The sequence below is a fragment of the Tachysurus vachellii genome, chromosome 11, assembly GCF_030014155.1.
Source record: "Tachysurus vachellii isolate PV-2020 chromosome 11, HZAU_Pvac_v1, whole genome shotgun sequence".
Classification (NCBI taxonomy): Eukaryota; Metazoa; Chordata; class Actinopteri; order Siluriformes; family Bagridae; genus Tachysurus; species Tachysurus vachellii.
The window spans coordinates 21,492,958-21,544,669 of record NC_083470.1 but is presented as its reverse complement, the minus strand read 5'-3'; the positions used below and the strand labels follow the sequence as shown (position 1 = coordinate 21,544,669).

Sequence of the window (51,712 nt, the reverse complement as noted above, 5' to 3'; positions counted from 1 at the left end):
CCTGGAAACTATAAAAGTAGTCAAACATAAACGGTAAAAATTCATATAAATAAATAAATAAATAAATAAATAAATTTGAATATAGCTTTCTTAAAAGAAATAGATGTAAACCTTATGCTCCCATATGGTGTCCCTGATTTTTTAGTACACATTCAATATAACATATCATTGCTATCAGAAATAGACAATACTGTGAGACCCAAAGCACTGGGAAAATAATCATCCCCTTCATGTTTTCACAGTGTTTTTTGTTATTGTTGCAGCCAGAAATGCTTGAATTTGCACTTTTTCCCCCCCAAAAAAACAATTTGATATGCTGTACTATGTTGTGTTTGAGACACAAGAACTGAAGAGGCCTTTGGCTAAATGAGCTCTGTAAAGATTGTTGCACAAGTCTTGGCTCAAATCTGTGAAAAAGTTCAATTCATTTTGAAAAATTGTTAGCTCCTCCAAACATTTTGCAGTTTGTGTGATATTGTGTTCATTTCTGCAATTAAGAGATCACAAAATTCCGGATTGACTGAATACACAAGCTGCAACTCATTACCTGTGAATCTTGAAAAAAAAGAGGGTTAAAATGGGAGCAGAATTTGAATCTGTACATGAAAGGGTTGAAGGTTTGTTATGAAGCAATAGAAGGTAATTAGGTAATTATATATATATCTATACATGTATATATCTATATATATATATCTAAGCTGAAATTGACAAGTTTGCCTAAACTGATAGCTCTTAAGTATTAATTTAATCACACTGTCTAAAGGTGATTCTGATTTAGTCTCGTGGTAAAAGACAAATGAATTAACATGTACATGTACCACTGCTGCGCAGGCTGTAATGTTAGACTTTATTGTCTGATATTTTCTAACAGATTCATGCGGAAAATGTGTATGACTGCACTGGGTGAAGACATGTCCTGCTTGTACCGGGTGTAATGACAGAAAAGCATTTAACTTTTGTTGAGAGTTTGCAGCTTTGAATCCTAATGATAATTTATTCTTTTAGCAGAAGCTTTTATCCGAAGCAGTGTACAATTAAGCTGAGCAGATGAAGGTTAAGGGTCTTGCTCAAAGCCCCAACAGTGACAGCTTGGCAGTACTCGTTGTTCCCATGATAGGTGCGGTGACCCTGCTCAGGATAAAACGGTCACTTAAAATTAATATTCATTCTAATGCAGTCCCTGGTGAAAAAATCCTTTCTAATTGTTTTTATCTCATCAACTTCATTAACAATGAAATCACTTAATAGAAACCATTAGGCCATTTCTAATTAAGAGGTTTTTCTTTGCAGTGGCTTCTGTAGACATGGTACCAAACAACATGTCCCTTTGGAGTTTTCTCAGTGATTATTTTAAAAGATTCTTTTTTGTTTTACTAGACCCATGCCTTGCCGGTATTCGCCACATTTGCGCTTTTGACACTTGCCAATCTTGGGCATCAGAAGAGGGCAGATAGCTCTTTCATTTCTATTGTGCTACACTGTGATGCAACCTGAGTGAAAATTTGATAAAAAAAATGCAAGTGTCTGGCTTTATATTTACTCGGAAAGTTTGGTAGCTGTTCTATGATCGGGGAAAGCTGGTGGGCGGGAATTGGCAGGTCACCAGATTGGGGAGAAAACGTGGAGGAATAAACTCCTGCTTACAATGCACACTGTAAAACCTGTGCCAAGAAATGCGTTCTCAGTGATGTGCAGATCTAAAATAGGTTTTGCTCCAATTAACACCAACATTGTCTGGCAGAGAAACATGTCCATAGGGGCTGAGACAGTGAACTTTAAAAAATGGACACTGCCTCTGTAGCCAACATGCTGACTCAGACTAAACAAACATCCAGTCTCTCAGTGTGCAGTAGACAGATACAGTCCTGGTAGCCTATAAAGCTTGCTTGCATTACAGAAAGTTGTGATGCTACATATGCATAGTGAAACCAAACAAGCAAATTGGGAATTCCGTGCAATTTGATACATCCCTGTTGGGCCAACTGCCATGTCTGAGGTTAGACTTCTTCTGCTCCAGTGACTAAAGACGAGCTGAGGGAATTTCTAGGTAAGCACCATATATACAGTACACAGAAGTCCAGCTGTTTCAGGAGTGATGCATAAAGTAGCTGTAGAAAAATCTCATGTGCAGTTTACAGCAGTGCAAATGAAACACGGTGACCTTGAATGGTGAGTAAATTAAAAAGAACAATGTTGTTCTTAAGCATTCAGGAATATGATGAAATTTCCTAGAAAATAATAGACACAACCTCAAAGCTGAACATAAAGACCTGTATTGAGTGAGTGAATAGCAATACATAAGTCATATCTTTAAGCCTGGATTATATTTGTTTTTAACTAAACATATGTAAGATGGCTGCTGTGCAGTTGAAGCAATGTTTGTTAACTCTGCATATTATAAAACAGTGTACAATGTAAATAGTGGGGAAAGTGTAACACCATGTTGTTTGCAACTGATTATACAAACTAGTATTGTGTTTCAGTTAAATACATACAAAGGTCTGTTTTGTGAACAAAACTGCCAAATGTCTTAGATGTAAAAGTAACTTTAAATCTTCTGGATCTAGATTCCAACTTTAGATTTAGCTCATTAAAATAAAAGCAGAAATGTTAAAAGAGAAACAGAATTTGTAAGTGTGTTGAACATTGGTGTACTCAGATACCTGATGGTCACAGCTATTTTTGGTTCCAACTAGTTGTTTCAATGTTCCAGAAGTACATAAGGTACACAAGCAAGTACAGGTTTGTGACCAAATGCTGCTTGACTTGCCCTTGCTTCTGCCTGCAAAGTTATGTATCATGTATAATCCAGGCCTTAGTACTGATGTTGTAAACCCAGATGACTTCAACCATTGCCTCTGCCAGTTAACAGGAATGTACTTAAAAGCCTGTCATGATGACAAGATACCTCATGAAGCAACACTTACACCAGCTCTGAACAATAAGCACCATTCACTACTCTAAAAATTTCCCTCACCCAGGATTCAAGCAGTCTCAAAGGATGGTGTAAGCCTGATGCAAGCAAAACAACCAACTGCTTGTGTATCCAGAGCTTTGTCTGACAAAAGACAAAACTACAACAAATGGAACTCTTCAGACCACAGAGTTGGTTCTGAAAAGATTGCATCAGCACATGTATGGTGCTAGGTTTCAATGTGGTGTAGCAAATATCATTTCTGCCTCACAGCTCCAGGGTCCCTGGCTTGATCCTAAGCTAGGGTAAGTGTCTGTGAGGAGTTTTACATGTTATACCCATTCAGGTTTCCTCTGGGTTTTCTGATTTCCTTTCACCTTCTGAAAACCTGCCATCCCATTCAGGGTGTATACCAATCTGTTGCTGTGACAGATTTCAGATCCACCATGACCCCTTGACCACTGAAGATGAGTGAATAAATGAATGTATATTGAATTCAGGAAATGCCATTTTGATGATATACCCTATATACCCTATTAATTGTGGATGCATTGTTCAAGAATTTTGAAGATGTTCTTAATCAATGTTATCTCAGTGAGGAGAAGGTCATATACACCGCAGTACAAAAACTTGTCTACTGGACAGCATAATGCAAATCTTTAGGAAAAAACTGCCACTGAGGACAATGAAGCGAATACATAATGCAGCCACATTAGTTCATTAGACATTAAATTTGTTGAAGATGGACTTGGAATGATTGGCAAGCATATTTTAGGCCTTAATGCTAAGATGGGGGTTCTGAAATGGTGGCACGCAGCACAAGTGCTTTATACAATGACATTTGTTTGACATAAATTCTATCATTTACTTAAAAAAATGTTCATGTTTGTTTTTGTGATTAATGTGATTTCATGATGAAATTCACACCTTTAAGTTGTTAAGGACAATTTACATCGTGGAATTCATTATGAGATAGTAATAGTAATGAGACAGGAATAGTAACTTCTCATTGACCATACATTGTAGGGTTGAAACCTTCAACCCCTGTTACTTGGTTCCAAAAGACTGAGAAAATATGACAATGAATATGACATGGCATAAAAAATCATACTCTAGCCTTGGTCAAGCCAACTAGGTAATCTTTTTATCCCCATGAAGAAATACAACAATGAGTGAAAGCTTGAACCACTTGCTTCAAGCAGCTAAGGAGCAAAACGTGAAAGAAGCAGGTGAATAAGAGATGTGTTCACCAGCCACCTGATTTTTTTTCTATTGGGAGGGTGATAGACCATGTGGTAGAACAGGTCAACAAACCTGTCACATGACTGCACAATGTCACCATCTTTCATCCACACATCAGTGGCCCATTCAAGTGCTTTCCCAGTGAGCTGTGAGATGAGCTGAGCCATGCTGCCTTTATCAAACGTGATCTCTGGAGAGGAGAAGTACAGTCAGCACTGTATTTGGAAACCCAGGCATGTCATACTTGTCAAGAGAAGCTTGTTACCTGACATGGGCACCAGTAATGGAATTCATCACGTGTTGAAGCTGGCTAGGGAGAATTGCTAGTGTTGCAAAGATTTACTGACTGAGCTTTACTTGTTGCTGTTCACTGACTACACCACCATGAGCAGAGAGAGGTGCTGGAATTGACTGAACCCATCGTGCTCCCATGTTTTTACCAAAGTCATCTATCGTGAAGCAGATATATGAACACTAGAGCAGCTTTTCTGGTACAAATAACACTAAGTTCTGACTGATATCTTCTAGTAACTGTTCTTTGTAAGGTTGCTTGGTTGCAGAACAGGTACCGCAGTGTCTCTGGTTTAATCCAAATCTCATACTACTAAGATTTCACATATTGTCCCTCTAGTCATATGTGTGTTCCTCTCAGTTCCCCAGTTTATTTCCACCCACAAAACATTTCTGTAAATAAATAGCTTGGCAGCTGTAAATTGAATGTATGCATGTTGCTCTATAATACAATAATGGCCCTTTCAGGCTGTATTGCTATTCATATGGCTATATCTGCATAAACGTTTATTTATTTGCAGATGCTTTTATCCAAAGAGATTTACAATTCAGCTGACGAAATGAAGGTTAAAGATCTTGCTCAGTGACACTTGGAAACCAGTGTTTCTGGAAAAGGCTCTACGTGACCCTAAACAGGATAAGCTGTTTACAGAAAATCCAAGTTCTTGGTAATGCAGGTCATTGTATTTGACCTAATGACTTTCATTAGCAGTTACACCATTAGATACGTAATAGACACCATTAGGCCATTACTAATTAAAGTGTGGTTTTATACACATTTGGCTATGCAATATGCCAAGCAAACATTCTTATTTTGGATATACTTTCATTAATATTTAGTTGTATACTGTACTTTCATGTATTTCTAAATGACTGCTCTGATATTGTCCAGGTTTGCCTATTTTTCAATAACAGAGACAGTGCAAACACTGCTTTGGGACTGCTTTTCTAATGGTGACTCGGTGGTAAGGTAGTAATTATTACAGAAGCCACAATTGGGCCATTGAGCTAAAATATTATTAAATTTCTTCACTTATAAGTCGGTTTGCATCAGAAAAATGATTGAACTTTAAAGTGTACCTGCATACAGTATGTTCTAGCCCTTAATATGATGTATGACTGTGATTATTGTGTGGTGTGGTACTGCTCTGTTATCTCATTCAAGGGTAAAACTGCTATAGGTTACTGCTCTATGTCTGATGTCAATCACTTAATACAGATACATCTACAGATAAATGTCACGAGGTGGCAAAGCAATCAGAATAATCTCCATCCCAGCAGGAGGAGGACCGTCATCCAAAAAAGCAGTCTGGCAAAGGCATAATTTGGCATGCTTAAGTGTCAGACAGTTTGAAGTATGTGCTAAAATATGTGTGTACTGCTCACACTTTGCTCATTGATTTGTAATGTTTATGCTCCTAAATCATGTGACATTACTTAATACATTTCCAGGTTCTTGAAAGTCTTGCTTGCTGCTCAGTAATAAAAATCTGGAAGACATTAGATGGCAAGATCTCCGCGTAGCTCAGTCACAGCATTGGTTCTATCATTTGGTCACTGAAGACAAATACACCTGCCAGAAAGATTCATAGGGCATCTGTTTGAGTCTAGAGGTGCGCATTGGAACTGGGATCCCATGGGACACAACAGAAAAGATGCATGAGAAGGCTTTTTTTACAATCACGCAGGCGCAACTGAGTGGTGAGATACGCATTTACTGTACAGCTTCATTCATTAATCCTTAACAACTGCCTAGTCAGGTTCATGCTGTTTAAATTAAGCTGTTAATTTTCTTATATTTTGGGAAATAGAACCAATAGGTATTTGATTGATTCATTTGTTAGGAAATATCTCAGACAGGTACTGTACAAAGCAAAATAACAAAAGCCTGAGCTGAAATTAAAAGAACAGATCTCTGAGATTACGTATGGCCTCAAGTGATGTAGCTGAGGTTGAGGAAAAGTCAGAGCCAGAATTAACACAGCATGTTGTCAAGTGCAGGTATTTCCAATATAGGATTGCCCAGTGTTTCTGGGTCATTGTGGGAAAGGTTCAATAAAGGGGATAACACCTTTTCAATTTAGGCCACACCCAGTTGAATACGGATACAGATACTGATACATATAGGTACTGTATAGAAAGCACAAACAGATGCACTAATGTTACTGCACTTAGTTGCACTCCTAATTTTTAGGATTAATTTTTTTGGGCCACCTTAAGGATGGAAACACTGACATATACCCGGCATTACAGTATAGTATAGTAGAAATGTTCTGATTTAGACATTTTTTCTGTGCACGGAAAGACTTGGCTATGTTTGTGATTGAGAATAAAATGTCAAGGACCAAACATGAACCAGTTTTCAATAGGCAAAAGAAAATAGCTATGACATTGCTGTTAACCTGCTGTAAATGAGTTATTTTACACAACTCTGTGGGTAGGATTTTAGAGAATTTTGGCCTTCAGTTCTAAATGAGCATTAAATTGCATTTATTATTGTCTGATGGCAAAGATGAAATAATGGCAAGACCATGTATGTGGGAAGCTTTTAAGGGGATCTAACGGCTCTTTTGTGTATTATGATCTCATCTCCTGATGTTAATGTAGTCTGATAGAGAATGACGGTGACAACACAGTGACTGTTTTGGCACAGCTTTAGGGAACAAATCCCTAAAAACCAAATGGGTAGCAGCACTGCAGCACTGTCCCAATTCCCCATAAAAAAAAGAGGGAGCGACAGCGAGTCAGATCCAAAAGCCAGTCATCACTGGACTCGGGAGCAAAAGCAAAATCATTTTCAGGGCTTAAAATAACAAATAGAAACAAAATAAAATGAGTAAAATTCTATAGGTTATAAGAACAGGAAAAAAAAAAGCAAAAACATTGCCTGCTTTTTTTTTTTTTTTTTTTTTTTTTTTTTTTGGTTGTATAAGGAAAAAGTGCTCATACCAGTACTATTATTAGTCAGATATCCTGTAATAAGACATTAGATCACTGATATATTTAAGACCAAGACCATTTAATTCTCTGCACATTAATATATCTGTATTGACTATTAAAATGAGTGTGATGTTTAATATGAAGATAAAAGGAAGAGAAAGCTTAAGCACTGCAGCACTTCTAGCACAGGCCAGATCCAGACGGAGCAGACCTGCAGTGCTCCTGTAAAGCAGAGCAGACCTTGAGATTAGAAGAGCACTACGTAGTAAATTCAATATTCAGATCAGGATTTTAAAACTAGAATTTTTTTCCATGCCACTAATGAAGCATGGACGAAGCAAGAACAGTATTTTATAGGATTTTGATTTTTTGTTTTAAGTCCCTAATAACATTATAGCACCCGCATACACACATCAAAGAATTTCACTGGATCTCTGAATCCTAAAATTTAGCATATAAATATCTTGCACATCAGTTTTTCCATCTGAATTTCTGCTTGTCTAGGTCTTATCATCTGTCTCTGCCTATCATCTCCTAATCCCATGATCATCAGAGCTGCACACGTACAGGTCCCTGCTCCTGCTCTACTGCAGAGGGTCTGTGAAAGGTCTATGATCCTGTACTGAAATAAAGCAGTCTGACATCACTATCTTTCATCTTTCAAGCCTCATCGAAAAGAAATCATGTGCTCCTGCTTATGCAACAGACAAATGCCAGAAACACCTCGGAGCTTCAGACACAACGCATTCCTGCAGCAGATCCACATCACACACTGCAGCGGAGACTCGCAGTAATACACACACACTTCAGTCACCTCAGTATCAAGGGTAGGATTATAAGAGGGAGATGATAGGTGAGGGGGCAAAGAGAAAGAAGACTGATGCAGGTGGATGACACTATGCGTGTGTGAAACTTCTCTCATTCATACATCCATAATGCAGCAGGCATGAACTAGACATACCATACTGCCTGTCCTTCCTCAGTCAGAGGCAGAAAACATTATCATTCTCCTCACAGCAACCTTGCAGCGTGAGCTTGTGCCAAAACTCTCTCACCTCTCTCTCTCTCTCTCTCTCTCTCACACACACACACACACACACACACACACTCGTTCCTTTCCTATATCTCATTTAGTATGTCACAGTCGCCCTGGTTACTTCATGCACACACATACACACTTACTGTACAGGTACCATGTGACAAGCACACTGGACAAGTATCAGGAACAGCGTCACACACTTACACATTTGCACCAGTGCCAGGTATCACTGCAGGATACGCAGTTATTTCAAGCTTTGTCAAATACCAAAAACCCCTTGTCAGGACAGGTCAGCTGTTTTACGAGAGCTCAAACACACACACACACACACACACACACACACACACACACACACACCTACACACACACATGCAGTTGCCACTCACCCTGGTTGTTGGTGCCCCCATCCCCCTCCTCGCAGTCGGTTAGGTTGTTGAGCATCTTCTGGGAGAGAGAGATCCAGAGCTCCCACTATCGCTGCTGGTGCACTGATGCTGCCTCAGCTGCCTCTGTGGATGCTGCTGCTGCTGCTGCTCTGTCCAGGAAGGAGGGAAAAAACATGCAGAGCAGATAGAGAAAGAGAGAGAGAGAGAGAGAGAGAGAGAGAAAGAGAGAGAGAGAGGGAGAGAGGGAGAGAGAGAGAGAGAGAGAGAGAGAGAGAGAGAGAGAGAGAGAGAGAGAGAATGCTAGGAGGAGGAGGAGGGAAAGTGAGCAGTATTAACTCTCTCGCTCTCTCCTAAAGAAAAAAGAGCAATGAAGCAGCCTTCTTGATGTTGCTCTGCATGTTGCACCTCTCTCTCTCTCTCTCTCTCTCTCTCTCTCTCTCTCTCTCTCTCTCTCTCTCTCTTCTCTCTCACTCTACAGGAGGAGGGGTGTGTGAGAGACAGCCTGCAGGGGAGTACATGATGGAATGCCTAAGAGCATGGCTTTTCTTATACATTTCTCCTGTAAAAATCAGCCTACATTTTTTAAATAAATGCTTTATTCATTCTTGCCATTTCATACCACTGTCCTTATCCGCATATCAGAAATCTTAAAGAAAAGGAAAGTCAGATTATCTGACGCATAACAAATAAGGAGAAGGTCTACTGTAAGGTGCTTCCGTGTCTTTTTCCTCTTTTGTTACATTTAGGTGTAATATAATGTATGACATCAGAGCGGAATTCTGCTTTAATGTGGACTGTAGTATGGACCGTTAGTTCTTAATCATGCAGAGAAAAACATTAGCATGAATGAAGTGAAGTATCCTTCAAACTATATATCGATCCTGAGTATCCTCCTTCTTTATCCATCCTTTCTGGAATTTATATGCAATATAATTAAAAATCCTGGGTATCCTCCACCCTGAACCTCCAATCATCTGTTCATCAACCTCGAGCACCTGCTATATCCATGCTAAACATGCAATCCTCCATCCATCCCATCATTCTAAGCATGATCCGTCCATCCATCTTGAGCATTTGCCATTCTTACATGCAATCAGAATATTCATTCATCCATTTTTAGCATGTCCTATTCCTTCATCCATTCATCCATCTATCCATCCATTCAGTGTATCTAAAATGTTTCCATTCATCTGTAACATCTGTTATTTCTCGAGCCATCCAACCATACAGAGACATCGCTATTCCTCCAATCACCCTGAACATCAATCTATCCCCTATCAACCATCCATTCATCCATTTATCCATCCATCCATCTATCCATCCATCCAGCTGGCCATTCATAAATTCTGAAATCATTCCTTATTCCATCCTGGTCATTCTTCATTCCACTTTATCCATCTGTCTTGAATAACTTTCCTCCATTCATTCTACATCTTTCATAAATCCATCTTGAGTATCACACATGCATTAATTCTGAACATCCTCCAACCATCCAGTCATCCTGAGATTCTGCTGCTGTAAACAAAACACCGTTTCCAGAGTTCCAGGCACAACTATCAAAGGTTTCACTCTGTTTCTTGTCGTGATTATATCTGTGAATGGAAGCTGAAAAGGGCATTAACCATATCTGTTCTCCTTGTGAGAAGGATGGCCCTGCTTCCCTGTTGCTTTGTTGTTTAGTTCAAAACAGAGAGAATGACAGTAAAGACACAGTGCCTGGCCTCGTATGTTGGATGGAACAAAACCTATTCTCTTCAGTATACACAATGATGACATGATAAACCATACTGTTACAATAATACACTTACACAACAACCAGAGAGTGCTGAATGAATGGGAACATTTTCTCCCTGTTGATCAGAACTGAGCATTGACTGAGACTTTGCCAGGGTTAGGGTTAATTATTATATATTCACAGTGTTTACAGAGCATACTAAAAAAAACTTTTAGTGTTTTTAATAAAACACAAAAATGAATTTGTTTTACATCTCCCATTCTCATTCAAGTGCTTCTGTAGGTAACAGCCTAATTCACCTATATCCATGTGCTAGTCTTGTAGTATTATCCATCTAGTCATCCACCATCCTACATACCAAGAATAGGGCATCTGAACCATAAGGATCTTAACTTATAAATTTCTTTATGATTTGAATGATGCTGGATCAAATGGTGCAGGCCATCCTCTCGGTCTTCAAGGAAGATTTGCCCAATGTGTTTCATGATGAACCCAGAACCCCTCAATAAACTAAGAGCTTTCTATAAATACATCACGGAACATAAGGGGGAAAAAACGCTCACTGCAGGGAGGGCAGATGTCAGAGAAGAAACAACCAAGGACTGAGAGTCCCATAAATAGAATGCATTTGGAGTGAAATAGGAATGGAAGGAGGAGGTAAGAAAAAAGGACACTTTTTGGGATGTTTTGCATGTTCTCCTTCTGTCTGCACAGGTTTCTTCAGTGTTCTCCAGTTTCCTCCCATCACTCACAGACTTGCCATTAGGTGGATTAGCTATGCTCAATTTTTCTGCGTGACTGAAATCTTGTGAGTGTCTGTGTGTGATTGTGTTTAAAGCTGGTTGTAAGGTTTAAAGTTGTTTTCACACGATTCTATAACTTGAGACGAATAGGTGATGAGACAGGTTAAGACTAAGCATTTCAAATCATATGGGTTTTTTTTAAATGCCTTAAATAATTGTATTTCTGGAATGCACTAACCGTGTTCTACCATCTCAGAATATTAGTGCCTGGTATCTCAAATCTGTTTCTCACCCCCACAGAAACCATCATGTTAATTTGTAACATATCCTGTGGTTATTATTAGCACTTGAGGACACTTGAGTATTGAGACAATTCTCATATGGCAGCCTCAAACAAAATTGTGACCAGTGGTTGTAATTTTAAAAATGCACATAATGATATGAAGTACAGGCTGTAGCTGTTTTCCTTCCAGAACAAACTGTAGATTCACACAGTATATCGTTGGCAGTCATGTCAGGTGATTACACTTAATGAAATGCTTCCTAGTTTTCATGTGCTGATGCATCCACATAACATTACCAGCAGTTATCAGTAAATGTTTTACTGATGTTTCAATGGGACAAACTAGAAGTATAAACTAGATTTGTAAAGTTTGTCATGACAAACTTTGATGTTGGCTTTGACGATGCAAGTATTCGCAACGGATGGTGTTTTTTGGAGGCAAGTGGATATAAGGGTTAGTGTTGCTTTTGGAGGCAAGTGGACAGAAAGCTAGGTTCCAAAACATTTGGAGGTAAGTGGAGACAAGCATGTGACATCATCCAAATACTCCTGAGGAAGTTCCCCACATTGGGCTGATTGTTTTGATATGTCACTTATCCATGTTGTGCTAATTTTTGGTTTTCACGTGACATCACGTTACGTCATCAGAATACATGTGAGGAAGATCCCCTCATTGTTCTGAGTGTTTTGATATGTCACATGTCCATGTTGTAAAAAGTTTTTTGATTTTACATATTTTGGGGGCGGGGCTGCGGCACAACCGAAAGGCCAGTCGGTACACCAATTTAAAACTTTGTTCAGAGTATCACCCTAAAGGAGCTGGCTGAGTTTGGTGTAGATAGTTCGAAAGCTTGCCGAGTTATAAACCTCCAGAGTTTATAATGGGAGTCTATGGGAAAAAAGGCCACTTTGAGACCCGGTACCGGAAGTACCGGTACTCGGATCGCTTAGAAAAGTAATAGCAACAAACTTCAGACCAGCGTCTACAACATATCCGAATTTGGTGCATGTGGCTCGAAAGCTCTAGGCCGGATTAAATTTTTATAAATTTTTGTCTAAGCTTAAATAGGAAAACAGAATGTTGGCTTCTACAAAGCCAACATAATTAAGTACATACTGATTTAGTAATGTACAACCTACATGTAAAGGAACAATAGAATCAACAATAGGTTTTATGTGGTTTGAAAGAAAGAGGAAGATAGCAGCAAGCTCAGACTCCCTGTTCACCATGATAGCTAGATTGGGAATCAGCCAGCAGACTTTCACTGTTAGAAAGGATTCTGAATAGAAACCTAGAACAAATAAAAGGGATTGAACTCTGCTTGACTTCTTAAATCTAACTCTGTCCTGCTCAAATCTGTGCTTGCCCCACTTCTAGGATGAAAGGATCTACTAAAAGAATAATAAAGTTTAAATAATATATAGTGCTATCTGCACCAACATCACCCCACCTCCACCCATTACAGAAGTCCTCCAGGTCTTCACGGTAAAGATTTCATAAGGTGGACCTTTGAGATTGAGTCTTTTGGATTCAGATTGGTGACTGGGGAAGCCACTGAAGTACAATGAACTTATTATCATGTTCATGGATGACCTGTTCTTTGTGTTTTCATGCTAGTCTTAGCCATTATAGAATGGTTAATTGGTGGCCATAAATGAAGGCTCCATGTCAGCAACAATATCCAGACAGTCTGGTGCATTCAGATTATTCTCAACTGATACTTATTATTAAAGGGCCCAGTGTGTGGCAAGGAAATATTCCCCTCACCTTTGCATTACAGCCACAAGTCTGAACTTTTGATGCAAAGCAGGTTGTGAATTTATAAATTCATGCATTTGTTGCCAAATCTGGATAGTACCATCCGTCATCCGTTAAGATTCCCAAGATTCGCCCATCCACCTAAAAGTTCTGACATACGTTTCTGTTCAGCAAGAATGTAAAGAGTGGTAATTTAAAAGAGTTACTCGTGCCTTCCAACTTCCATCTTCTCCTCTGACTTCCCTTATCAATATGGTTTAGTAACTGCAGATGTGCCAGTCAGGATTTTTGTGTAAATTCTACAGAAAATCCCAAAAGATCAGCAGTTTCTATATCAAACCAGCCAATTTAGTATCAACCCCAATGCCATGGTCAAAGTCACTGTCATCATTTTTGTTCCCTATTCTGGTGTTTGATGTGAACATGAAGCTCTCAAACTGCATCTGCATGATTGAATATTTTAACATTAACATGATTTAATAATGGGGGGCACGGTGGCTTAGTGGTTAGCACGTTCGCCTCACACCTCCAGGGTTGGGGGTTCGATTCCCGCCTCCGCCTTGTGTGTGTGGAGTTTGCATGTTCTCCCCGTGCCTTGGGGATTTCCTCCCCCTTGACATGCATTGTAGGTTGATTGGCATCTCTGGAAAATTGTCCGTAGTGTGTGATTGCGTGAGTGAATGAGAGAGTGTGTGTGCCCTGCAATGGGTTGGCACTCCGTCCAGGGTGTATCCTGCCTTGATGCCCAATGAGGCACAGGCACCCAGTGACCCGAGATAGTTCGGACAAGCTGTACAAAATGAGTGAGAATGATTTAATAATTGTATTAATGAGAACCCTGAGAGGTGATTGTTTCTACTATATTTATATTCCAAGCAAGCAGAAATGTAATGATGCTAAACCTTTACATACTACTTTGATTGGAATTTGATTTTATTCTGAGTCTCATTTCAAAGGTCTGTACAGATAAAAAAGCTGCTTAACCTATTGGGAGGATTTTTGGTGGAATTGATCGGAGCTGCATGCATATAAATGTGTCCTCTAATATGTAAATACTAGCGACAGTTGAGGTCTGTCATGATTGGCAGACTTTACAAATGCCTTTTTCATCTTAGCCGGGCAGCTTTAATCGAGCTTAAACCAAGGGCAACACCCCTCTTCTAACACACACACACACACACACACACACACACACACACAGACACGTGCACAAGCATTACAAGCTTCTCACACTGGCCTAATCCAAAGATTAAGGCCAACAAGATGTGACTTTTTTTCTTATTGCAGTTGTTTGAAAAGGAAGGAATATAATGGCTGATTAAATAATCGTTGGTCTTGTTGCCATGATTTTCAGATCGAGATTGGAGAGTATGCTACTGAAAAGAGCTAAATGCACAAGCTGTGTGCTGGGATTACAAACTCATGTCCACCAAAGCAAGGAACGTCATACACAGAGAGCTCTTGTTTGTAATTTATATGATGTTATTCAGTAGCAAACAACTGGCTTGGCTTTACTCTGCCGTGCTGTTAATGATGGCCATCTGAACAGTGATGGAATGAAATCGGCAGATGTTACACATTCTTAGGTAATTATAGGCAGATGAGAATTTAGAGAATCATTAGAACAAAATTTGCATTAAAATCTGCCTCCATCTGGCTGTATACAACATGAGTGTTAACAAATTTTGAAAAATGAAGAACAGCTCACTCTTGTTAACATCAGATTTTATTGTTTTTTTTTTCTTGTCATACACACACACACACACACACACACACACACACACACACACACAAATGGACCAGTAGAAAAATATGGTGTCAAGCTTATGTCAAAGAAATTCTACATAATACTAAACTAAACATGGTCTACATTCTCTTGTTTGGTTTAAGCTTTAAGTGAACTTTTTTGCTTCACTTTTCTGGAACCGAGAATAACAGAACCACCAGTGGTTGTATGTAAACCCATCAGAATGTTCTGAAATAGAGACTGTGGCCAATTTCTTTGTAGCCCAGTCTGTATAATCACTCAGCCTGTACCTTTAGTCTGACAGGAATGAAACCCGATGTGGTCTTCTCCTCTAGTAGCTCATCTGCCTTAAGAGTCTTCATTCTGAGATGCTTTTCTGTTCACCACAGATGTAAAGAGTGGTTATTTGTGATACCATTGTGATACCATAAAGCTCAAACCGGCTTTTTCTCCTCTGACCTTTCATATCAGTAAGGCCTGCAGAACTGCCAATCACAGGATGGGTTTTTCAGCTTTTCACTGCCAACAGCAACCAGGCCACAATCAAAATCACTGAGATCAGATTAAAAAAATTATACATTTACTCCAGCAATACATTGAACAAAATATACAGCAATCAGCCATAACAATAAAACCACCTGGTTAATATCGTCTAGGTCTCCATTGTGCCAGCAAAACACTCATGAAGGCATGGAGCACTGTGGAAGCAGTTTCAAAGATGTGTGAGAAATTGTGTTTGTCCTAAAACCTCCCCTGAATAAAGTCAAGGACGGTCTGTGTCTCTTCTCCTTCTCCCTGGGTTTCTAAACCATCTGTCTGTCATTTCCCAGCAGGGGCTGCCAGTAAAATACTCAGAATGAACCATAGTGTTATGGTGTGACCAAGTGATGCAGAAAAAAGAAATGATAAAAGCTCAAAAGCTAAATGAAGCTGAGATTCTTGACAGAATAAACATGGCTGAAGTGTCAACATCCTTCATTCCATCAAATATATTCCAAGTCTATTCGTAGGTTCATGAAAATCTTTCATATGAATTATTAAAATAGTTCTCTATTCAGTAACTACTCTGAATTACTTAATTAGTTTCTGTTTTATTAGGTATTGTTCACAGAGCTACTTGTCTCAATTGCTAAAAACTACAAACGCAATTGCTCAGCTAAATGTGAGATAAATATGTCATTCTGTATGAAAGCATGCACCATATTTAGAATGCCTTGATGCCGTAATAAGAGATTATTTTACATTTACAGTGATACCTTGAGATACGAGTTTAATTCGTTCCGTGACTTTGCTCGTATCTCAAATTGCTCGTATCTCAAATTGCTCGTATCTCAAAGCAATTTTCCCCATTTAAATTAATTGAAATCCTGTTAATCCTTTCCGGCTCGCAAAATTCCACTCTAGTTGTTTTGTTTATGTGTTTTGAATATGAAAAATGTACAGTACCTGTATTTATAAATGACAAATGTTGTATAAAAACATACAGTAATAAAAGAGAAAGTTAAAAAAATAAACTGGTTTTACTTTACGGAAGATGCGCACGGAGGTTTAGGGAGGAATAAACAGGCAGAGGAGTAAACAGGCGGAGGAGTTAGGAGGAATTACACTTTCGCTTTCGTTCACTTACTCGCTACTGTACACTCTTAATGCTACTTTACACTTAAATGGAACTTAACTAAACTTCATTTAGAGCGGGGAGAGCAGCAACTAGAAAATAGAATAGACCCCCGTATAACAGAACCATTAATCATGCATAGAGTTAAAAATAGGATAGGAAAATAATAAATGAATAAATAAATAATTAAATAATTAGAGAGAGAGAGAGGGAGAGAGAGAGAAAAACATGTGAAGATTTATGACGTAAACTGGTACAACGAACACGGCATGGTGGAGTCGGGGTTGGAGGAGGGAGTTTAAATCTCAGCAGCAGTGAAGCGCTAGAAAGCGGCTCATTGAATGGGAATTTAAATGGTCGGGTAATATGAATGTCGTAACCGGATTGGTGGTGGTGTTTTCTTTACATTAATGTTGCTTAATTTTCTTCATCGCTTTTCTCTTCACTTGTTTTTGCCTTTTTTGTCACTCTTTCCTCACTAACATCTGCCGGTTGTTTTAATAAAAACCTGTCCGGTCGGCATATCAGATGCGTGTAGTCGCACAAGTTCAATTTTTTTAACGGATCCAACGCTCAAAACGGATCTGAAAATTACCCCTTTGCGACTCTCCATAGGAAATGAATGACTTCCTGTTTATCGGCCGTTGTTTTACGTGTGCAGTGGAAAGGCGGCTTTAACCGAGTGAGACGTGGGAAGCTGAGGTGGGGGAAACAGAGCACACGTGGTTGTTGGGGATCTTTGTTTCGGCGGCGGCAGCTCGGATGCTCGTTTCTAAGCCAAAAATTTGGTCGAATCACAGCTCGTATCTCAAAAAATTTGTATGTCAGAGCACTCGTATCTCGAGGTATCACTGTATTTTACGTCATATTTTCTCGGCAAACTAATATGATCATTTCTATGACTGTGAATTACAGTGATTTGTCTGATTTTAAAACAGACTCTGACTACAAAACTACAAAGTTATTTGTCATAATGATCTAATGTGAATCAGCCTGTAAAGTGTATTATCATTTTCTTGTGTCAGCCAGGTAAGTTTTTGATTACCACCGATATTATTACAGAATTCTGTAGTTACCGGAGAGAGGAACGTTATTCTGGATATGCCAAGAGGTCTTGAGAATTTTAGGAGTTGATCAGCACACTGAAACAATATCAGATGATTCCCTGCAGATTCAGAGGTTCCCACATGAGTCAGGCATTAACATAAGAAGCGTTTTTGGTTCATGTTATGTGTGTGTATTTAATGGAGTATTATAATAATAACAATGCCAGATTATGAGCCATCGCTGCAGATCAAACGGACCTGAGGACGACCTTTATAATGGAATGAAATGGTGTAGAACATTGGTACATGTTTTATTGGAAAGTCAGTTTGAAGAAAATGGATTTTTTTTCTATACTGTTGAATGATCCAGTGCTATGAAGGAAAAGATTTGTAGGAGAACAGTTGCTCTTGACATAAACCACTGCATCATTTATCGGATCGGCTCTGGGAGGTTTTATATGTCGTGTTTAAAGAGAAGAGGAGAATGGCTGTCATGGGCAGCGTGAAGGCCTCAGAGTGTTTTTACAGAAGTTTGACTGCATGGGTGTAATATATTAGTAAAGGGATGCATTTATAAATCATGGAGGTGGAGAGGAATAAAGCTTAATGCTCTTCTTCACCACTGAACCTCACCAGAGAGTCTTAAACCCATTGGAAATACAGGTAATATTCAGAAAGAAGAACACACACACACACACTGCAGGCTTATCTGGAGGGCACTGGGATAGGATGTAAGACAGAAGACTTACCAGAAACAGGAACAATTTCACAGTTTTTTTTTTTCCATAAAGTACTGCTCTCTTGTTGGAGCAAGACCTCTTTTTTTCTGTGTTATTTATGTGTCTGCTTCCTTTGTGTTGATGTATTTTTCTCTGGTTTGTAGCAGCCCATTAAATGTGGATGGCCAACTTATTAGTTTCTGCTGATGGAATGTAACAGGAGCGACGGCTAAAGACAGAAAGAGCACAGACTGATGAGTAAAAGGTCAACGAGAGAGGGATAGCAGCATAATGAATGGAGATTGGCATTTATAAATAGCTGAAGAGAGAGAGAGCGAAGGCGTCCTGGCAAATAAATTATGCAGCAGGACACAGAGATGTATTCGGGTGGTCAATTATGTCCATATCAGGCAAATTCACACCATGTGAATGTTTGAATCACCCTTAAATAATAACCCGCATGTTATTACATATTAATGCTTGAAAAAACACACACACAGTCGTTGCAATACATTTCCCTATTTCAGTGTTGCTTCCTGTATTGAGAAGAGAAACAGATAAAAACTGTCTAAGAATCACAAATTCAATACAGATTTTAAGGTTCATTTTAAAATCCACTTTTATTCAAACCACATTGAGAAGGTCTGAATAAAATGCAAACACAAACTACATTTTGATTGCCATACATTAAACCAGTCACCACTTCTTTTTCTAAACTGCTTAGACATTAGAACATGAATAAAACTGAGTGTTGTTAATTTGGGATAGAAATATCGGGATGGAACAGGAGAGGGTGGCAACGTGTAGAGACAGGTAGTGACATGTAACAGGCAGATTGGTGCAGCGTGTAGTATATAGAGTTCATGCCTCACAGCTCCACGCTTCCCAGTTTGACTCTAAGCTTGGGTTTATGACTGTAAATTGTTTAGTATTATTCTAATGTGGCGTAATGTGGGTTTTCACCAAGTTCTTCAGTTTATTCCCATCTCCGTACAATGCAAATAGATGAACAAGCTGCTCTAAACTGCCCCGAAGAGTGACAGTGTGAATTGTAAATGTTGCCTTGGGAGTATTCCCAACTCCTGCCCAGTGTTCCTGACATAGACATTTACAGTATTTGGCAGAAACACTCATCCAGAGCAACTTACATATATCTTATTTATACAACTGAGCAGCTGAAGGTTGAGGGCTTTGCTCAAGGGCACAGCAGTGGCAGCTTGGTGGTCCTGGTGGCTTCACAATTTGACTTGAATTTACTGACTTATTTGAATAAAAATGTGTTCTATGGTTGTCAATGCAGCTTAGAAATAATGATAAAAAAAAAAAAACCCTCCATGTTTCTAATAGAAATATATTGTTGCTGCATTGTTAGTAGAATAAATCTAGGACAATAACTCTCAGTAATCCAATGTCTTAACCACTGAGATCACAATGCCTCTAGACTCATTTACATTTCTGCCATTTCGCAGACACCCTTATCCAGAGTGACTTACTTTTGATTTCAATTTATAAAACTGATCAATTGAGGGTTAAGGGCCTTGCTCAGGGGCCCAACAGCATCAACAGGTGGACTTGGGATTCAAACCCATGACCTTCTGAACAGCAGCCCAACAGCTTAACCACTGAGCTACCACATCCCATTGTGGACCAAGCAGAGCCAAAATCCCAGAATAAAGCAATATATGAAATAAATGAAACTGTCCCCGGTCTCCTGTATGCTGGCCTGTAAATCTGACTGCTCCTATTTCAGTATCTTGAAAATTCTTTTTAAAATGTATTCCTGCCAGATAATGAGCCATCAAAGCTAATAATGGACCTTATGATAGACCTGACTTGGGCTTGGGGTATTGGGAAATTTAGAAGTCACACATATTCGCCACAATATGTCATGAAAGGCACAAAATGAATGCCTCACCAATCTATGTTTTAATTTGGTGTGACCAGCGCTTGAGTTAGCGAGTGACTCACACTGAATGGTAAATCAACTTGCTGACATATTGAGGCTTAAGATATTGATCATGCTATGAGGACAAGAGCAATGTAACACCTTTAAACTACATCTGTGGCCTAAAAAAAAAAACCTGCCATAATTTTGTAGCTGTAAGTTAAAAAGCAGACTAATAGTATCTTCAAATTATTTTTGAATGATGTTTTAAACGAAGTTATTTATCAGAGAGGCACGATTATGGAAGCTTTTATCATGCTGAACAAATTTTCTAAATCTTTCAGAAGGCTGAGAGGGTGCTACATGAAAAATGCATTCCTTCAACTCAAGTCCCCAGGAGAATGAAGGTTCACTCAAAAGGTCTAGAGTGCCCTCGATAGTGGGCTTTCAATTCAGATAACGGAAGAGAGTGGACATGCGTGTAATTCAGAGCACGTACCTTACTATTCAGTCCTGCATGCTTCTCAATGTGTAGTGCAGGAAACCCCAGCAGCGCATGATGCATAGCCAAGGCTCTGCGATTTCTCTCATTTTGTTACAGCGATGGAAATCGCAACCTACTGTAATCAATATTACGTCAAAGATATTAGTTTTAGAAATAATAACATGCCACCACAGCTTTAGTATTTACATCAACTTGAATTTACTTTAAAAAAAAAAACCTTGGTAGTCAGGTTTAGTAATTTAATACAAAACACTATTACAATATTGTGCTTAAAATACTTTTAGATTTAGGCAAATTAAAATAGTTATTTTTTTAAATATATTTAAATAAATAAATGAATAAAATAAAATTAATAAAAAATAAAAAATCTAGAGAAAGAAAGTTGACTATGAAAATCTTGCCAACTCCCAGTTTAAACAATCATGTGTTGTTTTTTTTTTATTATTTTTATAGATAATACTATTTTTGGGTCGGTGTCAAAATGATAAAGCAAATAAATAAATAAAATAAAATAATTTCCCACATTAGCATTCATACTTTAAGATGTTTTACTGGTGCTTCATTTTGGCTCCTTTATTAATCAATACTGCATAAGATCATTGATACACTTATTAGTCACTGGCTAATGGACTCTTCTGACAACGTAAGAAAAAGAATCAGTCTTGAAACTGTGTGTGTGTGTGTGTGTGTGTGTGTGTGTGTGTGTGTGTGTGTGTGTGTGTGTGTGTGTGTGTGTGTGTGTGTGTGCGAGGCTTGATGAGCTAGTTAGAGGAGAAAAGCAGAGAAGAGAAGAGAAGAGAAGAGAAGAGAAGAGAAGAGAAGAGAAGAGAAAAGAAGAGCAGAACAGAGAAGAGAAGAGCAGAGAAGAGAAGAGACAAGAAGAGAAGAGCAGAGCAAAGCAGAGAAAATAAGAGAAGAGAAAAGAAGAGAAGAACAGTAAAGAGAAGAGCAGTGCAGAGAAAAGAAGAGAAGAGAAGAGTAGAGAAGAGAAGAGCAGAGAAGAGCAGAGAAGAGAAGAGCAGAGAAAAGAAGAGAAGAGAAGAACAGAGAAGAGAAGAGAAGAGACTCTATCTCTCCAGTCCAAATATCTCCCAGCAGTCATTCATTATTCAGCACTAAGCTTTTTCTTCACCATACATATAACATCCTGCCAGTGTGCGTGAAACTATTTGCCGTCAATGCCGCTACGCTGCAATATAACTGTGGCAGCCTTTCAAACTTCTCATACGCACAAGAAAAAACAAAAAACAATACACATATCTGCGGAAAAGTGAATCTGCAGCTTAGTTGCTGACGACTAGCAAAACTGTACCATGAAGAAGCAACGTTTTTGTCATTTTTAAGAGCCCCCTGCTGTCTGTAAGGTTAAGTGCAACTGCCCCCTTTGCCCCAACCTGATTTCTGATTGCTGATTCTTTCTAACCTGGCTGTACTGTAGATAGACCAGGCTGAAGTGATTACAGACAAAACAACCTTTAGATTTTTTTGAATTCTAGTTTAAATACTGTAACTAAATCTTCACTGTCATATAGCATCTGTCCAGCACGGATTGAGAAGGTACACGTGTAATATAATTGCTGATGTATTATGATGTATATGAACAAGTCAATTACTTCCTTGACTGCTGATTTTCCAAAATGCTTTCGGAGGAAAAACTAGAATGAAAGTAACATTGTGCAATCAACGTACAAAGCACAAGAAAGGGACGACAAACGTGTATGTTTTGTGTGATTTGAGTAGAATAACTTTTCTTTAAAAAGCAAGAATAATGCTGAGTATCTTTCTTCCACTCCCTGCTATAAAGCGCAACCAAGCTGGTTTGTTTAATCCTCAAGCTTCTTCTACTGTAACAGGCTTCTCACCTTAGAAAAATGGAAATAAACAGAAATAAATGGAAAAATAAAATGGAAAAACAGAAATAAATGGCAGTCAACAGAAGCACAGGAATGAATGTACAAACATACATACATAAAACATAAATCTTCCATATTATTTTGTGCACAGTTACCATGTGAGAGAGGCTGAGATCATGCGCAGTGAGTAGGGTCATATGTCTTTATAAAGGTGAACCTCATCCATCATACACAAGAGCTACAGGAAAACTCATTAGTCATTGCAGCAGAAGCCAGGCCAAGCCTGTCACACATGTTAATACCTTAAATATACTCATGACTAAACCGAGGAGCTATGCAGAGACCCGTTACAGTAGACAGCTTTAGCTGAGAAATTAAATCAGAGTTTAACGTCTTTTATAACAGTGGGTTCAAAGTGATATGTAAATATAAATTGACTGTAAATGCAAATACAATGAAATCTCCAGTGTCAGCATTGTGTAACAGTCAGGCATTCAGAAACAGAGGCTGCTCTGGGAACAAACCCTTTTTTTTTTGCTGACTTTCTCCAACAGTTAATGAAACTATAAAATCCTTTAATAAATAACTTTGGTGGTATAAGATAAAAAAAAGTGCTTTGAGCAGTATTGCTAACTAGATTTAATGACTAAGACTAATAACTGATGAGCATTCTTCCCACAAAATCCCTTAACAGAGAATTTTTTTTTTGAGGAAGATGACCCTGAAAATTGAATTGAATTTATTTCTTCCTCAGGGAGATGAAAAGAAAAAAGAAGATCGGGAATACACTTATACTTTGTGGCTGAGTGTTTTTTTTTTTTTTTTTTTTTTTTTTTTGTAAAATGCTTTTGTTGTGTCTATGTTCAACATTGAATGCCTTTGTCGTGTCACACTCCACAGTGAGGTTTAGTTAAGGTTTTGGGCTACTGCTCAGAGTTCAAATCCTGGCACTACCCACCTGCCTCTATTATGGACCCTTGATCAACACCCTTACGTTTCATCGGCTCGCCTCAATTGTAAGTTGCTTCAGGTAAAAGCATCTGTCAAATGATTCAAACCTTCTTCTTCCACTCTTTCTGGTACTATAGGTGTTACTGTGGCAACAGGCTGAAGTGTTCAACCAAGAACATCTCCATCTCTGTCAACCAAAATCATCTCAATCTCCAGCCACAGATTCCAGCTCCACTTTTTAATTATCCTCAATCATCCCCAAGCCTGCTGTGAGATATAATCCTGGCTCTGCCTTGTGCTCTCCATCTAGTGCTCTACTTCAAGCCAATCAGAGGGTGTCCTTGTAAGGTGCCCAAATCAACTCAATTGGCTCCTCTACATTTAGAGTAGTGACTTTACTCCATTGGGGCAGTGGAGGCTCAAGTGGAACCCTTTCTGTACCGTGCTGTGATGTACAGTACATATGACATGAATAAAGGCGTCTTCTGAAGATTTCTTTCAAGGTTCTGCATGTTTGTTAAGCTCCTCACCTTAAGTTGAAGACCACCTACACTTGTGATCTTCTTCTTAGGTTAGGAGCAAGGAGTCGGACAATTGCTATAAAAGTAACTCAAAATTTTCAAATGTGAAAAATATTTATCTTAACCTCCACTTTTCCCAGGGAGGTAAAAACATCCATTTTGCCCAGGGAGGTGAGGTTGAGGTGCAGCTTTTTAAATAATGCTCTAGTTTAGTTAGACATAGGATTAAATATCGAGCACTTTGGGGGCTGGAATTGATCAATGACAGCCTCACTTTCCCAAACAAAACATTCTCTCCTATGTCTCTAAATTCTCTAATGTAGGCTACATTACATATTCTTAGCTTACATGTCGCTGTTGTAAAATAGATTATTTTGTCTTGGTGGTATTTAAGATCCACACAGAAGAATCTAAAAGTAATACATAAAGTGTAACGGAGAAATAACGAAATTTTTCAGGGGATTCAGGTTAGTAACCACTGGGTAAGTAGGTCATAGTAGGTAAACCCGAAAATAGCTTCATACACTGACAGAAACAAGCACAAGTGCATTTCCCATGTTGCACAAGAAGCTAGAACATGTTCCTCTGCTAGCATGAGTTTAACTGCATGTCAACTCATGGAAAATCTGATATTTGACATTAATTTGCCCTATTCTTTCCTGTGGGGTAAGGGCTGAATGTATTTCATAAATGATATTAATCTTTTGAAAGCCAAGTAACAGACTAGAGAGTATTAGTATTTGTTAATCCTCAAGACATTTGGTGTAACAATAGCCACAACACAAGCGCAACAGGAGGGACTAGGACTTAGCACTAGAAGAACATGTACAATAAACTAACAAATACAAATTTCACAAATAAATAAGAATGAATATACATATGAATATAAATGTGAATAGGTCTCAAGTCATCTATAGACTGAAACTGAGGCCTCTGTACAGATTAGCTGTATAAAAACGTACAGGTTAGCAGTTTAAAGCTCTAAGATATGTATGATGAGCAGTTTGGTACATGTTACATTGTCGTAATGATACGAATTAGGTTTTTGGAGTTTAAAGTGGAGTTTAAACATTTGTTTTAATTGGCTTTTAGACAGGTTTACAGTTTGACTATTGACCTATTTTTGGTACCTGGTTTTATTTAATCTACTATTTAAATGGTTTCACTGAGAAGTTACACCGGGCAAGTTTTTTGGGCTTTTTAATCATTGGACTAATTTTAAGGCTGGTACTTATTCACCTTTTTGCTAGTTTTTTTTTCTGGAGTTTGACCACTGGACGAGGTTGCAAGTGAAAAATGTAGATTTAAATGTCAAACTAACTTTACTATTTATTTAAACGTTATAACTGATGTATTTACCTTGGGGACAGCTGATCTATAATTAATGACCTGTTATTTATATTGAAGGTTAATTACTAAGTGCATGACTACTATGTGATGGTTCTGGATGGTTGGACTAGCATGAAACTTACATAGTTTCTGTTGGAGGCTCATCAGTAACCCGGTCATGCACCACATGCAGTCAGGATGAATGTAGACCTACTTTAAAAAAAGAAAAGAAAAAAGGAAAAAAAAAAAAAGATTGATTATATATGCTTCAGCCACTGTATGAGTTCTACTATTGCCATCTTCTGGCCACATTCCTCAACAATAATCCAGGCTTGCTGCCCCAACAAAACAGTTTCAGATACAGGCTAAGACAAGCGTGTTTAATACACCAGAAATAAAATTTAAGATCACATTCAGAATGATTGCATTCACATTTCTTTTGAATTATTAAATGTTTTTGACCATGTTACTACATCATATTTAATAATGTTACATAACCTTTTATGTTCATTTCAGGTTAAATACTTTTTGCACTGAACAGTAATCCATTCATTCATTCATTCATTCATCTTCTACCGCTTATCCGAACTACCTCGGGTCACGGGGAGCCTGTGCCTATCTCAGGCGTCATCGGGCATCAAGGCAGGATACACCCTGGACGGAGTGCCAACCCATCTCAGGGCACACACACACTCTCTCGTTCACTCACGCAATCAAACACTACGGACAAATTTTCAGAGATGCCAATCAACCTACCATGCATGTCTTTAGACCAGGGGAGGAAACCGGAGTACCCGGAGGAAACCCCCGAGGCACGGGGAGAACATGCAAGCTCCACACACACAAGGCGGAGGCGGGAATCAAACCCCCAACCCTGGAGGTGTGAGGCAAACGTGCTAACCACTAAGCCACCGTGCCTCCCGAACAGTAATCCACTTTTCCATATTTTTTGCTTTTATTTGTGGCTTCTGATGCCCAAAGGAATCCAAAACCATCTCAAATGCATAATCATCGAAAATCCATAATACATATTCAGAGGTTTTGAGTTAGTAACTGCAGATACAGACCATCATCTCTTTATATTGTCATCATCTTGTCTAGAGAATTAGGCACCACTGAACAGCAAATCTATAATTCGTTGTGAAAAACAAGTGATCTTTATGATTTGATTACCAACGAAGTTCTAATTATACCAGCATTGTCAATATTAACAGAACTGACAAACATCCCAGATGACCTCATGTTTCCTTGACAACAGTTAGGTGGGCAGGACATAGATGCCCAACCATTTCCTTTCTCCACCCATGGAGTCTTTTTCAAGTTAAAGTGGAGACGGATTTGTTATCGGAGATGAGCAATGGAAGGTCAAGAGCACTGGATGATACCCCTGCAGAGGGTCTACTACCCTACTCTTGCAGCCGTCGGAATCCCCTGTGAGTATTTACACTGTTACTTATTTGTACACAGAGCATGCATCGGAAATATTAATAGATAAATGTCAACGCGAATGAGAGGTTGCTGGTGATGGTTTCCATGTATTCACTGTTTGAAATAAAGGTTAACTCTAAAGCCTTTTGAGAGAAGATTTTTTTAGTTCATAAGTCCGGGGGTGCTTGCAGGTTTTCACTCCATTGATTCACCAGTATTGAATTCATCGTGGCCTTCAGTCGATTCCCAACTGTAATGAAGCTGTAGCTTCATTGAAATGAAACCCGGTGTTAGGAGGCTAAAAACCCTTCAATGATCCTAGAGGAATTTTATCACTTGGTTTTACAGCCATTTCATGACTCATTAATGAATTTTAGACAACCTTAAAGTATAATCTACTCTATGAAGCATAAAATGTTCATTATTTCCCAAGACCAATAGACAGAAAGCTAGTGAAGAAGCTCGTTCTAAATTATAAATGACTCCAAAGAGCAATGAATTAATGAAGTAATGAATTCAGATGTTTTCCTCTGCCCCGTAGCTAACATTATGTCTTTCGTGATTTTATGGAGACGCAAATGCATGCTCTCCAAATCAAGCACCTTCTACCTGATGGCCATCTCCATAGCTGACACAGCTGTCCTGGTGTTTATTGTGGTGTTGGAGCTCTCCATTAAATACCTCACAGAGGAACCCTTTTGGTCTCGGGAACCATGGTGCAGCCTGCGTGACATCTTCAATTATGGTGCCTCCAACATCTCTACATGGCTGGTGGTGGCCTTCACTGCAGAGCGTTTCCTCTCGATTACCACCTACAATCTCAGGAAGAAAGTTGGCATTCCTCATGGTACATTATGGACCATCTGCATTATCTTTGCACTTGGTCACTTGCTAGCATTGCCCTATTACTGGGCATACGTATCCATGTACAGCCCAGATCTCCAACGCTGGGTCTGCATATATAAACCCAATGCCACCACTCAGTACACACTCAGCATAGTGAGCATGCAGACAATAATCTCCTACATTTTACCCTTTGTCATTATTGGCGTCCTAAATGGCCTGACTCTGCGCCAGATCTCTCTCATTAACCGAGTCCACATAATATGTACATCAGGGCAAAAGGTGACACCGCTGCTACGTTCAAGAAAAAGGAAGTCTGTGGTGCTTTTGGTGACCGTCTCCATGACTTTCGTGTTGCTGAGCATCACACGCTCCATCACTCAGATCATCCTGCGCACTAAGGGCTGGCAATTGAATCGTGATGATTACAGTCTGAGCATAAATGTTGCAGCAGATATCGGGACCATGATCAGCCTTAGCAATGCCGCCATTAACATGTACTTATATGCATGCACGCAAACCAAATTCAGACAGGAAGTTATAACCTGTGTCAAATATTTTCTGTGGAGATGCTGCTTGGTCACAAAAGTTAAACCAGGACACACATGAGTCACTGATTGGAAAGCGGATGAGGTAAACACTCCTAGCTAGGAATTGCAAGGAATCCATCTCTCATATGAAAACACCAACACAAAAGCTCTAAGTGTTCCTCTGAAGGAGAAACCGAAGAACCCTTAAGAGTTAAGACTGCAATGCATATTAATATCTCTTCCAACAGAAGTGCAATATGATGTGTGGACAAATCGGATCAGATTTATCTTATTATACACTATATCATTGTATGTATTTTCCTATTCACTCATATGGTTCAGTTTTAGCTGTTATTGTTTCAGTATCACTGTGTTATTCTGAATTTATTGCAGCCACAGTAGCTACTGTGCTTTTTACTGATCTTTAAGTTTATAGACAACTAAAAACTACAAGTGCTTTAAAGCAAAATGTATTGTAAATATAGTAAAATAATGATTTTTGTGACATTTTCATCTGCAAACAGTGTACATGCCTTCCAAAAAGGACATTAATATAAATTCCATGTTTCATTATTCAGTTTACTATTTCATTTCATTTTATTTCAGTTCACTGCACAATACATTTGATGGAATTATTATATTTATTCCATGTCTAGCTTTTCTGCTCATCCTGTGATAAAATAAATAATAAAATAAAAATTCATAAAATCATCATTCAATTAAAAATAAAATTGTATTATTCTGGACTATTTTACAAACTATTATTATTATTATTATTATTATTGTTGTTGTTGTTGTTGTTAGGTAATAGAGCTGCTCAGTGGTATGTCTATGGCACAAAGAACAGCAGACTTACATGAAAAGTGCTGTGTGCTTATGTGAACTTCTCATCGTTAAAGCACATGTTAATGAGAACATGGACTCCTTTGTCCTGAAGACTTCCTCCAGAGGTACAACAAATCTTGGAGACTGTTACAGATGCTGACACTGAAGACCTTTCAGAAATGTAAAATAAATGTCTCATTACAGAAAACATCACCATATCAGAGTACGGTCCTGTGAATGAGCACTGAGTATAAGAAAATGATTGCAAAAGCATTAGATTGATGTTTATCCTTGAACAAATCCCGGCGCTTCTGTTCTGGAACCTACAGCTAATGACGAATCAGACTCCAGAACTGATGATATCATGAGAAAACGTATAGTATTTAAATTGTCTTACTGTCTCCAATTTTCAACACTGCTTTTGCATTATATTTCATTTAGAATAGAATAACAACGCTGTACGTTGTGGTGTAAGTAGTGAAGGAGAGATTAAGGTCAAGCAACACATGCTAATCTTTTTCTTCTGTATGCAAATTAAGTTCCAGTTTACCATAACAAAAGTAGTGACACTTTGTGGTGTATTACTTTATATCCAAGCTTTTGTCTATGACACACTGAGGCTCAAGGGCAAGTGGCAGCTTGGTAGTGCTATGGCTCAAACAGTGGCAGCTTGGTAGAGTTTGGTCATACAGTCTGAAGTAAAGGAAAAGCTCATGAACATTTTCTGCAAACATTTATAAAATACACTGCACTTTCTTTTCACACCTTTATTCATCTCATCTGCAGCTTCAGGTCAGTCAAACCGAACCCCATAAACCGGCTTTAATTTCTCCTTTGTGCAAACGCGATGCATCTGTGAGTCTTTTATTTGGTTAGGAAGTGTTGCTGTGTTTGCGTTTGAAATTTAATTTCCTTTAAAAATGCAGAGATGCACTTCAAAACAAGGCCATCAAACAGATTCACCAACAAAACAAAGCAAATAGATGTTGAGTTTCCATAGAGCTGCCATATAGTATAATAAAAACTGCTGTGCAACGTATTATAATGATAAAAAAAATCAACATTATAACTTTTATTTCCACCATGTTTATAGGATAAGTTAATTAGATAAGGGATTTTGAAACCTAATTATATAACGTGTTTATTTTGCTTTGCACTATGTTCAGATGCTGTATATTCTATAGTGCGGATTTTGGTACATTTATTGCATAAGTATTGTTTTAGCATGCTATAAAGTCAGGAGTGATGGACTGTAATTATACAGGAAGCAGCTTTGAACTAGAGCTGAAGAGAGAAAGTAGTTCCTTTACAGCTCTCTCTTTCTATCTCTATCTCTTTTTTATTTTTAATATAATTCTTATTTCTTATTATTACTCTTAGGTTGCACTTGCAGTTTTTAAACTGTATAACTGTGTATGTGACAAATAAAATCTTAAACCCTGAAATTAGCATCCTCTTGTCATACTGAATATTTATTTCTTTACATATCTATAACCTACTTACTGATTTTCAGGATTGTTGTATTTTCAAAATTGATCAAGATTTACTGTGTCTAGCCTTGCAGCAATTTTTCAGTACTTATTAACTGCATTATGAAATGGTTCATGTTAATCTCAACAGTTAATTTCTTTTTAGTCTTTCGCATAATATTTCTTCTTGGAGTTTTAGTTTAAATTAAAAAGATGACGACTTTGTCACATGTACATTACAGCACAGTGAAATGCTTTCTTCACATATCCCAATGTTGGATATTGGGGTCAGAGCGCAGGGTCAGCCATAATACAGCACCCCTGGATCAGTGAGGGCTAAAGGACCTGCTCAAGGGTCCAACAGTGGAGCTCGAACCCTGATCCTCCAATCAACAACCCAGTGCCTTATGAGTCACCACAGCCTCAGTTATTGAATAATTAGTTAATGAAAGTAAAGCTGATCTATATTCCTGAAGCGAACCAAAGATCTCCCTGCTGTCCGTTTGTGTTTTTTATATTTTTAATCAAGGGTTACTGTATGTTACTGTTCAAATTACCATAAAATTATGCATTATGTTAAAATGTCAACAACCATGAGAGAAAAATTTCATTAATTTAATAACATATCTGCAACTGATCAAATTTAATTTATTGTTGAAGGAGCTTGAAAAGTTGAGGACTGAAAGATGCCACTGTGCTCACTGTAGATTTAGATTCCTTTACTTTACAGACAGAACAGAAAGTCATCATGGCTTTCAGCTTTTGTAGTCCATCCTTCTCAAGATCTGATCCGAGATGATTTTTCTGCTCGCCATAGTTGTGAATATTGGTTATTTGAGTTACGCCAGTCTTCCTGTCCGCTCGAACTGATCTGGCCAGTCTCCTCTGCCCTGTCTCATAAACGAGAGGTCTTTTGTGTGTGATAGCAATTCCTTTCACATCATAAAGTCTAATATGTTCAACCCAGATATCTACCAACAACAACCATGCCACAGTCAACACTGAGATTACGGTTTTCCCCTTCTGATGTTTGACATCATACGTTTACAACGTGCCAAGTTTACAAGACAGAGACAGAAAAAACTTCTTATAGGGTGTGTTATTATAGCATTACTGTAACCATGACAGTAGTGTTATTATAGCATTACTGTAACCATGGCAGTCTTCTTGAAAAGCATGTGTTTTACTTGCATCTTTCTGTACATTAAAATAATGATTAAAAAAACAATACAGAAGGCTGTCCAATGGGTTTTGTACTAATGTTTTATTCCATGATTGAAGGTATGCCAGTGGAGTAGTCCTAGGACACAACTGATGAATTCCAAGCCAGTAGTTTATGTTCATGTTACAGCAATGTACAGACTAGTGTGGGACGCCTGTTATTTCTTCTTGCCTGCTTTCAGAGCTTTATCCAAACCCTGGATGTATTTGCGAGGGATCTGATATTGCTCTATAAAATAACAAAACAAAACAAAATAAATGATAAGGAAGCATAAGAGTAAACAAACACATCTAAGTGGTTATGTTGACATGAGCTTTACCTAGCAGTAGTTTGCCGACGTGATGCACCTGGTTGCCTTGGATCTGCACCAGCTGCCGCTCTTTGGCACCGGGGACATCGTGGAGGACGGAACTGGCCTGGACTAGACGCTGCAAGGCGTCTGCTACCACCGCCGGCTCGATCCCGAACACCTCCAAGTTCTTTATTATCGTCACCTGATCAGACAAGCAGAATCGGGGCGGGAAGACACATGCACTTTAAACACTCAGATTTATTCTTCCAGCTAAAAAAAACCTATAATGACTATATAAACAGCTGCTTTTAAGATTTTCATGAGTCCCAGTTTGTCCTGAGCAGTTAATCTGTCCACAAAACCTTCAGAAATATCCTCTAGGCCCTGCACATTTTCGTTTCCCAACATCTTTTGCATATTTGATCCCTTATTTTTATTTATCATCATTATATTGCAGATGTAAACTTCTGACCTGAACTGTGTAATAATTACTGTTTGCAGAACTAAGTGATCGATAGTCAGTATCAAATATTAAGAGCTGACAATCATTAACCCAGTGAACATTAAGACAAATATGAAATGATGTAGAGATGATTCTAGGATTTCAGCTGAAACAAGTTCAACGATACAATGAAATACATCCCTGATCCAGAAACACAGGCAGCATGTGGCTGGTTGCCCTCCTGTCATAAGCGACTGAACATGGCTTCTGTTGTTAATCAGTCTGATTCATACCTTCTTGTTTGAGCCTCTGGAGGCTACAGTGATATCGATGGGCTCCACCTGCCCTTTCCGGACCACAGGAGCCTGGCCTGGAAACTGCATCTGATGGCACGACTGCATCCTGCTCAGAGTCCTGAAAACACAGCCAAGGGGGCTTTAATACACACTATACGCTGTTCCACTAATCAACTAATTATATATATTGCTAATCAGTACATCATGCACTCCTCTAGCTGCGGATTAGAAGTACGCTTTTAAGTCATATACTCCACGTAAGTCCTCCGTTTTGGATTCTGAATGTATCTGCCTATCTAACACGGATGCTCAAGAACTGTAATTGGTTTCCCTTTTAAATAACCTCATGCACAATTCACCACAATAACATGACTCCGGTTCGATAAACAGTCTCACTTCATTAAGTTAAGAATTATAATTCAACAGCTGCCAGAACCATCAGACTCATACTAGCTGTTCAATCAGAAAAAAATTAACTGTATCTAGAAACATATAGAATCTAGAAAATGGAGTTTACCGGCTGAAAAGATCGTCCCATTTTAACACCTCGACCTCCTGATACTCCGATTTGTCCAGTAAGCAGTCACACAGCACAGGGCTGATATTCACATAACTGCCAAATAAGGAGGAACACAGGAAAAAGAGGCATCAACTTACCAGTTTGGCATTTCTATATAATAATAAGAAGAATAAGAAGATGAGGAAGAAGAAGAAGAAGAAAAGTAATAATACATGTTGTTTTTGTCCCCGCTGAAATACTGATAGCAAAACGAGTAAATTAATAGTATTAATCAATCAATCAATCAGTGATGCACATGTTCCCAGGTTTGTTCTTTATATTTAGCTGTTATAACTAAATATTTTAAAATGACATTATTCGCTAGATACACAAGTTTCCTTGAATAAAATTGCTAAATTGATTAGTAACAATAAAAATACTAATAATCAATGAAATACTTCATTTGCAGTGTAGAATGCCCTAGACTTTTTTTCCAGTTTTAGATATTCAAGAAGGCATGGCAAGGCAAGTTTATTTGTATAGCACATTTCATACACAGAGGTCATTCAAAGTGCTTTACATAGAAATTAGAAAACAGTTTATAAGAGAGCAAAAAAATATATGTAAAAATAAGAGACATATGATAAAATCATAATAAAAACAAAGAACAATTAAAGATATAAAAATAAATGTGATTTCAATAAAAAACAGTTTAAAATATGTTAAAAAAGAATAAAACTGTTAAACAGATGTGTTTTTAATCTTGATTTAAAAGTGTCTACTGTTAAAGCACATCTGATCTCTTCTGGAAGCTGATTCCAGCTATAGGTGGCATAATAACTAAATGCTGACGCACCTTGTTTTGAGTGAACCCTTGGTATCTCTAACTGACCTGATCCTAATGATCTGAGTAGTCTGCTTGGTTTATATTTAATTAGCATATCTGTAATGTATTTCGGTCCTAAGCCATGAAGTGGTTTATTAAAGAGTAACAATACTTTAAAATCTATTCTAAATGTAACTGGAAGCCAGTGTAAGGACCTGAGGACTGGAGTGATGTGCTCAGATTTTTTGGTTCTGGTCAGAATTCTGGTAGCAGCGTTCTGTATGAGCTGCAGCTGTCTAATGGTCTTTTTTGGGGATCCCAGTAAGGAGTCCATTGCAATAATCCACCCTGCTGGTGATGAAAGCATGGACAAGTTTCTCTAAGTCCTGTCTTGAGACAAAACATCTAATTCTGGCTATATTTCTGAGATGGTAGTAAGCTGATTTGCTTATTGCTTTCACATGGCCACTGAAATTAAGGTCAGACTCTAAAAATACACCATGATTTCTGACTTTATTTTGTGTCTTTAGACCCCTAGAGTCAAGGTGTGTGTTAACCTTGAGAGTTTCATCTTTATTTCCGAATACAATGACTTCGGTTTTTGTCTTTGTTTAACTGGAGGACGTTTTGACTCATCCAACTGTTAATTTCATCAATGCACTTACATAGAGAGTCAATGGGGCTGTAGTCATTAGGGGACAGGGCTAAGTACATTATATCTGGGTGTCATCTGCATAGCTGTGGTAAGCAATTTGGTTCTTTTTCATTATTTGACCAATTGGGAGCATGTACAAATTAAAGAGAAGCGGTGCAAGAATTGAGCCCTGTGGGACTCCACATGTCATGGATGTCCATTCAGATTTATGGTTACCTATGTGCACATAGTAACCTCTCCCTTTTAGGTATGATTTAAACCATTTGAGGACCATCCCAGAAAGCCCTACCCAGTCAGGGTTCCCACTCTTTTTCAGAGACCATTTTCCAGGACATTTCAAATTTAGGAAAAAAAGAGCTTTTCAGATGCCTTTTCTAAAGCTTGCTTCGTACCAAATCCAGTGTCAAGCTGTTTAAGTGGTACATGGTTTGCTTTGTCTCGTGGATCTAGTATTAGCAGTTGGAGAGGTGTCTTTAACTTTTCCAGTTCTTCCCTTTTGATATAGCTTGATAGCAAGCCTCTCGTGGTTGACTGGAGCTCCTTTGCTAAAAAAGGAACCATTGGAGTGTCTGTCTGGAATTTTTCCAAAAATGGCTTCAGCTGTCTAGCAACAAATGCAAAAAAATGGAGCTTAGCTACAAAAAGAGGGTCTGCAGTAGCCTCCTTTACTGTGCAGTATGATGCTGATGATGGAACTTTACTTTTCGGAAGTTTCCAATGGCTGTTGATGTACATCTGCACTGTGGGCCAAATTTCGATTGCTCTCTCTGCAACTGCCAAGTCTTCTACCCATCGATGAGCACAGAACTTCAAAGGAAATACCACTGTCTGGGAACATTTGATTAAAAATGACTGACACATCAGAGCTGGAGTTGAATGAGTAGTGTGACCTGACCATTTTGATTACCCAACAAATCTCGGCTTCAAGCACAGCTTGGCTGGAAAAGAACTTTGACAGTGTTGAGTTGCTTTGTGGGCCTGAGCATGTTGCCTCTTCATTTGTATTGGATACTTGAAAAGCTGTGCTTTCCTGACTGCCACTTTCAACATCTACAGTGGTTGCTTGTAGGTCTTTGCTAGATTGTCTGCAAATTTCCTGTCCTCTGTTTTCAGAAGTCAGTAAATGAAGTCATGTCATGTGAATGAAATTTCAACATTTATAAAATAAAAAGACCGCACATATTAACACCCTCTCCTTTCTCAGGCCAATGCCGTCATGCATGCTTTAGTTTGCTGTGCATTCCCCTTGCACATGATATTCAGATTAACAAGGTTAATATAACCTGCTTACCCGTCACCATTTGCTGAAAACATTCGAGCACTTAAACCATTCCTAGCACATGAAACCGCCAACACAAGACAGCGTCATCCGTCACAGCGAGATTAAACAGCATAACAAAAAACCCGTCAAAACTCAGCGTCCCTGAACAGAGCGCTTTCTGTTACTAACGTTAATTGTTTCGACCAGTTGTAAACTGTTCTTTAAATGATCAAGAACATTTAAAAATAAGAATTTTCCTGGACAAGATTTTTTCCAGGACAATTTATGTTTTCTCTCATTTTCCATGTGTTTTCCAGGACTGGAACATTGGTCAGTCCAGAATTTCCAGGACGCGTGAGAACCCTGCCAGTTTTCCAGTCTATGTAAGAGTATGGTGTGATCTACCGTGTCAAAGGCAGCACTAAGATCTAGTAGCACCAGCACTGATATTCTACCTGAATCAGAGTTTAAGCGAATATCATTTATTATCTTTATGTGCACTGTCTCTGTGCTGTGATGCTGGCGGAAACCAGATTGAAAATTGTCCAGATAGCCATTTGAGTTTAAGAATTTGTTCAGCTGATTGAAAACAACCTTTTCAATGATCTTGCCTATAAAAGGAAGATTTGAGATTGGTCTGTAGTTGCTAAGTATGCTTTTGTCTAGGTTACTCCTTTTTTAGGAGAGGCTTAACAACTGCCGTTTTTAGGGACTCTGGAAAAGTGCCTGTGAGCAAAGAGGCATTTACTATTTTTAAGAGGTCAGTTTCTAAACAGTTAAGTACCTTTTTGAGAAAGGATGTAGGGAGGGTGTCAAGGCTGCAAGTTGATGCTTTAAGATGTACTGTTTCTTCCAAGGTTTTTATATCATTCATTCATTCATTCATCTTCTACCGCTTATCCGAACTACCTCGGGTCACGGGGAGCCTGTGCCTATCTCAGGCGTCATCGGGCATCAAGGCGGTTTTTATATCAATTATGTCAAATTCTGAGAAAATGACAAATTTCTGAGGTTGTTGTAATGAGGTCTGACTGACCACATTACAATATGAGGCCGCATTTATTGCCATTCTGATATTACTGATTTTCTCAGAGAAAAAGGTTGCAAACTCATTGCATTTGTTGTCAGAGAGCATTTCACTAGGAACTTGATTTGGGGGGTGTTGTTAGTCTCTCTACAGTAGCAAAAAGAGTGCGAGTGTTGTTTATGTTGTTGTTTATAATGTTTGAGAAGAAGATCTGTCTAGCTGTGCCTAGTTCTACATTGAAAGCACGAAGACTGTCCTTATAGATGCTATAATGTACTTCAAGTTTTGTTTTCCGCCACATACGTTCAGCTTTTCTGCATGTTCTTTTCATGCTCTGTACAGCTGTTGTGTTTCTCCAAGGTGCTTTATGTCTGCCAGTGATCATCCTGACCTTTACTGGAGCTATACCATCAATAGCATCTTTAACTTTTAAGTTAAAATTTTCAAGGAGAACATCAACAGAGTCTGCCGATATGTTTGGCAACATTGATATAGCATTCATAAATACCTCACTGGTGTTTTCATTTATGAACCTTTTTTTGACATAGACAGATCTAGCATCAGTGGCAGGACAGATCAATAAATCAAAGTAAACACAGAAATGGTCAGATAGCGCTTCGTCCTTGATAACGGTGGATGAAATGTTTAGACCCTTGCTAATGAGCAGATCAAGAGTGTGTCCCCTATTGTGTGTAGGACCTTGCACGTGCTGTGTCAGATCAAGTGTGTTTAAAACATTTAACAGTTCAATTGCAGTATTGTTTTCTGCATTGTCTATATGAATGTTGAAATCTCCAGCAATAACAAAATAATCAAATTCAGAGGAGATTGTTGATAAAAGTTCTGTGAATTCATCAACAAAAGTTGGGGTGGATTTGGGAGGCCTATAAATAATTGTAAACAGAATGCGCGGTGTACCTTTTAGAGCAGGGGTCACCAACGCAGTGCCCGCGGGCAACTGGTCGCCCGCAAGGAGCACTTAAGGCGCCCGCGAGGCATGTTCTAAAAATAGCACTGGTCAAAATATAGTTCCGTCTAAAAAGATTTTCTTGCTGTAGTTTTTGAATAAAAAATGCTTGCCTTAATGTAGATTTTAAAATGACCATATTTAATTTCATTTAATTTAAAAAAAATGTTAACAAAAATGTTTTATGTATATAACGAACTCTGGCCTTTTCTGAAGTCAAATGTCATATTGCGCGCACGTCACATCCGACTCCTGACACAAGGAAGCGGTGCAGCAACAATGAGGAGTCAGTTGTGATTTACCCCCAAAAACATGGCAGAAAAGCGACAGAAAACATACCATTTTAACGGTGTTTGGGAGGAAGAGTTCTTTTTTACGCCTGTCAAAGGAAAGTGTGTGTGTCTCATTTGCGGGACGACTGTTGAGACGGCAAAGCGGCACAATGTGGCAAGACACTTCAGTCTGCGTCACGAAAGTTTCAATGCTAACTACCCACCCGGTGGAGCATTAAGGACAGAAAAAGACGTTAAAAATCCTTTCATACAAGTCGACATGACATGCACTGCTGAGCAACTAAGTGCTCTGTTCAACTTGGATGCTGGACAGGTAAAGATCCTAACGTTGCAAAATGACCTTCACCTCAAAGCCCATCAGTCTGCATCAAACTTTTGGTGCCTTGTGGACACAGAAAAGTACAGTGGTGTATGCACAGCAGCTATGAAAGTTGCATGCCTTTTTGGTTCAACCTATCTCTGTGAATCAGCCTTTTCTAACGAACTTTATCAAGAACTAACACAGAACACGCCTTACTGATGCACATTTACAAGACTCACTCAGACTTGCAGTGTCAAATTATTCACCAGATTACAGTACACTGGTGAGCAGAATGCAGTGCCAGGCTTCCCACTAACAGACATTTACAGACAAAGAAGAGATAACATGTTCATTGAAAACACCATAACATTAAACTAAAAATGGTGCACAGAAATGTGAAAAATTGTTCAAAAAAGACTAGATAACTTGTTGTGACATGAATAATGATTTCCTTGACATTACTTCCTGACTTTCAAATGTTGGAACAGATAAACATAAATAAATGTTGCATGTTTAAATATTCCTACCGTCATTGTTGTATAAATCATTGTTAATAATTGTGGGGAATAATTAACATTGACATGTGAGCAGTCTCTTCACCATATTATTATTATTATTATTATTATTATTATTATTATTATTATTATTAAAAAGTGATCTGTGCAATTTTGCTATTGAGGAAGTTTTTTATCAAACAGGTAGCCCTTCGTACTACTCAGTTCCCTTGAAGTAGCCCTCAGTCTTAAAAAGGTTGGTGACCCCTGTTTTAGAGCAATACACAAATATTCAAAAGACTGGTAATCACCAAGTAACACTTGCTTGCATTGAAACGCATCTTTGAATAAAGCAGCTATTCCTCCACCTCTTCTAACAGCTCTACAGACACTTATAAACGTAAAGTTGGGTGAGGCTGATTCATTGAGGACTGTAGCGCTGCAGCTGTCATCTAACCAGGTTTCATTTAGAAACATGAAGTCCAGGTGGTTAGTGGTGATAAGATCATTAACTAAAAATGATTTGTTCTTTAATGAACGGATGTTCAGGAGTGCTAATTTAACAGTAACTGGTTTTGGCCCTGTATCCATCTCAGAATGACATCTAATAGGCAGTAGATTAGATAGAAGCTGACTGTCTATTTGAAAGAAAATCTGTGTACCTTTTATTCGTGTCATGGACGAGCTCGTTTTTTTTCACATAATCGGTGATGAAGCTCCTCACCTCATGAGCCTGCAACACTGCACCCTTTCTGAAACAGATAGGGTCACAAACTAAATACACAACAGCACACCAAGATAAAGATTAATAATAATAATAATAATAATAATAATGAGGAGGAGGAGGATGGTGGTGATCAACAATCACACTGAGACCTGCTGTGTTGTTGATATCCACAAAATACAAGGCAAATAGAAAACAAGTACGAGTCATTTATTGCTAATGATGTTCTAACAAACTCGATTCAAAAACGCTCACTTTTTCTGCACATCTTGGAACAGAGGCTCCAGACGTGCGGTGACCCCATACAGCAGAGTGATTTCAGGGGGTTTATAGACCTCCTCGCAGTTCTCTCGATCCTCACTGCACTCCTCTGGGGGCTCCCAGTCCAACGGCACGCAGAAAGAAGACAACCTGAAAGGAAGTGTGTACTTATTAGAGCAAGTTGTGTACACATGCCCAGGATTCGATTAATCTTCCCCACAGGTAAATAAAAAGATTAAGAAAATATCTTTAATGTTTATTGACTTACATGAAACAAACGCTTTAACTGGATATACACTTCATGTTTAAACTTACACATATGTCCACTATACACATTGACCAAGGCTGAGAATGTTTTCACTATAAGGTGGATTAGCTCCTAAATAATCAGCACAGAAGAATCTACTATAATGTCTACTTCATGCCTGCTGGAGCAGCATATTACAGACCGTCTGACTGTATATCTAATTTTCTCCAGCTTAAGATGAACCATGACTTCCCTTGATCCAGTCGGTGGATTCGGTATCCTAATTTTCCTTTTACTAAGACTAGTGTTTTCCGAGGCCACACCAAACAATGCAACAAATGGGAATGGATCTACCAGCTCTCCAAAAAGCCCAGAGAAGGTCTTAAAAATACTGGTCCAGAACATGTAAAGTCACATGTGGGATCTATGTTAGCTTTAATCTTAGAAAGTCTGACTTTTGTCCAATGTAAAAGGTGTTCAATTTTAAACTGTATTACAGCATTTCTAAGGCAAATGGATGATGAAAAAAATTCCCTGAATTATTTTGTACCAGACGTCTTCTGAAATCGGTTCGTCTAAGTCTGTGTCCCAATTATTTCTGAGAAGACCTATAGATGTTAAATCCTACATACGTAATAGATCCTGCTTAGAGTCTGCTTTTGGACTGATTTACATAAGAAATAATTCAAATTCAATGCTACAAAGTTCCAAAGTTGCAAATAAAATTGGGATTTGTTCAAAGGGCACAAAATGTCCATCAATATAAAGATCAGACAGTTAGACCAAACCATTTGTGGCCCAAATCTCAAAAGCGTCGTCCATCATTCATGGAACAAACATGTACTGTAGTTTTTAGCAATCGATGTGATAAATCTTTAAGGAGAAACGATCGTCTAAACTGATTCCGGATCTGGACTGAACGTATGACAACGTATGATTAGAAGTCAAGCTAGAGATTGGCTGTGTGAATGGGATTTTAGCAGCATAATACATTTTACCCATATGTCCCAATTAATATTAAAACTAATGCTGCACACGGCTGTATAACATATACAGAGATAAAAACTGATTTCTGTTAAAGTGAATGTACTTAGGGTTCTTCCAGTCGACCTCTACGATGCTGTCCACTCCTTTACTCAACTCCTTAACTCGAACAAGATTGTGTTCCTTCTGCATCGACTGCAGGAACTTCGAGAGCTGGGAATGGGGGGGGATAGTGAGAGAGAGAGAGAGAGAGAGAGAGAGAGAGAGAGAGAGAGAGAGAGAGAGAGAGAGAGAGAGAGAGCGCGAGAGAGTGAGAGAGATAGTGAGAGAGTGAGTGAGAGAGAGATAGTGAGAGAGAGAGAGAGAGAGAGTGTGTGTGTGTGTGTGTGAGAGAGAGAGAGAGAGAGTGAGAGAGAGAGTGAGAGAGAGATAGTGAGAGAGAGAGAGAGAGAGAGAGACAGAGTGTGAGAGAGTGAGAGAGGGTGAGAGAGCAAGAGAGAGAGAGTGAGAGAGAGAGAGAGTGAGAGAGAGAGGCAGAGAGAGAGACAGAGAAAGAGAGAAAGAGAGGGAGATACAGATTAGAAAAAGAGAGAGACCGAGAGAGAGATAAAAACAGGGCGACTAAAATAAACATGGTCTCAATTCAGTCACTTTTACTAACCTTTTTATAGCTGGATTTTTTTATGTCAAGGTTTTTTCCTTTAGGACTGTAAAAGACAAGGTGAGAGAAATCAGATAAGGAAACCTAAAGTAAAAACACGGATTAAAAAATAAAATCTTGTTGGATTTGTTGTAAACTGTAAAAGCCAAAATATGATATTAATGCGTAACATAGGATCAGACACCCAGGCTAGAACAACGTGCCATAAAAACGAAGGGGTTTGAGGTGGATTTACATGGCTTTGTGATTGCAGAAATGAATGCAAAATCAAGTCAATTCTGTGATACTAGAGAAGGCAATTTTCAAAAACACATCGAACATTAGTCCAGCTATCAGAGAAAGTGTCTTCACTGGTATTGTACACAAAGGTAATAAAAACATCACAAGTTGCATCACTTTTTAAAATTCTGTAAATTTGTAAAAGGAAAAAAAAATTTTTTTTTCATTTTTATTCTAACACTATATGTAAAAAATAAAATTAACCAAAGTATATTTTTTAAAAGTTAATTATAGAGATATTTAAGTCCCCTTATTGCAATCTTTCCTTTTAAGCACAATTCTGACTTACTAACTATCACAAAAATGCTAGCTTTTTACTGAGACAGGATGAGTTTGTTTGTTTGTTTGTTTGTGTTTGTTTGTTTGTTGTTACCAGCATGACGCCATGTGCTTGCGCAGAAAGGTGCCGGTCAGCAGAGGGAGCTCTGACTTCTTCACTTTACTCTTGAGAGCATGGAGGAAGCACTGCAACAGCAGAGAGTCCATCTGTTCTGTAGAGAGAGGACAGAAAAACATGGTCAGTATTTACATGATGAGGGATTAAGGCGAGAGACGTAAGAAAGACGGAGATATTGAATTCTTCAGATCGATTTAATTCTATTTATGTGCATAGCGCTTTTAACCAATGACATCGTATCAAAGCAGATTCACAGAGGAATTTAAAATGAAGTTACTACTTATCTCTAACATTTATTCCATATGAGCAAGAATGAGGTGACTGTGGCAAAAAAAACCTCCCTGAGATGATATGAAGAAGAAACCTTGAAAGGAACCAGACCTAGAACCAGTAGAGAGATTCCTCCTCTCATTTGTGAGACACTGAACAGGAAATAATGTAAATGTAAATAATGTCCTTTTACAACACTTCATATTCGAGTTGAATTGTGCAACCAAGAGCTCCTTAGGAACTAATAGGTCAGAATCATTTCTGAGATCAGTACAGACTTAAAGATGCCCTGCCACACGTATTTCATTACTTTTGTGGTAATGTCTGAAGTTTACCATGGACTCTGTAGCATTCTTTTGTGGTAAAAATTCCTTGGTTACCTTGTTTCAAGCCATTCTAGTGTGGTATAGAAAGCCTGCAGGAAGACTCAGCTCGATTTGCGCCAGTTCTCATGAATATTCAAATGAGCTATGTTGCTTGGCTCCGATTGGCTAACCGCTAGGATATGAGAGCATGAATATTCATTCACCCAGCGCAATAAGTAGACGTTCAGCCATCCCGTTGACGTTCAGCCATCCTTGCTGTATAGGAAACTCACTGAGCTACACGAATTCTGGGGGCGCGGTCTCAAGTGGGAGAGCTCATGAATAGTAATGAGCTCAATCATTACTACGTCACACTGAGCAGCTTTTCCAACTGACCTGATTTCTCCCCTTATTTCTTTTAAGTGGCTAGAACTGACCGGGGAGGTAACAGTTCGTTTTCAATTTCACGACACAACACAAACACATATGGACCTAACACATATCAAAAAATCCAAGTAAAAACGGTTTTGTGTGGAAGGGCACCTTTAACACTAATTCCTTCCTATCGAGATGCACTCTCAGACGTGAGAACTTGCCTTGTGGAGACCTTGAATCCTCTTCTTCTCCCTGCACATCCTCTGTGTCCTCTTCTTTCTCTTCCTCTCGGAGGCTAAGATTCTGGATGTTTTGACAAGACGATTCCACCGCAGCCGTCCCGCAGTCATTCTGTCCTTCTCTCTCCTGAGCCAAATCTTCTGTTCCCTCTTCACCGCTTTCCTCTCTGTCCATGTCTGCCTCGGCCTGGACCGAAGGATCAGTGACAGGGATAACAGGAGGAGCGGATTTATCCCCAAAAGCCCTGTGGGAGAAAATTAACAAGTAGATGAAGGCAATAAATATCAAATCACAGCACAAGGCAAAGACTAATTTTAAACACACTTGCAATGTGAAACAAGATTTTGTGAGAATTTTTTTTAATTTCATAATGTGTCTGTAAGACTGTAGGACATAAAGAGCGTCTTTATCTGGCCGAGGACAACCCAGTAAAAACAGTAGAGTGGAAAAGCACACACAGAGTTAGACAGACAGACAGAAACAGCGGCAGAGAGTTGGAGTGAGAAAGAGACACAGAGAGAAAGAGTGACAAATAGCCAGAAAGAAAGATAGACACAGACGGGCAGAGACTGACAGTCAGAAACAGATGGACAGAGAATGACAGCCAGACACACAGATGGACAGAGACACACAGAGACTAATTGAGGATGAGACAGACATCTACAGTGACAAACACTGGTAGACAATCAAAGAGAGACTGTCAGAGACACAGACACAGAGACGGACAGAGAGAGACAGAGAGAGAGAGAGAGAGAGAGAGAGAGAGAGAGAGAGAGAGAGAGAGAGAGAGAGAGAGAGAGAGAGAGAGAGAGAGAGAGAGCAAGTGAGAAAGAGAGAGGCAGAAAGAGAGAGAGCGTGCCAGACAGAGAGAGTAAGAGAGACAGACAGAGACAGAGGCAGAGACCAACAGAATCTGACACAGAGTCTGACAGAGAGAGACACACACATTTACAATTGTGACCCAAACACTGTAACAGAGACCCAGAGAGTCAGAGAGACAGTCAATGAGACAGATACCGAAGACAGTGGACGAAAGAGAGAGAGAGAGAGAGAGAGAGAGAGAGAGAGAGAGAGAGAGACACACACACACACACACACACATTCCTTTACATTTTCTTAAAACACTGTAATTTCTGTGTTTTTTATTTTGGTGCCAACATTTTGTTGTGTCTAGGAATTTGCGAGATTCATACCACAGCTGGTCCATGTACGTGTGTAACACATTTACTCCTTTTCCCTTCATCCCGCCAGTCCTCATCTCTCTGCTCGACATGGCTGCAGTTCCCACAGCAACAGGAGCTCTGTGTAATCAAGCAAACAATCAACTCGACTTGCTCGAATCGTTTGGGCTGAGCTCTGGTTTCACTGTAATTAAAGAAGCCCTGCTATTTTGCAAGTTCTCCCACTTGGAAATCATGGAGGGGTCTGAAATTGTCATCGTAGGTGCATGTCCACTGTGAGAGACATTTACATTTACGGCATTTAGCAGAGACATAATCTAAAAAAAAAATCCAGAAATCACAATATATGATTTTTTAACTATTTATTTGTATGATACAGCTGCAAATAAGTATTTGAACACCTATCAGCTAGAATTCTGACCCTCAAAGACCTGTTAGTCTGCCTTTAAAATGTCCACCTCCACTCCATTTATTATCCTAAAATAGATGCACCTGTATGAGGTCGTTAGCTGCATAAAGACACCTGTTCACTCCATACAATCAGTAAGAATCCAACTACTAACATGGCCAAGACCAAAGAGCTGTCCAAAGACACTAGAGACAAAATTGTACACCTCCACAAGGCTGGAAAGGGCTACGGGGAAATTGCCAAGCAGTTTGGTGAAAAAAGCTCCACTGTTGGAGCAATCATTAGAAAATGGAAGAAGCTAAACATGACCGTCAATCTCCCTCGGACTGGGGCTCCATGCAAGATCTCACCTCATGGGGTCTCAATGATCCTAAGAAAGGTGAGAAATCAGCCCAGAACTACACGGGAGGAGCTGGTCAATGACCTGAAAAGAGCAGGGACCACCGTTTCCAAGGTTACTGTTGGTAATACACTAAAACGTCATGGTTTGAACTATGCATGGCACAGAAGTTTCCCCTGCTTAAACCAGCACATGTCCAGGCCCGTCTTAAGTTTGCCAATGACCATTTGGATGATCCAGAGGAGTCATGGGAGAAAGTCATGTGGTCAGATGAGACCAAAATAGAACTTTTTGGTCATAATTCCACTAAACGTGTTTGGAGGAAGAAGAATGATGAGTAACATCCCAAGAACACCATCCCTACTGTGAAGCATGGGGGTGGTAGCACATGTTTTTCTGCACATGGGACAGGGCGACTGCACTGTATTAAGGAGAGGATGACCGGGGCCATGTATTGCGAGATTTTGGGGAACAACCTCCTTCCCTCAGTTAGAGCATTGAAGATGGGTCGAGGCTGGGTCTTCCAACATGACAATGACAAGAAGCACACAGCCAGGATAACCAAGGAGTGGCTCTGCAAGAAGCATATCAAGGTTCTGGCGTGGCCTAGCCAGTCTCCAGACCTAAACCCAATAGAGAATCTTTGAAGGGAGCTCAAACTCCGTGTTTCTCAGCGACAGGCCAGAAATCTGACTGCTCTAGAGAAGATCTTTGTGGAGGAGTGGGCCAAAATCCCTCCTACAGTGTGTGCAAACCTGGTGGAAATACTACAGGAAACGTTTGACCTCTGTAATTGCAAACAAAGACTACTGTACCAAATATTAACACTGATTTTCTCAGGTGTTCAAATACTTATTTGCAGCTGTATCATACAAATAAATAGTTAAAAAATCATACATTATGATTTCTGGATTTTTTTTTTTTTTAGATTATGTCTCTCACAGTGGACATCCACCTACGATGACAATTTCAGACCCCTCCATGATTTCTAAGTGGGAGAACTTGCAAAATAGCAGGGTGTTCAAATACTTATTTTCCTCACTGTACATGACTCTTGATATGCGTGTGTTTTAAGTAGACATATAAGTCAGTCTTTACCTGTTTGACACAACATTGACCGCACAGCAGTCCCCTTGATTTACATCTGGTAGCCCTGCAGAAGACACCACTACTCCTGGAAGCATCAGGTCTGTTTAAGATAGAATAAAACCAAGTAAACACACACACAATCTCTCTCTCTTACACACACACACACTCACTCACATTTATTCACCAGAACATCTCACCTGCCCCACCAGTTAGTTTCTGTACCACTGGAGGCCATGTTGTGAAGGTGGGTAACAGATCAGGATACCGCCAAAGTGTGTACACTGATGAAAATATGGATAATAAAAATAACAGAATCAGATATAACGGACGTTTCCGGAAGTAATCGTATCTACATATATACAGTAGGACCTTAGAGTACAGTCTGCATCAGTGTTTATCCAGCCCAAGAATCCGTCCATAACATGTGTCTATACCAAATGTTGAACCACAAATCTATTTACAATGTATAAAAGAAATGAAATAAATAAAACTGGAGGGATAGAAACCTTTATTATCACCACATATACATTACAGCATGGTGCAGTTCTTTTCTTTCATATCAAAACTAGGGTTGCAAAGGGGCAGAAAGTTTCCGGTAAATTTCCGGAAACTTTCCACGGGAACTTAATCTGGGGAATTTTGGAAATATTCCAAATTGGAAACTTTACAGGAATTTATGGGAATTTACAGGAATTTATGGGAATTATTTGTAATATAGGGAAATTTGTATAAACTATATCATTTACAAACATAAATAAACATTTTGTTTGGTCATAAGCAGACATGCATGCAAGGTAATACAAATTTTAAAAATGACGTCTTGACTGATTTAATTGTAAGTAGAACTTCAATTGATTCTTTCATTGAGTAACACAAAAGCATAATAAACATTATTATTCTTGTAATAAACATAATAAACTTAAAAATTGTAATAAACATTATTTTATAGATTATTTTATTTCAGGGGGGTCATTGAGTGTGTGTGGGGTCATCAAATTATCTGTGCATGTGGTAACACTCCTAATTTACTGCTTATTAAGAGTTAGTAAGGTAGTTATTAAGTTTAGGTATTGGGTACAATTAAGAATGTAGAATAAGGTAATGCAGAATAAGACATTAATATGTGCTTTATAAGTACTAATAAATAGCCAATATTCAATTAATATTCATGCTAATAAGCAACTAGTTAAGTTGAAAACCTAAAATAAAGTGTTACTGTGCATTCTCTCTGTGCTCAATGGCCCTCCAGTAAGCAGTGTGCTGTGTGCAAGTGACCGAGAAATGCAGGGTACAAAATCAACTTAAATTGCATTAAATCATGCTATAAATGCATTTTTTTAACTACATTTAAGTTCCTTGTTATAGGCAACTCTGCATTTTTTTTAAAAAATTCCCAGTTTATTTCCATATATTCCCTTTAATTCCCATATATTCCCGTTAAATCCCATGGAAAGTTTCCAGCCTTGAAAATTCCTGGAATTTTGCAACCCAAATCAAAACTGAGGAGGTTGGTGGTTAGAGCAAACGGGTAGCTATGATAAAGCCCCCCGAAGCAGAGAGGGTTAAGAATATTGCTCAGTTGCCCAACAGTGGCAGCTTGACAGTGCTGGGGCTTGAACGATCAACCACCCTGAGCCTTAACTGCTTGAGCCACTACTGCCATCCTACCTGCCATCAAAGGAGTGAGAAATCCTTAATTCATGTTTCAGGGAGCGAGGAGAGTGTATTACTAAGATCACTTAATTATGTAGAAAACTCTACTACCTCTCAATATCCATGTCCTATTTTAACTAAAAACAATGCGCTACGTTAACTACGTAAAAAGATAAAGCGAGCATGTGAAATATGAGCTGCTTTATTAATCAGCACAAAAAGATGTTCATCTTGACCACACGTGTTATTATTTTGAACACAGTGCTACATGTAATGATCCTGTGCTGTAGTGGTGTATACTACACCTGTAGGGTACAGCTGTTTCTCCAGCTGGAAGAACACTGGGTTCCTGTGGAGCACATACAGAGTGACAGCATCTCCTTTGTGTGTGTAGATTTTTACAACGTTCAGTTCTTCTTTGTTGGGTATGAGCTCATTGAGCTGCTCGGCAGACAGGGACGGAAACGCGGCGGAGACGTCCGCCCTCAGCTTCCTCCTGCGGGACAGACACACATGAATGAGGGAGGAAATTAATTATTTATGAAATAATTTTTATTTCTGAGGAAATATAAACATATGCTGATGCTTGCTGGACACTATGGCTGATGAACAACATTACTAGTATGACATCATGTGACTCCAGCATCTCTTTATTTTTGACTATTACTTATCACAACAGCCTGAGATAGGCACAGGCTCCCCGTGACCCGAGGAAGTTCGGATAAGCGGTAGAAGATGAATGAATGAATGAATGAATGAATGACTTATCACAACATGCCTGCTGAGAAAGGAAATACAACAGAGTTTATTAGCTTCCTATTACAGCACCTCAAGTCACGAATGTATATTAATATACACATTCTTGTTTCTATATTAACAACTAATTCACAGAGACTTGGACACAATCTCCATAGAATCATCTGATAGTAAACGGTTATTTAGCACAAATAAAAGTATAACTTGTGATATGTTGATGCTTTTTGGAAGGAGATGTTTAGTTAACATTAATGGAAGGATTCTCCAGTGTCAGCGATTCGAAACAGTACGTGGTATCAGGATGGAGGAGTGTGAGCAGAAATCAACCAGTGTCAGTGATTTGAAACAGTACGTGGTATCAGGATGGAGGAGTGTGAGCAGAAATCAACCAGTGTCAGTGATTTGAAACAGTACGTCGTATCAGGATGGAGGAGTGTGAGCAGAAATCAACCAGTGTCAGTGATTTGAAACAGTACGTGGTATCAGAATGGAGGAGTGTGAGCAGAAATCAGTGTCAGCGATTTGAAACAGTATGTGGTATCAGGATGAAGGAGTGTGAGCAGAAATCTGTTGTTTTTTCTAACAAAACAAACTGCATTATGGCCTTATTAATTTCACTGGGAAAAAAAGACTTAGTGAAGTGACATACAGCTAAGTATAGTGACCCATACTCAGAATTTGTTCTCTACGTTTAACCCATCCAAAGTGCACACACACAGCAGTGAACACACACACACAACATGAACACACACCCAGAGCAGTGGGCAGCCATTTATTCTGCGTCGCCCGGGGAGCAGTTGGGGGGGTTCGGTGCCTTGCTCAAGGGCACCTCAGTCGTGGCCGGCCCAAGACTCGAACCCACAACCTTAGGGTTAGGAGTCAGACTCTCTAACCATTAGGTCACAACTTCCCCACTACTTCTGAGGAAATGTACGTCACTGCTGAGATGATAATGGGCTGTCCCATAGACATTCCACAATATTAAATGTAGCTTTAAACGGATAAAAGTATGACATGACATTCTTTAATAAATTTAGATAAACAAATTTCAAACTGTTGGCAAACAGCTGTGGTTCACAAGTAATAAAACACCTCAGGATTTGCTTTTAAAGGTCAATGCTAACTCTGAGAATATTGTAGGTTTCCTCAATATTTCTAGACAACTGACCAAAAAAATTATACAACAATAATTAATGCTGCAATGTCAACAATTCATTCCTTATCTTCTGTTAGTTTATTGATATTTTTTTTAAACCTAAATTAGTTCTCCCTGTATTTCATTAGAGCTTTTTATGTATGTTCTATAACGTTAAAAAAAAAAGATGAGGAAAAACTAAATATGCAAATGTGAAAGTCAGCTGTTTCAATATGCAACAAATATAAATAAAAATAATCCTTAAACACACAAACGTGTCACTAAAACCCCCGAGCCTAATCCCAAATAACATCCTAGCAGACTAACAAGACGTGCACTTAAGATGTAAGGGTCTTATTCTCGTACCCTATGTAGTGCCCCAACGGAGTGTACAGTGAGTCAAATGTGATTACAGCATTCAGCACCTTATAGCTAACGCGCTCGCGCTGTACTGGTTAGGTACAAACCTGTCGGATCCTTTGATAACGGTATTGGACTTCACGCGAAACGCTTTTGTAAACATCCTGCTGTGTATTTTATTTGTTTTACCTAGTTAAGGAAATGCGACAATCTAATGCCTGGAATACACTTGTGTCAAACATGCTACAATTTATTAGCCAACCATCGCAAGCATAAGCGTGTGGCTGCAATACAAAATATGTCCGGGTGGAAACATCAACCCGCGTTAAAGCTGACCTTTTTACGCACGCATAGCGCCAGTTTTATTATTTTTGTGTTTTGTATTGTTGTGTTTAAATGCCTATATGATACAAATTACCATAAATTTTGGACAGTCATACCATTGATAATTAATATATTACTATATGAATATAATATATTAATATGTGTATATATTTGTATGTATGTATATATGGACAGCTGAGTCACTGGATATTTTCAAGCGGCGGTTGAAGACCTACTTATTCAGGAAACACTTCAACTAGCACTTCTTTGCTTATCTTTCGCATTTAAAAAAAAAACAAAACAAAACAAACAAAAAAAAAACACACCTTTGACACTTTTTCATTGTAACTTTGAACAAATGTTTTAAACTCATGGTATCTTAAGTATGTAACTTAGTGAGCCAGCATTAATGATTCAGTGTTAGAGATTTAAGCACTTATGTACGTCGCTCTGGATAAGGGCGTCTGCCAAATGCTGTAAATGTAAATGTATATGCATACATACATATATATATATATATATATATATATATATATATATATATATATA

General features: G+C 38.7%; 3 protein-coding genes across 3 annotated transcripts in view; 1 reads left to right on the top strand and 2 right to left on the bottom strand.

Annotated features, from left to right (window-relative positions):
• Positions 1-8,915, bottom strand: part of slc12a5b (solute carrier family 12 member 5b) — a 61,979-nt gene extending 53,064 nt beyond the window's left edge. Inside the window, exon 1 of the mRNA XM_060881862.1 lies at positions 8,813-8,915. Within this exon, the coding sequence (XP_060737845.1) occupies positions 8,813-8,867 (55 nt within the window). The 5' untranslated portion in view covers positions 8,868-8,915. The remainder of the gene's footprint in view (positions 1-8,812) is intronic.
• A 17,981-nt stretch (positions 8,916-26,896) lies between these two features.
• Positions 26,897-28,394, top strand: LOC132853187 (neuropeptides capa receptor-like). Its single transcript, XM_060880690.1, has 2 exons — positions 26,897-26,936; positions 27,473-28,394. Exon 2 carries the CDS (start codon positions 27,481-27,483, stop codon positions 28,381-28,383), a length of 903 nt encoding a protein of 300 aa, XP_060736673.1. The 5' UTR covers positions 26,897-26,936; positions 27,473-27,480; the 3' UTR covers positions 28,384-28,394.
• A 3,449-nt stretch (positions 28,395-31,843) lies between these two features.
• eif2d (eukaryotic translation initiation factor 2D) lies at positions 31,844-51,120 on the bottom strand. The gene is made up of 15 exons (XM_060881857.1): positions 50,947-51,120; positions 48,894-49,084; positions 47,133-47,216; positions 46,945-47,035; positions 45,110-45,217; positions 43,898-44,160; positions 42,703-42,820; positions 42,051-42,096; positions 41,496-41,602; positions 40,153-40,308; positions 39,836-39,925; positions 33,368-33,463; positions 32,848-32,968; positions 32,140-32,314; positions 31,844-32,048 (listed from the first exon to the last, which is right to left on the bottom strand). Exons 1-15 carry the CDS (start codon positions 51,000-51,002, stop codon positions 31,978-31,980), a joined length of 1,773 nt encoding a protein of 590 aa, XP_060737840.1. The 5' UTR covers positions 51,003-51,120; the 3' UTR covers positions 31,844-31,977.
• Between the last annotated feature and the right edge of the window lie 592 nt (positions 51,121-51,712).

Coding starts and splice junctions, on each gene's coding strand:
- LOC132853187 (XM_060880690.1), top strand. CDS start 27,481: ATGTCTTTCGTGATTTTATGGAGACGCAAATGCATGCTCTCCAAATCA.
- eif2d (XM_060881857.1), bottom strand. CDS start 51,002: ATGTTTACAAAAGCGTTTCGCGTGAAGTCCAATACCGTTATCAAAGGA. Junction 49,085..50,946: donor GTTATCAAAGGATCCGACAG/GTTTGTACCTAA, acceptor TCTGTCCCGCAG/GAGGAAGCTGAGGGCGGACG. Junction 42,097..42,702: donor AAGCACATGGCGTCATGCTG/GTAACAACAAAC, acceptor TGTCTTTTACAG/TCCTAAAGGAAAAAACCTTG.